Source organism: Quercus robur, chromosome 11 (assembly GCF_932294415.1).
Source record: "Quercus robur chromosome 11, dhQueRobu3.1, whole genome shotgun sequence".
Classification (NCBI taxonomy): domain Eukaryota; kingdom Viridiplantae; phylum Streptophyta; class Magnoliopsida; order Fagales; family Fagaceae; genus Quercus; species Quercus robur.
Window position 1 is genome coordinate 37,660,663 of NC_065544.1, and position 71,854 is coordinate 37,732,516.

Here is a 71,854-nt window from a genome sequence, read left to right on the forward strand (position 1 = left end):
GGATCCTTCGGGCAAGCCTTATTTAAGTCCGTGAAGTCCACACAGACTCGCCATTTCCCGCTCTTCTTCTTCACCACTACTGTGTTCGCCAACCATTCAGGGTAGAAAACTTCCTTGATAGCCCCAGCTCTTTTCAATTTCGCCACTTCTTCCCTCACAGCGTCTGCATGCTCCCTTGACGGGCGCCAAGGGGGCTGCTTCTTTGGGGTAATAGCTGGGTTAACGTTAAGGTGATGGCGTATTAGGTCTGAGTCAACCCCAGGGGCTTCATAAGGATCCCAAGCGAATACATCCTCATTTCGACGCAGAAAATCAATTAGCGCCGACTTCTCCTGTGCTGGTAGCTCCGAGCCAATCTGGAAAAACCTTTCGGGGTCTGATCCGACGAGCACTTTCTCTAGCTCTTCACAACTCACCTCCAGGTCCGGTCCTTCATTACCTGCAACTCGGACCGGGGCTTTTGATTGCTATAAGGTATTCCCGGTTGAAGTGGAAGGCGCGTCGCTTAATCGTCGAGCAATGGCCGATACCATGCAATGCCTGGCCATTCCTTGATCCCCCACTATCTCTTTGATTCGGCCCTCTGAGGGATACTTCACCTTCTGGTGCAGGGTAGATGACACAGCCCCTAGCGTATGAAGCCATGGCCGTGCCACAATAGCCGTGTAGGGTGAGTATGCGTCCACCACAATGAAATCCACTTCCACTATTTCTATGTCTGTTTGCACAGGCAATCTGATCATGCCCTTAGGGATGACGATTTTTCCCTCAAAGCTAAGCAGAGGAGTGTTGTATGGCGACAGGTCCTCCTGCTTTAAATTCAGCCCTTTATATAGGTCCGGGTACATCACCTCCACGGCGCTGCCCTGATCAACTAACACCCTCCTCACGTCATAACCTCCTATTCTGAGTGTCACGACTAGGGCGTCGTCATGGGGCTGAATAGTTCCCTCTTTGTCCTCTTCCGTGAATCCAATTAATGGCACTCTCCCTCTAGCCCTCTTGGATTCCTTTTCGCCTGACTCTGTCGGGAACCTACCTACTGACATTACTCTGAATGGGCCGGAGCCGGTTCTCCCAGGTGCGGCAAGAATGACATTTATCGTGCCGATGGGTGGCCTCAAGGTGCTTTGCCTGGTATCGACATTTGACTGCTCAGGACGTTGCAACAGATGCCCTAGCTTTCCTTCTCGGACGAGTCGATCCACATAGTTCTTCAGATTCCTACATTCGTCTGTGACATGGCCGGGCTCTTGGTGATACGCACAATATAGGTTCTGATTGCGTTTTGAGGGGTCACCTGCCATCCTATTTGGCCATTGAAAATAGGGTTCGTGCTTTATTTTTCCCATGATCACGTGTAATGGCTCTCGGAACACAGCGTGGACTACCTGAGCCCCTGTAGATCCCGACTGTTCTGCATAATCTCTTCTCGGCTTATTGCTGTTACTGAAGCGGTCCGACCTGAAGTCCCTTCTCTCCTGGGGGACAAACTTCGCCTTTCCCTTCCCGGTTTGCTGGTCCTCCTCGACCCTCTTATACTTGTCTATCCTGTCCATAAGTTGCCGCACGCTGGTTGCTGGCTTCCCTGTGAGAGATTTTCTCAAGCCATGCTCTGTCGGCAAGCCCCTTTTAAAGGCACTGATGGCGACGTCATCGTGACTCCCCTCTACCTCGTTGTGCACCTCCCAGTATCTGTACGAGTAGGCCTTTAACGTCTCTCCTTCTCGCATGGACAGAGATAAAAGGGAATCGAGGGGCCGAGGGACTCTAGTACTGGTGATGAAGCGGGAGCCAAAGGCCTGCGTCAATTGTTTGAAGGAGTCTATAGAGTTTGGTGGGAGGGCATCAAACCATCTCATGGCCAGGGGCCCCAGGCTGGAGGGGAACACTTTACACATTAACGCCTCGTCCCTGGAGTGAACGGCCATCCTCTGGTTGAACTGGCTCACGTGCTCCACTGGGTCAGTTCGACCATTGTACAGGCTAAACGTTGGCTGATTAAATCGCCGAGGGAGCACCGCCCGCTCTATCCTACGGGTAAATGGCGACTGGGAGATTCGATCCAGGGCCTTGCTCATGGCGTCATTGACTAAGCCTTGGTAAGGTGGGCTTTTGCGGCCGCGTTTGTGAGGCCTCTCTTCCTCATAGGAGAACGTCTCGCTCGGGGGGGTCCTCCTCCTTCGTCTGTATTCATCATCCTCACCACTGCTAGTATCCGAAATGGGCAAAGGACGTTTTTGTTGGGCTCGCCGCAGCCTTTTCTTCAAATCCTCAATCTCTTGCTGCAGGGCCTTCTGCTCGTTGTGCTGGCGGGATGCATGGTCTTTCCCTTTCGAGCGACTTTTACTCGTGTGAGCGGTGTTCACACTGCCCTCTCGTTGATCATTTTGGTCTTTTGCTCGTTCAAGGTTTACAAAGTTGTCCTGTCGTTGAGATTCAGTACGTCCGGTTTGGCGCGGACCTGATCCTTCCATCTCTTGCTGTTTCACTTGTCGAGACACAAGTTCTTCCCACAGACGGCGCCAATTGTAGGGTGACGAATTTGGGGCTCAGACCCAACAGGTGGGAGATCCTGGCCCAAAAGTTCCTCAACAATGAATTTGTAGAGAGCAGGTTATAGAACTAGGTCTTTGACAGGAGAAATGGAGTTACGACCAAGCCATGCAACCTAGTTGGACGTGGGGATATTCCTTCGAGCTTTTGGAGTAAAAGTCCCTGAGACTGTTCTTGTTACTTCTCTCTTTTCTCCTTCTTTATCCTTTCTTCTATCTGCCATGCGATCCCTTTTCCATGGGGATCTCCTTTCCTTATATAGCACCCTTCCTGAGATCATGTCCCTACACTTGTCAGTCATCCGATCCTCCACTCGAGTGCCTGTTCCATAGGTCATCCTCCCTCCTTTCTGTGAGTTGCACTGGCCAAGGTCATTCTGCGTTCCTGTCCCTTCTACATTAATGCGGCTGGAAAAGTAGTTCCCTGGCATTTAATGCGGCAGTTGTGATTGTCCCCTCCTCCTTCCTGAGTGTCACGCATTGTTTCCGTGTATTGGGCGATCTTTCGCTAAGTATGGGGTGCAAACTGGATGCGTACTTGGTGAGTCCGAGGAGGTGTTCCTCCTCGGATGCCCCTTAGCAGGCCCGGCCCATCACGATTGGGACGGGGTATCCTACGCCCATGCCTTTTCTTCTTTATCGCGGCTGGGCTTGGTACAGGAGTTATGGCCCAACATCAACTGACAGACTTTACCCACCACAATATGATTAACGTTAATATAGATATAGAGTTCTCATTAATTGATATACATAAGGCCTACATTAATTGATATACATGAGCCTTTTTATCTAAATTTTTTTGGATTAGGTGCCAAGTGGCTTCATCAAAGTTCAATTTTTTTTTTTTTTTTTTAAGATTTTAAGAAAAATAGATATAATTTTTCTTCTTCTATAATTTCTAAGTTGATAAAAATCTTATTTTGATTACAATCCAAATTCTTCATCTAATCCTTTATTAAAAAATCTTAATTAAAAAAAAAAAAAAAAAGCAACATACTGCACTTGTAGAAATTTTTAGATATAATTTTGTCATTATCAACTTTATCACTTTTTTGGATAAAGTTATGTTGAGTTTAACTTCTCCTCCTTTGGATAACTTTAAACTTCTAAGCTGATTATAACTTACAAAAAATATGTCTATCAAAAATATGTCTATTCAATTTCTTTATTGCCATTCACGTTTACTTTCTTTCTTTCTTTTCTTTTTATTTATTTTTTATTTTTACATTACCTTCAATGACTATATGACATTTCTTTTTTGGATAAACATACATCTTAAGTTAATTTTTCTTCTCTTATAATTTCTAGAACAATTAGAAATCTAACTTCCTCACAATTGAAGAAAGAAAGAGATAGATTTAAGTTGCACCTAGTGTAACTTAAAAAGAATTATACCTTACCTACACCATTGATTTTTATTATATCCAAAAAGTAGAAAAAAAAACTCATCTCAAATCATTATTACTCCTAGAAATCCGTAATAAATTGCATTTATTCTCTGGCTTTTATCTTAAATAATAATATAAAAAATAAAAATCTCTCACATCATATCTCTCTCTCTCTCTTCCTGAATCTTCATCTCTCTCTCATAAGCACAAATGGCTTCCTACCTCCAACGTCTCTCTCTCTCTAAAAATAAAAAATTAATGACAATAATAATGAATAGCAACTGGTACCTTTCCTCAGGCCTTTCTTCGTTGAAGGCCCACAACCTTGAGAGCACGATACGAATATGCGAATAGCAGTTTTATGGTCTTTTGATGAAACCAATAGCAGTTTTATGGCCTTATAGTCGATGCTAAGATATGGAGCCAATTTGAAAATGCTACTGTTAGTACCTTGAATGAAACTGTTGAGGATAATGCTTTTGAGGTTAATTTGAAAATACAATTGAAGCATGACAATTGCAGAATGTGAAACTAATAGTGGAGGTTGTTAGTTTGGTAATGTTTTGCTTCTTGTAATTTTTTCAATTTTTCTATCCTTAACTTTCCTTTTTTTCCTTTGTGCAACACGACTAGTACCAACTACAAAAAGACCCCAATCTCTCCATTGTTAATTCTTGTTCCAGAACTTATCTCTCTTGGCTTGCTCCGCCTAGGCATCAACAAAAACTTCCCTCCCTACTTTCTCACCATTGGTGCAATTGCCACCACTGCTTACCCCCTTTTCACGGTCCCAAAATTTGTCAAGCAAGTCAGAGTTGATGGAAGCAGCTTACAAGATAAAGATTCAAAAAAATTAAAAGAGAGATGAAGAAAAAGATATTGGAGAGGTTTATTTATTTATTTATTAGTATTACTTTTTAAAAATACTTGAGAGAATTAATGCATTTAATCACTAATTTTTAGGATAATAAATGATATGATTATTATTGTTTTTTCACCTTATATCTAATAAAAATCAATGGTGTAACTTTTTTAAATTTACATCAAGTGTAATTTGAACTCATCTCATATATATATATATATATATATATATAAACAAATATAAAAGTGCTTATTAATAACTACCATAACTATCAAATTCTATAGTCATATACTCATATATAATAAAGATCATATTTTGTTTATCATTCCCATGCATTGTATAAGTTTTTTGCTATTTTTTTCATAACCAAAAATTCTACATCATACCAGACTTGGCTTTTGAAGACCTTGAGTAATAAAAGAAGAAGATTTTCATACATTCCTAAAAAAAGAAAGTAATAAAGTAATCTTCAAAGAAAGGGACATGATAAGTATAAGATCCATTAATCTTTAGTGTTGGCCGAAGCATCTTGGTTTCCTACAAGGAAAATGAAATTAATGGTTGTATAAGTGATGACATTAATAACTATCCCTTCTAATCAATTTCTAAGAGTCTCTGGCCTCTCCTACTTCTTCATAAGCCAATTTATTAAGAAAATAACATTGGTTCATACTTCTCAAAAGTTGTATTATAAAACTAAATATAAAATTGAAATGATTTGAAAAGAAGAAGTAGAAGAAAACAATATAAAAATGTAGCAACTTTTGGTATAAATTCCTCTATATGTGAATCTTAGTTATCATAATTGAGAAAAATATGGCTCAAACTCCTAAATATGCTTTTCTGTTTGTTGTCTTTATTATGTTTACCTTCCTTGTCGATGCAGGCAATCACTTTACATTCGATTATTTCATATGCATCATGCACAACATTAAGTTGTGATCATAATTTTAGCGAGGAGGTCACCTTTTCGTATACCTTAGTTTTCATTGTTGTTTAGGAGACTTAAGGTAAATCATGAGAGAGAGAGAGAGAGAGAGAGAGAGAATGCTCAAGAATTTTTTTTTAGTGATAATTACACTTAACAAAATTGTAGTTCATTGCTTACTTGAAGTATGAAAAGTATTATTTTATCCACCTAAGATCAACTCATCTATGCATCTGTTATCCACCTTTATGTCTATTGTTGAAAAACACAATGAAGCATAAAATAACCTAAATCTATTGGAACACCATCTCCTATTCTCTCATTTTCCTTCACATATCCATTCCAAGTCACAATTCAGTTTTCGTTTTAAGTAAATTACTTTCATTAAAAACACAAAAAGAGGACAACCCTAGTACATGGGAAGTATACAAAAGGAAGAGCCAAAATAAAAGTAGTTGCAACACAAGGACTTCCCAAAGGTCACCTGTTCCAATACTACTCCTATCCAAGCATGCCTAATTGCAAAGTTCTGATGGAATCCAATGCATTAGTGGTGGAATGATTGTAGCCAAAAAAAAGAAAAAAAAAAGAAAAAGAAAAAGAAAATACAACAAATTAAAAAAGCAGAGGAACAAAACTAACTTAAGAAATGGTTCAAAGAGTAATATCTATGGCACTTTTAGGTTTTAACATAGAATTACTTAAACTGTATTGTCCCTTCTCCATGATAGTACAACTGTACAGTTATTGCTTATAATCTAGTAGCTCTAGTTTTCCTATGTTTACGTTCTTATCATAGCTATTATCCCTTCTGACATTTTTGGTGCTACATGCTAAACCTTTTCAGTTTCACCCCTAGTCCCGTATCTTGGTATTGCAATTTGCAAAGGAATTAGAAGTCTCCTCTCTTGCACTTCTTAAAGAGAAGAACTTTTCCCATCGTTTTCCTCATGTTTCTTTGCCAAAGGCGATCACTAATTCTAGTGAACCACTTCTGTACAAAACCACTCAACCAAGAAACCATCACAATCTAGCTGACTCCACCTTTGGGGGTTTTTTTCTTCTTCTCCTTCAAAAAAGAACCATGTGGCCCCTTCTAGTTCCAAAGGACGATACATTTTCCTATTTCAACAAAAATGATTATATTTAATATTTTAAAACATCTTAAAATGGAATAAATGGCCAATAATTTAGAATAATAGAGTATTTTTAATTTATTATTTTATTTTATAATTTGATAGTTGAAAGAGATACTCGAATGTCAAGGCGTCATTATCAAACAATTAAGTTACAAAACTCTTGACAATAAGAAAATATTTAATTAGCAAATAAAAAATAAATAAGAGTTATGAATAAAATGTGCAGCTATTTACCTGTGAAAATAAAAAAGAATATATCTACCGATTAAAGTAGCAATAAATGTGTTGACTGCATAAAAGATACTGTTGCATATTATTGTTTTTCTTATAACCATTTCATTATTCCAAATTGAACTCTCAAAACCAGATCTCCCTCCACCACTTTGTAACAATTATCAAGAAAGAGTGAGAGAATATACAGTACAATATCTTGAGTACTTTAATTAGTAAAACCTCAGATGGGCTCAGAGGACTTTTTCTTTTTTTTTTGATAAACGGGCTCAGAGGACTTGGTTCTTTACGTTTCAGCCTTATTTTTCATTGGAGTAAAACTAGCTCATCCCATTGGTGAGAAAGTCATTCTTAGCCTATCATTTAAATTCTCAAAAGATCGAGTTTGGAAAGGAAACTGGGGAGCATCTCTTCTCCAGAAAGACAAAACAACACAATAAACTCCCCAACTCGAATGATATTTACTATATCGTTATCACCAGAATTCACAGTTTCTTTAAGAAGAATTTGTTCTAGCCCTGATACTTTTTTAGTCCATATGCACTAATGATAAAATATATGCTTGCCTTTAGAAGAAATTGTTCTATTCCTTTAAAAACAAAACAACCCACATGCTTTCAATTGTTTACAAGGCACATCAGCTGGCCAGACTAAGCTATGAACACACATATAGGCATGTATGTCCATAAAAATGTACATAGAAAGGTAAATATACATGAAAATAATGCAAATTTTTATGAACAAACTATATTTTATTTGTTTCCTACAAATAACTAAGTTAACAAGTAACATATACACAAGCCAAACAATAGCCCTAGACATTTTTCTTTTGGTAAAAGAAACAATAAACCTAAACTTGACAATGCATTTCCAACACCTATAGAAAGGTGCATGCATCCGTCAACATAGTGGTGTACAAGTCTGATGCTTCATAAAAGCCTCAACAAATGTCAAAACTGACCAAATACATGCCCTATTTGTTAAACATCATGTTGGATAGCACGCCTCAGCCGCAACCCCACATCGACTTCTCGGTCGTGTTGAATTAAACCAGTGCCCCGCAGATTAGAATCTTGCATTTCATCAGAAGTCCCTACCTCATTTTGCCTCACTACGATGTCTTCCCCAAAGTTATGAAGCCTACGGCCAATCAGATAGCGATCATCACGTATGGAATTGTGAAGGTTTGTGAACCAGACATGGAATCTCTTGGCACAGAAGCACAACACACTGATGCAGAGACATCCCAGCCAGGCAAACCGATAGACTGCTGAGTTTACTATTAATGGATATCCAAGCACAGGAAAAACCCCTCTGGCTAAAACATAAGGTACACATAAGGCTGTCAAAAGCTTCATTATTATTGGGAAGACAATCTCACGCAAAACCCAAAGACCTTGTAGCCTGGAGAAACCATCTTCTCTCACCCTCTCAAATTTAGTTCGCCAACTTTCATCCACCAATGGCATCATATGATCCAACATAACCTGTTCAAGCACCATACAAACACCCAAGGAAAAAAAAAACTAAGTCAACTGTTAAATAAAGCAACTTCCCGGTCCACCCATTCAAGATATAAATGCAACTCTTGCCCACTTTTTTTTTTTGTTTTGGGGGGGGTAGTATTGGAAGGTGGTACTAATCACTCCTTCACTAAGTTAAAAATACCAAACTGTTTCAGACAAAATATAGTTTACTGTATACCAAACCATGTCTCACTAGAAATTTCAGTGTTTCAGCCATTTCAGAAAACTTTCAGGTTTTTCGACCAGTTGTACAATTTCAGACCAATACCAATTGTAAAACTATTTCTAATTTGTTTTTCAAACTAAAGGTTATTTTGGAAAATTTGGTATGCCCTAATTGAAATGAGATTTTAATTTTATACCAGAATGCACCAATACCCAAATATTTTGCTTCAGTAGACAATCCAAATTGCCATGAAAATGATATTTATAAGATTGTCCATATAAACAAGCTCCCTTTAAAATATGTAATAGAAATTTTGAAAAGTTAAAAAAATGTTTGAAATCACTCCAAGCACTGAAAATTTGGAAGACCATGATTTAACACCTCTCGCTCAGATCTTTCTAAATAGAACTGCTAACCAAAAACTTAGCATCAGTCTAATACCAGGTCTAGAAAAGTTGATGGCTTTAACATATTACAAAATTTCCCTTTGACTGCATTCCCAGTTTAAAAGCAATTTAGAAGTCCAGTAATTTTTTTTTTTTTTTTTTTTTTTTTTTTTTTTTTTTGCTGATTAGTCCAGTAAAAAGTTACATTCGCTTGATTACTGGCAGCATACTTCAAGGAGTGGAAGAACTTGCAAACAGATTCCATAGCAAGGCCATCAATTTATTTAGTAAAGTAATTCATTTATCTTGATGATACCAAGTTGAAATGCACATAACGTGATACAAGACTTACCAGTCTAGTCCAGATCTTAAGAAAAATGAGCCCCAATGCCCAGTCCTGATACAGGAGAAAAACTGGACTTTCATCCACAGGCACCCGCATTGGCACAATCACCAAAAGCTCAAATAGCAGCCCAATCAATACTGGGATTACAAAAATCTGGAACACAAGCATCAGAGCATTTTAAGCATATAGTTAATCAGAACTGAAAAAAAAAAAAAAAAAAAAAAAAAAAAAAAAAAAAAAAAAAAAAAACCCAACTTTAGCAAAATAAACCTAGATGATTCTTACCCATATTGACAAAAGCGCACAACTCTTAGTAACGATGCCACACCATTTCCAAATTTGGCCCAACAAGACTTTAGCCCTCTTTGTTCTAATATGCTCAATGCAGTATCTCGCACCAGCTACGGCAGTCCAAATTAAGTAACTTCCAATGATGAAAGCATATAGATCTAAGAAAAAGAAAGAAAATGACAACAAATTAACATTCTCATCCCAGAATATGAAGAACAATCAGTAGAAAAAAAAAGAAATCAGTCAAACCATTATACCATTGCACTTGATGCCATGAGTTATTGGGAGAAGAGGAATAACATTGAAGATTGCCCTTCCAATTGAGATTGGTACAACTATCAAGGTAGAGTTGAAGATAAGCAGAGTAATCCAAGCCACCACCAACAACAAGACAATGCGAAGTACAAAGCCATACCTGCTAAAAGACAATTTGAGCAAATGTTAGATGGTAGCTAGAACAGTCTATAACCAATAACAAAAACACATAATTCAAATACAAAGAAGTAACTTTTTCTTTTTAATAAGTAAAAATGCAAAGAAGAAACTAAGTCCAGGTGTCGACTCCATAATTTGAAGAATCGGGGGAGAACGCAAACCTATAGTAATGCATTCAGGCAGTAAGGTAGAAACTTGCTAAAAAGATGGAATTATTAAAAAGAAAATACACCATAGCTAATAGCCTAATACTTTTCAACAGACTTCCTCCTGAGACATTATTTGGACCCACTAGTGATAATTAAAGTTGCAATGTACCCCAAAACTTACTCTGAATCAGATTGTTCATCAGCATCTTCCTCTGAAACATTTGAGTTCGCTGATGCAAGAATGCCTCTGTTTGGATCATCAGCACCTGCAAAAGCCACTAGGGCCTGATCATGTCCACCTATTTGTAATGCCTGAGGTCTATCTTGCCTTCCTAAGTCCCCATTTGTATTTTCCTGACCAGCATTGTCCTCAGGTCTGGGCAACAGGAAATCCATTAAACCAAGTGCCCAGCCAACTGCTGTAAACCAATATCTGAGAAGGGATTTAATTGTTGTCCGCAATTTAAAATGCTCAATGGCAAATGGGATGCAAATTTGGAAGAGTAGCATGTCAGCTGGAATTTCAGTAAATGGGTCAGACACCCTGCAATAGAAGAAAGACACCCAGAAGTAAGTTAACAGTCAATATCAACATGAAAAATGTACTGGTTAATTTCTAACAATAGGTGCCACAGAAACATTAGGGACCAACATACGATATATCGAGTGGAAAAATGGAGGGAGCCATCCGCATAGCAAGTTTGACTGGTAAGAACACCAGCATCACAATCAAACTCCCATAAACAGCAACTGATAACAGAACCCTGCGAGCATGCTTGTGCACAGGATCATCAATCAAATCACGGAAAGGATTGTAGTTTGGATCAGCAGGATCTCGAAGAAAGTACAACACTCCATTACGCAAAACCTGACAATAGCAAGCAAATAATAATCCATTAGATCATTAACATATCAGGAAAAATGGTACAGAAATCATTGTAATGATAAGATATGAAGGCCAAGAAGAATACCCCTCTAAGAAGGCTGACGAAAATGCTTATTTGCAACATATAAACGATTCCTACAACCCAATGAACCAATGAGCTCGCTAAAGGAGAAGCTGAGAAGAATTGAACTCTTTGAGCCATTGACTTTCCAAACATCCTTATAGTACATACATCTAACCACCATCCACACATCAAAGGAAACACCCCAAGTTCAATGACAAGAAGGAAAGCAACCTTTATCATGGTCATTAAATGCTTCATTGCTGCTAAAAATTGCCTGAAGAGAGATGGAATTGTCTCTGCTATAGAAGCAATACCATAGAACCTCCCCAAAGTCAAAGGCTCACCCTTAGTGTACCGGATAAACGCAACAATGGCAAGGTAGAAGAAAACTAGAGAAAAAATAAACATGTATCCAATGGCAAGAGTTGTAACATCCGAAAGCCGTAATGCTCCAATAGCTGCCCCTTTCAAGAGATCTGCTGAAAGTGGTGAACTAATATTGTTTGATACTTCATTTAGACCACTAAAGTTGCCCTTCAACATTTCCGCAACCTGGCCAACCAGACCATTTTCTTGGCTTTCAGATGACAAATTTGTAACAGCAGTTAACGCATTCTTCAAAGTAGTATTTGCTAAGGAGAGGGCAGTGTCAGTAAGTGGTATGACTGTTGACAAAACTGGACCACTAGCGGTGGAGAAAAGCCAAGATACATAATAGAGTATTATCCGGCCTAACGAAAAAGGCACAAAGATCACAACACCAAGGAATATCATATTGCTTGCCAGAACCTGCAGAAGGCATAGGACCACTCATAAACCAACCAAAAACAGGAGAGAAAATTGACTTTAGTTTTTTTTTTTTGGTAATGGACTAAAAGACACAGAAAGTTAAAACATATGAATTCACAGCATAATTGTGTCAGTCAAATACAATGATGAAAGCAATATATATAGAGGTAGAATATATGATAGGATCTCATATGTAAGGGCAGTATGGGGTCCACTAACTTAATAGTTTCCCTGCTTTCCAACTAATGTGTAAGATATGACTCAATTGTAAATGTATAAGGCAGCAATCCCACTTCTATGAACCTGGGGGCTTGCTCCTCTCCATTCCTTTCCAATATAATCAACCACCATATAATTGCATGTGAAACCATATTACAGATTCAGTCTCACAGGTCTGCATGATGGGATGATTGTATATTGTAAACTCAAATAATGCAGTAGCCATAGCATACTTCCTCATGTAATTATATCCTATTTAAAGCCACTCCACACATAGATATATTATGTGATACATTTACCAAGTTATGCAGCATCAAACATAGTGATAGTAACATACCAGTGTGTTTACCAGGTTATGTTGGGTATTAGACATGCAAGACATTACCCCCCCTATCCATATAAATACATACATATGTGTGTGCGTGCACACGTGCATGTGCATTGGCATGTGCATGTGCGTGTGTGTGTCTATTGTAGAAGAGTCTCAAATTAAACCGTCTTCCCCTGTTGTATCACTTGTATCCATGCAGCAAAGCAGGGTGGGGTAGGGCAGTGATAAAGTGAGCAGAATTCTATAACATTCCAAAGGAGCAGTAATGAATGGAAACTTCAATTGAATTACAGATGTGTCTATTCTAGCAATCATGGAGCGATCTTACAAATTTGTAAACCCATCAGACCACTACCTACAATCCCCCATTGGTAGATCGATTAAGAGCCCTAGTCCCTTACCCAATTAAGTTCAAAAATCTAACAACATTCTCAATGATCCATGTAAGATTAAGACACAGCTCCCAAATTGAATGGCTTACTTATTTCATGTTTAATTCTTAAAAAGAATATTAAACAGAAAACTTATTGTAACTCACACTAACCAACAAAAACGGCACTCAGTCCTTTAATAGGACTGCCAGCACATACTAAAAAGAAACTTTGCCAGCATATAAAACTATTAGCCAAAAATAAATTCAAAGGGTAAGTGAGCTGCAAAAGCATGATAGATTGGAAACTAAATGGCAGAATAGGTATTGTAACAAGAATTGATCAGAAGAAGAACAAAAGAGAAACAATAAACTTACAGTGAATGCATTTTCTACTAAATGAAAAACAGGGCCCTGCATGCCAACAAGCTCATCAAAAGGCACATCCTCTGCACCATCAGCATCATCCAAACCATCAAACATCTGTTCAACATGAGCTTCAAGACGAGCTGCCTGCATCTCCCACCGAGCAGCAACATTTTCTGCATTCCTTCTTATCAATTGACCGGCTCCTGCAATTCCTTGTGCTCCACCCACATCTTCACCAATTCCATCACCTGCATTATTCCTATTAGCTTGTCCAGGAGGTCTTCTTGCAGCACGAGCACCATTTCTGTCCCCGTCATCTTCTCTCTCAGCATCCTGACCTCCAAGTTCCCGTAAATGCCTGAAGTAATCCCTCAAAGAGGTGGCACCCAGAAAAATAAACACAATGCTAGCAGAGAGTAGGAACCCATGCAGACAATCAGTAAGGATAACCGTAGTGGATAAATGACTTAGAAATAATCTCTGCGCTTCACCAAAACTCCTTACAAAAGCCAACCGCCATATCCAGAAGGTAATGAAAGGTATTATGAGGAGCCACACAGAAAGGACAAAGCTAAGGCGCAAAAAGAATTGCAGAACATGACAAGCTTTCATTGCCATCCCAACAATAAACTCCTGAAAAGGAAGCCTTGTTGGAGCATTCTCGGCATAAACAGGGGAGAAGGAAAATGCATGTTTGCAGACCTGTAACACATTAATCAAAACACACATACACAGGATTAGAAACCATGCTAACCATAATCATTTGGGATCCATATGCTTAGTATTTTGCCTAAAAGCATTGTTATAGGCTTATAGCTATAATCTTCATGATAAAACCAAAAACAAATGACATTATGCATATTAAAAACTGGCAGAGGCAGAAAGAGACTCTTTCACATTAGACTCCCAAAGTTGCTAAAGTCTAATTCCATTTTTAATGTTCCACAATCCATATTCCATTAGAGGAAAACAAGATTCCAACCATTTCAAAAATTGAAAATCCTATTCTAATTGGTGTGAATTACAATACCCAATACTTCCTTGCTACACTCTAACTACATTAGAGACTCTTTCACAACAAAGACATAACAAATTACTCTTCAGCTCTACTAAATTTCGATAAAGAACAATTCGCAAACGCTTATGACGTAGAACCTCACTAAGGCACGGCCCTTTGGACCCACCTCAGGAGAGTAAACCAGAGATACACAACCCCATCCGCCAAAAATTACCCTAAGATTACAATTTCACCTATCCAAATCACCTAATCAAAACCCTAATTCACAAAATTATCAAATTCACCCAAGATTAAATGATTAAAATTTAATATATATATATATATATATATAAAATAATAATACCAGAAGAAACCCTAAAACCCTAATTAGACCTTCTCTTATCGATCTTTCAACATTTCTATCAATCAAACCACCAATTCAAAACCGATCAGAGAGAGAGAGAGAGAGAGAGAAAGACGAACCTCGCACTGGCGAGCGTTGCTGTGATTGAGCCACTGCAAAAGGCAATCCTGATGAACATACTTGATGCTTCCGCTACAAGCACACGGGTACCGGAGCGGGTTATCGGAGTCGCCCGGGTTCCGGCAGATCCGGCACACGTCCTCCTCCTCCTCCTCATCTTCCTCATACCTCGCCTCCACGCTCCCCTTCAAACCTCGAGGCAACAACGACGAATTCGAAGCCGAATACGACGCCGCTTTCACGCTGCTGCCAGAAACGCCGCCATTCTCATTATTGCCGTCTATGCTCGGCGCCGCCTCCGGGGCGATCTCCATGTTTGGACGAGTTTTCGGGATCGTCGAGTCGAGTTAACCCAGTGAGTTCAAAAACGGGCCCCCAACTCGGTTTTGGGTACTTGAAAATATAAAAAAGGCTTTCTCTTCTCTGAAAGGAAAGCTATTATCTGAAGAAGAAGATGGAGAAATTGGGGAGTTTTTATTTGTGTTCCGATTTTGCCCCGGTGGATTGTGACATAATGACGGTTTTATCCCTGTGAGTTTGGATTAATTACCGTTATCGTCTGCCGTCCCACGCGTATGTCGGATGACGTGGACGCGGGTGATTAGTCTGTTGCAGTGTTGTTCGAATGTTCATGGACAATCACTTTTGTGATGATTTTAACCCTTTTTTTTTTCACAAAACGTGGTAACTTGCTATTTGTCGGTGTCTACAAAGCAGCAACTTACTCATCAATATAATATACTATTCTCATGGGTTGTGACTTGTGAATAATATTGACTTGCATTGGAATACGCTTAGATAAAATCAATTAGTGCGATTTAATTATAAAAGATAATTATTATAGATTAGATTTGTATCTCTCTATATTAATGGTTAGATTTGGATTGGAAAATGGATATGATCTTAGAGCAAGTTATCTTCATGTACTTACCAAAAGTTTAATGATGACATGTAAGTCCCTTTCGATATTCCTTTTTCATCACGTCCTAAGTTCTATCTTGCAAGAAATTGGGCTTTCTAGGCTTTTTTTTCCTTTTCTTTTTTAGAATTATACCTAATTGGGCTTCCGAGGGTTTTCAAATAGCTAAGATCGATTAAGCCAACAACCAAACAATGATCAATCACATGTAATTGATGTCGTACATCTTATATGGGCATACAACCTAGAGGAAAGTTCTAAATGGATCTTTATATGTAGATAGAAAGGTTAGATTCATGGTTACCCATAAGTTAAGATAATATACTTTCTAACTTGTGATGTAAGGAGTGTCACATTGGTTTAAATGATAAAGTTTTCCCTTTAATATATCTACCCAAGAGGGTAAAGTGATACTAGGTGTCTGGGTGGCAGACTAGTAGGCTCACCTATGGATAATCAAATCTAAGGGAGGATTGCAATTCATAATTGCTACTAACAGGTTTTCAAGTCATCACACATATATTTTTCTTTTGTTGAGAATAAAAACTTTTATTAACAAAAACAAGATACAAACTGAGCATTCTCCTTAATTACATCTAGAACAGATGGAGGAGTTGAATTAGAATCAAAGAAGCCAAAAAAATATCTTTGAAAGTGACCAATGGCTGAGAACATGAGCAACCTAGTTAGCCTTTATAAGAACCCAGTTAAAAGAAGAAGAAGGAACTAAACTAGCTAAATACTTTCTTGCAAAATATTACTAACTCTTCATGGAATAGAATCAGTGGAGGAAGTCAAACTTTGGATGCAAACCTGACAGTCATTTTCAAAACTTACATTGATAAGTTTATGATTCATCGCAGTAGAAACAGCCCATCTAAGTGCCTCAGCCTCAACTTGGATAGGGATATTGGTGTTCACTTTGATGGAACAAGCAAACACCAAATTCACTCTCCAATCTTTGGCAATCATGGCAATAGCTAAGTCAAATTTTCTCATATATGCATCACAATTTTTCTTCGTTCTCTCCCTTGTTAGATTATTCCAATGAGTGACCATCACACATAAAATGATAAACATACACATGGATGCATGAACATACAAAAGATGATATTTTGTAGACAACTTATAACAAAGTACATCCAACATAATATAGCTTGGTCAATAAATCTTAATCGAAGCTTAACTTTCAATATCCCTAGTGAAGGGTTCAAAAAAAAAAAATCCCTAGTGAAGGCATCATTGTGAGAACCACAACCCCAACATCTCTCTTGGTCTCTCCCATATCAAAACTCTTTTTTTGCTTTCTCTTTCTCACTCCTACAATAGATCAAGAAGGTTCATGTTGGGACTTAAGCTCTTCTTTGGTCCTTCAAGTTGATGAAGGTAGATTTAACCCCACAATACGATCACCAAAATCAAGTTGGAAACAAGCTCACGAGAGGAGACAAAAGTGATTATGCAAAAACAGACACGCTCTCTTTGTCTTTGGTTTTTTGTGCAAATTTGTTGATTATGCAAAGAAGGATGTTGATTTATCTATAATTAAGGAGAAAGAAAATATTGAATTAGTAAAGGAAGGGGGAGCAAAAGGGGAAAAAAATTAGCATATACAATATTTTTCACGACAAATTTCACCATTGTTGAGTTATTAAGCTATTATTATTCTCAAATGAACCAATTATTGACATCATTTTATTGTCTAATATTTACAACTCGCAACCTTAACGGTTGTGAAAAAAATTATGATATACATAGAGAGAGAAGATAAAAAAAAAAAAATACTTAAATGAAATGGAGAAAGAGTAAGGAGCTTGACGTATATGCATATATAAATTAGATTAAATTTTATAAGGATATGGTATAAAGCCTAAGCTTTATATTTTCCAATTCCTAAATATCACATTATCTCATTACATATTAAAGAATATGCATAACTACACCCAATCAATTATAGTATCTATTTGAAAATTCAACTCAATTTGAAATTTATTGAAATGTTATTAGGTATGATAAATTGTATTAATTTTTAAATAAAAAACTAATGTGACAATCTTTTATTGTATATTGTAAAACATGAGTTTTAAATCCCGTTATGACAAATTTTGGACTTTATAGAAATATAAATAGTAAAGTAGCTAAAAAAAACAGCTTTTAGTTAGAATTTAGCTAATAAAATGTTAGGAATGATGTGAATTATCTAACATGCTTTCTTTAAGAATCGGTTAATTTGCTTATACAAATTTGGCTTCTCTACCTTGGCCAAGAAATAAAAACAACAAAGGGTACACTTCCCCAGAAAATATGATTCATTTGAAACTCTTTTATTGGGGAGAAATGAGGCGGTTTATTAAGACCATCAATCTCATTAATGCATATAGAATAATGACTAGCAAATAGCAATGTACCACGTCCATGTGCCGAGAAAAGAAAGTTTTGACACCACACAACTCAACAAAGTTCTACCAACCCAGCTGACTTTTTTTTTGGTTTCACGAAGAAAGACTAGACAGTGGCCTTGAAAGGCGTATTAGCCGTAAGCAATTATGTTAATACTTTTGCTTTTTGGATCAATCAATCACTTTGATTCCCTAATGAAATGATTATAAAGGTCACTGCTACTGTTCAATTCAATTATCTCTTGCCCGTTGAAGAAGGCAGGCTTGTTTTTCGTAGTCAGTAATTCTAGCTGAAAACAATAAAGTCACAAATGATCAGTAAAAAAGTAAAAGACATATTACCATCCCGATATTTTTTTTCACTTTTTCCAAAGTACTTTTACTTTGGCATGGGGAGAAAATTCCAAAAGAGAACTTTGAATTTTTTATTTTTATTTTTGATAGAAAAAGAGAAACTTTGAAAATTGAACACGTTGAAAGTTGCCATTTGAGTACAACACCAGACTTCCCCATGCTCTATTTCTATCCGCAGTGATGCCACCAGTTAAACCAGAAAATTTGACCGTTACATTATAAGACATTTAGGCAAGTAGCTTAATTAAGTGATAGATACAACTATATTGTCAATTCTAAGTGCAATGGAAAGTAAATTTGAACACTAGTAATATGGTTATAATAAGAAAAATCTCAATGAGTGGTTTGAAGGTCATTACCAATTTGAAGAATTCATTATGAAATATTGAAGTTACTATTACAAGAAATATCCCAAATTCATTAGTAATTACTTACAATAGAACTTACTAAGCTATCTAAGTGAAGCTCTAACCCAATTGAATTACTCTTTCAAGTGAATTTTTTAGGTATTCGCGAATCTTCAATCTGTAATTGACTTTACACAATCAATTCTTTTGATTGTTGGAAGTGTTGGTGCAGATGTCTTTGCAAGAACCACTTGATGTTGGCGAAGCATAAGCAACTCGGTAGAAAACCCTAAGGTGCACAAGTTTGCAATAGCTGCTCCAAGTGTATAGTGTTCTTCCTTATAATAACAACTATAAAAATAGGTTTATTATACCTTAGGGAACCATGGTGCACAAATCCTAAATCAGCCAAATCATCATGGGCCGCAATAAAAGAATTCAAAAATCTCATGGCGCAATCGATTGAGTGGAGTCAAGATTTACCAAACCTCGATCAATTAGAAGCAAGGCTAGTGTCGAGGCAGCTTTTTTTCCTCTATCTTGAGCAATTTCTCGTGTTTTTAATGCAATTCTTCAACATACGTTTTGACACTAAAAACTAAAGACTCAATTATATTAGAATTGCCTTTTGACTTGGATTTTTCAACATATACTTGTTTGAACCTAGCATATACTAAATTTTAACAATCTTTGTTCAAAATTTTCAAATTATTGAGACAAATTAAACTCCACACTTTTAAATGACATATTTTAAAATCCAGACTTTCATAGATATACATTTCATGCGTAAGCGTGAAATTTGATTGCTTTTGTTTTTTTTTTTGTTGTTGTATATTTATGAAAGTTTGGGTCTATCCATCTCATTTAAAAGGATAGAATTTAATGTGCCCTACGGACAGAACCTTGAAATTTTTTCTTTTTGGTGCTTTCTCCTAAATTTATCCAAAGATTCCAAACCGACACTAAAGAAAAGAAAGATTTTTTAATGTAAAGAAAAGAAAAGAGAAAAGTAGAAAACAAAAATGCCATTCAGCAAAAAACAAAAACAAAACAAAAAGCCAAAACAGGTAAAAAGAACTCAACTCCACACGTAAGCAGGAAATTATGATACCTCAAAAAAAAAAGTCAAAATTATTTTTTAAGTTAACCAATTTCATATTTTGTCAATTTTTTTGTCATTTTCACATAAATTTTGTATTTTTTTTTATAACTCACAATTAATTATATCATATGGTTGAAAAAATAGGCGTGAAATGGATAATTGTACTTGTACTAAAAATTTTGTTATTTTTTTGGCTAAGAAAAAGAAAAGAAAATGGTTTGAAGAAGACATAATCATATCTTAGATTTCACTTCTACACATATGGTGGTCCTGTATGTTAGACACACCATTCATCTGCGTGGTTCGCACCCATTACATTTCCACTCTTGGATTCACCAAAATCCCACACCAGTTAATCGTGTCCTCCACGAGCTTTTACTCTCACATCAGACACAACAACAAAGCAGGCAGAGCATGACATTGACTGCCTCTCTCTCGCCCCCACCTCATCAAAACCAACACACTCACACTCTCACTCTTCTTCTTTGTCATCGCTTTGTCTCTATGTGTGACTCTTCCACTTTTGCTATGGCTCTTTTTCTTTCTCTACATTTTAGTATTTTGTTTGTGGGGATGACTCACTGTTTCTCTCTCTCTCTCTCTCCCTCCAATCACCGTATTGAATAATTAATATGCACTTGGGTAGTGTCGGTAGAGAGCAAGCATCCTATGATGTTTTCTTCTCCTCAAAGTTTTGCAATATATATAATAGTTTTTCTTTCACTTTCACTTTCACTTCCACCTCCATTTCCACTTTCAAACGTTGAATTTTTGGTTCAATCATGGTTACAACTCATGTCTCTTTCTCTCTCCCTCACTTGGTTTATGATACCAACAAGAGTTGTTGATCCTTGAACTGATCATAAGCAAGACTTTGGTGCCAAATTTACCAAGGTGAGAGCTTTTACAGCTTGAAGCCTTGAACTCACATGCACTACCCCTTGTGGTGTCATATTTTAATTTCAGTTTTTTGGGTTTAATTCTTTTGCCTTTGTGGAATCTGTAGTGTTTATGTGTTGCATGTTAACCATGAGTTTCGGTTATAGTGATTTTGGGTTCCTCTGTGAGGTTATATTCATGTGGCTCTAGTTAGCATGATTCTTTATTTCATTCTATTATTACCACCTGGCCAAGAATTTTGTTTTTACAATACTGTAGTTGTAACAGTCATACTCAGAGAATATTTCTTTCGGACAGTCATTCAGAATGATTGTTTGTTTTTGTGCATAAGACTCTGTTCATCGTTTGTAAGGCTTGGTTAGAAACTTGGAATTACTTTTCTTCCTTTTGGAACACAATTTGGGTTTTCATAACCAATAGTATTAATTTCATTAAGCAAATAATGCCATAATTTCCTATTTCTGACTTATCTTCTGCTTCAATTTCTAAATTCTGTATGTAAAATGCGTGTTCTGCATAATTGATGAGGAAAGTACCAAATGTAGAAGTTTGGTAAAATCACATTATTTTATCTTTCTTCAAGTTGAGAGACTAAAACAATTGTCTATATAGAGCATGACTTCACTTATAACTCCCAATAGAGGAACAATTGGTAATGAGTTCAGAGCTCGTTGCAGTAAGCCAGCACTGCATTTATTCCATTAGAAATCGGGTACTACTGTAGCTAACTGCTTTAGACCTTCCATTAAATTGACATGGTTTGTTCCTTTTGATTAATTAGATGAATATTCATCACTTGTACTAGTATGCATTACTTCTAGTAGTACCATACAATTGGTGTTACTTGATTGCTGAAACTTAGCAAAACGGTTCCAATTCGTTTCAGATCTCTGTGTGGTTCCTCACATTTATCATTATAAGCTAGAACTCACTAGTTTGTATTTTCCCACGTGCCCTTGAGGAAAGTGCAATCAATTGCAATGATTAACTCTAGAGTTTGTTGCTTCAGAAACAAGAAAATATTGTACTAAATTCAACTTGAACTAGGCATTTCTTAATTTCAATTACTGTTCCCAATAGTGGAGGGCAAATCAAATGGTAAAGTAATCATTGTTACAAACTACAGTAATATGGCAAACATTGTAAATGACAGAGCTTATTGATTCAACTAACAAAATCTTTGTCACTTATACGCATTTTCTTTATTTTTCTTTTTATATTAAAAGATAATTGCATAGGAATTATTCTGCTTTTTACATCTAAGTTGAGATTTTCCCTTTTCTCTTGAAAAGCAACTGAAATCATGGATCATAAGTCATGGCTTTGGAGGAGGAGATCTTCAGAGAAGACAATTGTCGCAGCTGAAAAAGTTGCCAAACCTCTAAGAAAAACTGAAGTAGAGGTAACAGAATTTCTCTTTATTATCAAGCTTGTTTTCTATATGCAACTTTGTTTCATATGCCCCCCTTTTTCTCTTGGAAGATGCTATATGGTGAAGTTGTGATCTTGGATATGCCTTCTCTATTTTCTGTGGTTTTTCCCTCCCCATTGTGAGAGTTAAGCTTGCATCTTCGTCTAAGCACCTTGTGTTGACAGAAATGTTATGTGTAATTAATGTATTACAATTTTTCATTGTATTAGACACGTACACTTCCAACAGAGAATGAAGTAGGGCCTGAGAGATCTGCCAAAAATCTCAATGAGAAGTTAGCTTCAGTCCTTCTTGATCATCCTGCTAAAGATGAAGTAAAAAGGGCCCAAGAAGCTGATACAGGTACTTCACTGTTGTCCATACCCCTCCTCTTTTTCCATCCTTCATGATGTTTTCTTTTCAGGCTCAGTTTGACTTTTTGCTGATTCAGTAAACAATTAATCTTCTGTTAGGCTGTGAGAAAGTAAAAGCAGAATGTCTAAAACAAGAACTAGATGAGGCTTTGAGGCAGGGAGCAGCTGCAAATGAACAACTAACTCGTTCAGAGGCTGCATTGAAGGAATCTGTTCAGAAATTAAAATCTGTTCAAGAAGAACAGGATCAAAGAATACATGATGCCATTACGAAAACATCAATAGAATATGAGAAGGCTCAGAAGAAATTGGAGGAGCAGTTGGAGGAGACTAGTAAACAGCTCACGAACTTAGCTTTTGAGAATGGTCAACTGAGCAAGGCCCTTCTGGCCAAAGAGAAAATTATTGAAGACCTACAAAAACACAAGTCTCAGGCAGATGCAGAATTTAATGTGCTGATGGCTAGAGTGGATTCTGTAGAAAAGGAAAATGCTTATTTGAAGTATGAGTTTCACGTTCTTGAGAAGGAGCTTGAGATTCGGAATGAGGAGATGGAATACAACCGTCGATCTGCTGATGCAGCACACAAGCAACATTTGGAATGCGTGAAGAAATCCGCAAAGTTAGAAGCAGAATGCCAAAGACTCCGTCTCCTCATGCGAAAACGGCTGCCAGGTCCTGCTGCTTTGGCAAATATGAAGAGTGAAGTTGACATGCTGGGAAGGGATCACGCGAATATGAGAAGAAGAAACCAGAACCCTACTAGAGATCTGGTTGTCAGAAATGCCACAGAAACCTCTTCTGAAATCCCTAATAAGAATATGAGTTTCATGATTGAGAAATTACGTAATATGGAAGAAGAAAACAAGGCTCTAAAAGAAATTGTGGCCAAGAAGAACACTGAACTCCATTCCTCAAGGTTCATGTATGTTCGAACAGCTTCCAGATTATCACAGGCTGAGGCTCAGCTTATCGAACTTTCTAAAGGTGAAAAATCTATGGAGCTGACAAGGTGTACTCCTAAATCAAATGAACATTCTCTGTTGTCAGGTTCAGATATTGGAAGTGATGATGGAATTAGTTCTTCGGGATCTTGGGCTAATGCTCTAATTTCAGAGCTGGAACATTTCCGAACTGCAAAACTCAAAAGTACACCAGAACACCAAGCCGTTGAAGTTTCAGATATGAATTTAATGGATGATTTTGCTGAGATGGAGAAATTGGCAATAGTTTCCATGAATGCCCCTAGAAAAGAAAGTCACCCCAATTTTACTGGTACTGATCTAATTCCAGTTTCAGGTCATTCTGACTTCAGCAATAAGATGCAATCAAAAAATGTAGCAACAGAACAAACTTTTGACTGGCTTCAGATTGTTTTGAATGCAATGCTAGAGCAAAAGCGTATTTCAAAGAGAAGTCTAAATGAACTTTTTGAGGACATCAAAATTGCTTTGGGTTATATAAATCGTCCAACTTCAAGTGCAGCTGATTCAGCTGCAATCTCAAATCCTGGAGAATCCGACCCTATCCAAATTAGTGGTCATATAACTTGGAAATCTCCGAACACATCCCCACTTGCAGATTCGTTGACCAGAGCTTTAGCTATTGACACCTCAGTGGAAGAAAAAGGCAATCAAAATAACTTATCTAATTTGAGTGAGTCAGTTGGTGAAATTATCAAACTGATTGAAGGAATCAACCCAACACCTTTTGTCAGTAATAATACTCCAGACCATGGGTCTAAGAGGGATCAGGATTCCAAACCATTCCATTCACCAACATCATCAGACTACTTTGTCCGTGTTTTCCAATGGAAATGTTCAGAGCTAAGTGGTGTTCTACGACAATTTGTTTGTACTTGTACTGATCTATTAAACGGAAAAGCTGATCTTGGAAAATTTGCCACGGAACTGTTGTTTGCTTTAGAATGGATTATTAATAACCATGTGACTCCTAAAGGTACTTCAAGTGCAAGAAATAAGATCAAGAAGCATTTTGGTTGGATGGATTCCCGAACTGAAAATGAACCTGGAGTTCATACATCCGAAGAGCAGTCATCATGTTTGCCATTGGTAGCTTCTTCCCCTGAGCAGGATGTTTTGCTCCAAATGGAGGAGGTTCAGTGTAAACTGCAAGAAGAAAACAGCAGACTAAAAGATGAATTGAAGAATATGGAAGCCTCAAAGAAAGATATGGAAGCTCTGTTACAGTCTGCAACAGATAAGAGTGAGGCCTTAACAATACAACTTCAAGAAGCAAAACAAAGCATTGGAAACTTACAAGCAGAACTGCAAACTTTAAAAGAATCAAGAGGGATGATTGAAGATCAGATTGAAAACCAAAAATCGATAAACGAAGAACTTGATACTCAGCTCTCTGTTGCCAAAGCTAAATTGAATGAAGTCCACCAGAAGTTCTCGTCTTTGGAAGTCGAATTGGATGATAAAAATAACTGCTGTGAAGAATTAGAGACCACATGTCTTGAGCTTCAACTCCAGCTAGAAAGGTAATTAAGCACTGATTTCAGTGTTCTTCTTTGTGTGTGTATATATATATACAGTGTTCTTCTTTGTGTGTGTGTGTATATATATATTGATAGTAGAATTTTGATTTCTGAAATGTAACTTGCAGCGTTGCAAAGGAAACTCCACAGCACAGTATGAATCAAGAGGGAAAGCAATCACAGAATGTAAGTTATTGCCATCGTGATGTGCCTTCTGTTTAGAAACAGATCCATGTATTGGCTATATGAAACTGCTTCTGTATACAAACTGAAAGCAGTTATAATTTTGATGCATTGAACTAATTAGTATTATAAACTGATCATATTTATTCAATATTCTGTGTTTGGTAAATAACAGAGAGATTATTATTAATGTTAGATTATATATCTAGCAAAGAATTATTATATAGAAATATATAATAGATTAATCGTCCCTTTTACGTGGTGGTTTTGTTCTACATTGAGTTCAATTTCTTGTAAAATATAAACATTCAAATGCAGTTGTAAGAGTAAATTGCTATACTATATCATATGAAAGTGGTTTATCTAACTTTCAGGGATGGGAGATGACAACAGCTTCCATAAAGTTGGCGGAGTGCCAAGAAACCATACTGCACCTGGGTAAACAGCTGAAGGCTCTAGCTTCACCTAGGGAAGCAGTATTGTTTGACAAGGTTTTCTGTAATACCAGCACAGCGGCTCCTACCACTGATAATAAGAATATGAACAAGCGTTCTTCCTTGCGTGATCGAATGCTAGCTGAGGATGGTACTAAGGCAGAGATTCTGAAGTCTTCTAAGATTAAAGAAACTATAAGCACTGCAGACACACAGAAAGAACTCCTTAACTCCAATAGTAATAATGCTTTGTGCGCTCCTAATGGCCTGGTACATACTCCAGAAGCAAATCTTAGTTCAAAGCACAAAGGAGTTAACAATGCAGTTGGTGCTCTAGCTGTTATCCCAAGTAAGAAACAGGGAGGATTTGGTTTGCTAAGGAAACTTTTGCTGAGAAGGAAGAAAGGATGCAGCAAGAAATCCCGAGCCCTCGCTAAGGCATGAGTACAGAAAGGTGAAGAGCCCAAGCTGAAAAATCTGCCTTGGCAACAACACATGCCCAGTAAAGGAATCAAATCTGCAGTGTTCACAGTTTTTGTTGATTACTAATTGTATTTGAATTTTTCACCTTGATGAATGGAGAAAGTGAAAGTTTTTTTTTTTTTTTTAACAGTTAGAGAAAGAGAGAATTTCTACTGTTTTAAGTGTTGATGATGTACATATCTCTGGGTTTGGGTACATTGGAGAGACTATAAATACATATCAGCACATTGGAGTTGAGAATAATAGCACTGACCCTAGTTTTAATCATTTATGAAGTATTCTTGTCTTGATTGCCAAGCCCAGCAGTTAAAAGAATAGAAGGCAAGAGCTATAACAGCTAAGAAATAGTCCTATGCTTTTTCTTATTTTATGCTTAATAATGATATTTTATTCTCTATATAAAATTTATTTTGATTTGATTAGTATTAATTTTTTTATATGTGTTTAGTCCATCCTTGCATGGATAAGTTGAGGCTATTGAGTGATTCTATTATTAATTAAAATTACAATAATACCTCTATTAAATTAGATTGTATTGTTCTTTACTTTAAAATTTATTTTATCATTATTATGTTATGACTTTATATTGTAAATACCGTTTATTACTTTATTTTATCATTATTATATTATAATTTTATATTGTAAATAGAATTAGTTTTATTTGTAAATATTTTTTATTTATAAATATCTACTAAAAAGTATCAATATTGAGAGAGAGAGAGAGAGGGAGAGAGAGATTTCACTCTTATCACGTGACCACTTGATATTTAACAAAGTGAATTCTAATTAGCCTTGCAAGCGATTGTTACTCGAAGGCTTTGCTTGTTTTCTGAAATATCATTCCAGACAGAAGACATTTACAACGTTCCAATAAAATCATGAAAAATTATTCTTGAGCTCCTAAAGCAATAGATTCTATAAATCAAATTATCCATCTCTGCTTTTAAAAATAATTTTGTATGGCAACTTGGCTCAAATAATCTTCCGCGTTACCGTGTATGAGAAACTATTAAACATACAACAAACAAGTTACTCCTAGCTTTTGTTGGTGGCTGCAGCTGCTTCTTTCATTTCAAGCAAGGCCTCTTCAAAACACTTGGCAAGAAATTCTGGGTCAGGGATGATATCTTTGGCCACCAAAATTTGCATGTCAGCCCTTCCTGCATAGCTCAGCATGTGCATTGTGAGTGCCTGCATTACCAAACCAGCAAGATCAATGTTACTCTTGCTCACAAACAATTATCATTTACATTAAAATATTCCTCTGAATCTTAGGAGTGCAATCAGAATAAAGTTAGGTTAGAGGTTGTACATGGGGCAAGCTTGATGAATTCACCCTCATGTAAGTTATAGGGTTGTCTCCAACTGCGATCTCTTCTTGTGGGCCAACCACATTTGAGATTGTAAAGCTAGTATTACAAATAATCCGGTAATTAAGCAAGCCCGCGACCTACAATATGAAGAAGATAATTGTTCATATGAAATAAGCAATTTTAAATCACTTTTCCGAATTCAATATTGCTTAATTTAGTCTTTACCATTGATCCCAAGTACGTCATTACAAGATACCCAATTTTGTATGAGAAATGAGACTCTACAGAGTGTTTCTTCCTGTCAATCATCACTTTAGCTCTCTTCACATACTGTAGAGGATCAGGATCAGCACCACTGGTATGATAATAAACAGGCAAGAGAATCATGCCAAATTTGTTACCCCAAGGTGATACTGAATTGTCTTTCATCAGAGCTGATAGATCCTGATCAGTACCAAACATTTCCATTCAACCTCAAAAGTTTAAAATTTCAATAATATACAAGATTCTAAAAATAGAGCATAAAAAATTAAAAGACAAGCGAAGAATAGGCTAGCATGAGCAACTAAAAAAATGAAGGGCATACAGACCTGCAATCCTGCTTGCCCTCTTAAATTAACCATGGCTACCCCTGTCATTCGAAGCCCCTGCTGCAGAGCTAACAGTGACAAATAGACTTAATTTAGTGTGATGGTTGTCATTGATGTTTGATTGATATGTAGACGTAGAAGTAAACATTAGTTGTCTTGTAAATGATTCTTACCATTTGATCCTCGGTGATCTAGGTATCTCGATAACCCTGATGATATTACCCCAAAAAGAACGTCGTTAATGGTCTGCATGATGGCATGACATCCACAAATCATAACATAAGCACCAAAGCATGAGTCCTCAAGAAACATATAGCACTTTCATAATGGCAAACATACAATGCCATCCAACAAGTGGAGTTAGGGGAGAAGTTGGTGACTCAATAAACCAGGCAAAAAGTTTTGAATCCAGTCTTTTCCAATTGGGGTCGGGGGGAGTTAGGCTGCATTATTAAGATTGATCCCTTGAGCCCACCCTCCCTTTTACTCGAAATACAAAGGAAAAAAAACCAACTTCAAAAACCAAGAAATTAGAAAGGAACAAAAAACAAGTCAAATGCATTCATTATGCTGTCAAACAATTACATCTTCAGTCATGCTAACAGGTAACAATACTCACCACCCTATTAGAGGAAACTAATTGAAAGGAGACAAAATCAAATATGGCCCAGGTAAACAAAGTTGCAGCCTATTCAACCCCTTAACATGTCCTTGTGTCGCAGGTTTAGGACAATGTTGATGCTGGGGATATGGCCATTTCAGAGTAAGTGGACGTCACTATTGACATTTTCATTGAGTCTCATGCCTCAACTATCCTTTTTTAAATTATGTCCTCAAATGCAACTATATGCAGAGTTGAAGTAGAGGCTGCAACATGGATGGCAGACCAGGAAATTTACTTGAGTCTGACAAACCATTTTATTCCAGCCCAGGTCAACCTAAAGCACTTTTATGCTCCCCTTCACAAATCAGAAACCTATCATTGAAACAAGTAATCCTGCTATTGTATACAGTTGAATTTCTACATTCACTTTTATCCTGCATCTAAGCAAATCACTGTGCAATAATTTCAAGTCAACTACTTGGTCAAGTTTCAAGAAAAGTGATAATTTAGGAGTTTTGAAAATTATTGGCCTTATGCACATAACAGACAAGCAGACTAACTCTGAAGAAAGAAAGCAAAGTTAGAGAGAGTAGAAACCTCTCATATCATGTTAAAAGCAAGTTGACTATGGGAAGTGCTGTAGAAGGCACCCCCTTATGACTGTGAAAGTGAACTGACAACACCTATTCAACACATGGTAAACGGGTGGATGGGAGTCTGAAAACAACCATTTAATAGGATCAAGGTGCTCCATCTGATGAGTCATTTAGGAAATAACAAAGGTTCAGATTTTAGCTTGAATAGCAATCTTTAGTTACAAAATCATGGGAGACTCGCTCAGAATTGGGGGATTTACATGAGAAGGGAAAGGATCTATGCTTAAAAAGTTTATTCAAAGCCTTTCATATTGGCCAGATTTTGGTTGGATTTGGACAAGAAAAAGTTGGAGCAAACTGGGGGTTTTATCCCTCCAATTACTTTGCCTTTTCTTCCTCATTGCTCTCCCAAACAAGGGATTTACTCTACTTCTTCCCTCTTGCTTCTCCTTTCCCTTCAACCTAGTAACTTGTAAGTTTTACACCATTTCTACAACGGTAATGAGCTACACTTTTTTTTTTTTTTTTTAAATCAAGGATTTTTTTCCCGTGTGACTTGCTCCAATTATTTTATTTTATTTTATTTTTATATAAGTAAAAAGTCTTTATTAAAACTGAGAACTACTTCATTCAAAGAAGATGAAATGGCCTAAAAAATATGTACAAACAACTAAAAAAAGAAATTATGTACAAGATAAGAGAGAGACTATGAACAAGGAGAGGGAATCACTTCTAGTGATTCCCCAAGTAGAAGTCCAATCAAACAAGGCCAAAAGTTCGTCATCATCCCATCAAAGGTGCGTTTATTACGCTCCCACCAAATAATTCATGTCACACAATGTGGTACCAAGTTCTAGATAGCAGACGAATGCTTCCCCAACCAATTCCTTCATCCGCCCACCAAATCAACTACCCTCTAAGGAAAAACCCAATACAATTGCTCCAATTTGAATGCTTTATCATTTTTCTTTACAGAATTTAATAGAATCAAAGTTACATTCAAAATCATTCTCCCCACAACATGCTGAAATTTCAATCTAACTTAACTTGTCCATTAAAGGTACAACCCTATTATGGGGTGGACCATATATTTATGTTGACATCTGTTATTCTCCACTATCAAGTATGTGAAGCTATTTATTAAAGGCAAATTACACTTTTCCATTCACCCTGATTACACTTCTTAAATTGTCAAAACGTACAATCTAACCCCCCCAATTTTAAAAATACGTTACACTTAAAGCCCCTACTAACTGTGTTGCTATTAACTTTAATGAAATTTAATATTGAAAGAACAATTTATCCCTCTTTCCAAAACAGACAACCGAGAGAATTTAGCATTGAAAGACCAATTTACCCCTTTCCAAAACATACAGTTAAGGACTTGAGGGGTAAATTTTCCTTTTAATGTTAAATTTCATCAGACTTGACATCAAAACACACAGTAGGGAGGAAGTGTAATTTAACATCGAAGGTGCATTTCGATAGTTCATGGGGTTAAGTGTAATTAAAGTGATAGTTTATGGTAAAAAAATGTAATTTAACTTTTTATTAAAATTTAAAATTAAAAAAAAAATTTTGTATGTGAAGCTTTTTAAAATCCAAAGACAGCAACACCTTCCTTTTTAAAACTTCACCATCTAAAAGTCTAACACTACCATATAAAAGCAATACAACGCATTTAGGGTCCGTTTGGTAGAACATTTTAGCAATATGTTTTCAGTTTTTAAACAACATTACACATATTTCCACACACTTTTTCACCTACATATATTTCAAAAAAAATACAAACAACATTATTCAAACTACTCTACCAAATCGGTAAACTTCCATATCCAACCAACCTAAAATTCCGTACTCATACCAATTAAGGCAGAAGTTCAAGGAATCAATGGTCATCTACTCTATTTTTTATCTTTTCTTTTTTTATAAAAAAGTGTGGAGATATTTATTGAAGGTCCCTGTTAACGTGCATGTGATAACAAACTGAAAGTGGAATAATATTTGTTCTTGATGATAATCACCAAATTAAAATATTAATCAGTTTTTACTGTAAATGAAAATTAAATTTCAAATCTCTTATTTAACTATAAACGACTTCAATACTCAAATAATCAAATTATCAAATTAAACAACGACACAACTTTATTTTAGCCACACATAAAAAAAAAAAAAAAAAAAGACAGCACACTACTTTACTTTTATTTTTTTGGAGAAATAAACGCACACAAAACAGCACACTATTTTACTAATAAAGTAATAATTATGGAAAAAGGAAACTTTATGAATAAAAAGAAAAGAAAAAGATAGAGAGGTAGAAAAGACGACACATAAATTTTCATTTTTCTTTTCTTTTTTAAAATTAAGACAAAAACGTACCGCATTAGGAACGGCTTTCTTGACCACCTTCATGTCCTGAATCGAGAACCTTGCAGTGGCGAGTTTTCTTGGCCAGAGCTCCACCCCTTCTCCGCCGCTTATGACGGTTTCCCGGTCACGAACCCACAAAGCTCTTAGCACAAACTCCACCACAAAAACCAAACTAAACGAACCCATCTTCACGAACCCCCACAAAACAATCAAATAGTGCAAGTACAACCTCCACCAACTCCCACTACAACCACCACCACTTCTACTACTACTATTACTCTTCTTGTTCTCAAAAGAAGGTATCCTAGGCAAACCTTCTTCACCATCGATTCTCCTACAACAAGCCAACAACATGGACATCAACGAAACCCCATCACCCAAAGCGTGGTGAAGGCGAAAGACAAGGCATTTGTGAGCAAGCAAGAGGTGGATTTCCCACAAGGGTTTGTCGTAGCTGAGTCCTGAGCTTGTAGAGATGTCGGCTAAGAAGTGGTTCACAGCTGATTCATGGTCTTTGTCATCGAGTAAGTCGCCTTCTTTGATGGGGTTGTGGAGGATAATGAGGTGGTCATCGAGGTTGATATGGGTGCGGCGCCAGTGTTCTCTGCCATTGGAGTCACGGATCATGAGGCTAGAGAACCTTGGGTGCTTGAGCATCAATGAATTGAGCACCTCGGTTTTGATAGACTCTGGGTCTATGGGGTTCTTTAACCCTATGGCACAGTATATTACTTGGTTTATTTCAGGTCGGAGGAAGAGCCTTCCTGCTGGTGTTAGAGGCTCGTCGGTTTCTATTTCCACTGAACCCATTAGAGAACACACAGAGAGAGACAAAGAAAAAGTGAGTCAGAAAGAGCTAGAACAGAGATATTGTGCATATCAGATTTCTTCAACCATTCAAAATAGTTAGTTAGGTAACGTTTGAAACAATATAGGAAAGTAGCATCACCATTCAAAATAGTTAGTTAGGTAACGTTTGAAACAATATAGGAAAGTAGCATCTTGAGTTTTGGAAACTCGAGATCCATACTAGAACTCGAGTCTGAAAGACTCGCTTTAGATTTCGAGTCTTTTAAACTCGAGTTTCATGCAAAAAAAATTTAACCTATGGTGGCGTTTTTAAGACTTACAGTGACGTTTTAAAATCCTATAGCGACGTTTTCCTGCAAAAAAAATTTTATAAGTACAGGTTTAAGGAGTCCTATAGTGACGTTTTTAAGTCCTATAGTGGCGTTTTTAAGTCCTATAGTGACGTTTTATAGACCTATAGCGGCGTTTTTATTCAATTTATGGAAGTGGAGTCTTTAAAACTCGATTTTCAGCTTGATTTTTTCTCAAGTTCTATCTTGGAACTCGAGTTTTAGACACTCAAGATGCTAGTTTTCAAAATTGTTTTGAAACGTGACAATTAACTAAAATTTTTAATATTTATTGTTATTTAGAAAAAAAATTCAGCTAGAACATGAGGTCAATTATTATATTTCCAGCGAAGAATTCAAGCATAGTAACTCTGTACTTCCATCCAGAAAAACACAAAACAACAAAAGGATTAGATTTGACATAAGAGGTCTGGAACGTTTGCCCATCTGCTACGCCAAGTGGATTTATGTATGTAAGAGATCAGATCCTCTAGATTACAAGTTCACCATGTGAAAAAACCAAAAAACAATATCTCAAAAATTGACAAAAGCAAGAGCCGAGAAACAGATGGAAACAAACAAAGCCTAATTACTGCACTGGGTAAGAGTTCTATTTGCTTAAGATACGGAAATGCTTGACCAGTCACGATCTACATCTATGTACAATTAAGTATTTTAGATCACCAAAATATAATGAATAATAATTTTATTTTAAAAGTACATCGACATTTTTTTTTTTGTCTCTATTATGGTTTTTTTTTTTTTTTTTTTCTCGACAAAATTGGAACCACCATTATGGTTGGGGAACTTTAGCTCAATAAATGAAAAGACATGAAACACTGGCCAGGAATTTGTCTAAAACAGTACTATAAACAACTCAATACACAAATTCCTTTCAAAATAAAAAAAAAAAACTCAATACACAAATTTAGTACTTTATAACTTTCTGTGTGCTATTTGAAGAACATTAATGGGAAGTTGAAGTTTTAACATTAGGACCAAAAAAAATATAGAATTTTCTTACTTATCATCATTTAAAAAAAAAGAATGAATCACTTATAAACCTAGATATTCAAATTAATTACAACCTATTAACTATAATGATTGACATAAAGAATTACAAATAGATTGAAGATTATTAAAAATTAGACAAACAATTATTAAGTGCATAAAAAATTAACATAATAAAATAAATCCATCAAACATTACGTTATTTTCTTCAAAAGATGTATCATATATTTTATTAGTTTAATAATAATATATTATATTTATATGTTATATGAAATTATGTCTTATCAATTTAATAACAAATAAAAAATAGAAAAATAGTGATAAAGGGAAAATAAAAAATTGAAGAAGAGTGCACGGCACGGGCACATGTTACTTGGGAAGTAAAAAAGATGCTACTATTGTTATGATGTGACACCACTAAACTTTGTATTTGAATTTTGAAGTGGGTGGTTTTTAACTTGTACACATGGGTTAGGGTGATATTACAAATTGAAACTTAGGGCATTGGTATTGGAAAATTCCAATGTTATTCTATTTTACCATTCTAAAACACCATTTTATCAATATATCATACCATTTTACAATTTCTCCACATCCCAAAACTCTATTTTTATTAAAATATTATTTTTTAACCCATTCTTTATTATTTCTTCCCAACCGTTCAGCTCATTTTCCTTGGCTTTTCAACAGCCATTTTTATTCCTCTCTCCCAGCACCGGCTCAACACACACCCATTATACAACGATCAACCTATCCAAACCCATCACCACACCCACACACACACAAACACAAACGTCAAACCAGCAACAAAGCCACGCACAAACAGAACCCAGCAACAAAGCCACGCACAAACACAATCCAGCAACAAAGCCAAGCCACACACACAAACACAAACCCATTCAAAAACTGGGCCACCGATCAAAAACCCAGGCCAGGCCACCGATCCACGCCACCGATCAACCAATCCACACCGCCGATTTGAAACCTAGGCCATTGATCAAAAACCGGAGCAAACCCATTCAAACCCATTCAAAAAACATCATCACCGGAGCCACCGAAGCAAACCCATTCAAACCCATTCAAATAAAATCATTACCGGAGCAAACCCATTCAAACCTATTCAAAAAAACATCATCACCGGAGCCACCGGAGCAAACCCATCCAATAAAATCATCACCGAAGCCATTGGAGCAAATCCATTCAAAAAAATGAGAGAGATGAGAGAGCAGAGACGAGAAAGAAGATGGAGAGCAGAGACGAGAGAGCAAACCCATTCAAAAAACATCATCACCGGAGCAAACCCATTCAAAAAAAACATCACTGGAGCCATCGGACCAAATCCATTCAAAAAAATGAGAGAGATGAAAAAGCAGATCAAGAGCAGAAATAAGAGAGAAGACGGAGAGCAGAGACGAGAGAGAGAGAAGGGCACAGACAAAATGAGAGAGATGAGAGACAGAGGAAAGAGAGTAGAGATAAAGTATTATTTTTTTTTACACAATACTGCTACAGTGCAATTCTATCTTTAGAATTGCACTGTAGCAAGTATTGCAAAAAATTTACAATACTTGCCTTTGCCATTTTCTGATGTAGATGATTTTAAGGTTATAAATGCTAAATTTCCCTTAGATATAACATTAGCATTTTCCAATGCTAATGCTCTTATTACTAAAAATATTATATAGGGTCCGTTTAGATACAATTTATTGTTGCTGAAACTAAAAGTTGTTGAAATTGAAAACTGAAAACACTATAGCAAAATAATTTTTAAATGTGTAAATAGTACCGTGTGGCCCATTTTTAATAAAAAAAATTACTGAAAAGTGATGTTTGTGAGTCCATAAACAATAAATAGGACCCACTGATGTGCACTCCACCGCTTATTTTGCTGTGAACAGCACACGAATGGATGAAAAGTGTACAGTAAACAGATTGGAAAGTCAAAAACAACGGTAGGCCAAAAAAAAAAAAAAAAAAAAGAAACACAAAAACGCAAACGCAGGTATAAGTTGAATCCAAAAGTCACCGCATATGTGTGTGTTTCCGAAACCCATGTTTTGTGTTTTCAGTTTTTTTTTTTGCACGCGTTTCAGGCCAATTTTTTACTGTTTATTTACTATTGTAGTTACTGTTTATAAACAGTAGTAGTCATATTTGACTTTTTTTTTATGAATAGTGCACAGTGTGTACTGTTCACGGTCCCACAAATTTTATTTTTCAGTCACGTTTTTATTAAAAATAGGTCTCACGATATTATTCACACGTTTAAAAATTATTTTGTTACGGTATTTTTCAGTTTTCAATTTTTAATTTTTAGCTGTATCCAAATGGACCCATATAATAAAATAATTTTTAAAAGTGTAAATAATATTATAGGACCAAAAATGTATAGATATACGTGTTTTGCTGAGTTTGGTGGTCACATAAACGGTGCCGTGGGATAAAAAAAGCCAAATGTAGCTGAAACACTAGGCAAATGCACACTTACTGTACAATTATTAAAATTAAATGGTTTATTGGGATATCACTTATTACTGAAAATTGAAAATACTGTAATAAAATAATTTTTAAATGTGTAAATAATACTATGGGACCTAAGTTTATATTGAAATATGTATTTGAATGACTTTTGTGGGTCCATAAATAATACCGTGAGACCCATATTTTTTTAGCAAAACGCACAAACGTAGATGTTCAGTGTAATCCAAACACTCACTTAGAGTAAATTGCATAACATACGACTTATGAGAATCATAAAGAAAAGTAAAAAGAAGGAGCCTATCTACCCAGAATCCCAGATCCAAATCTATTGGTAGTGCAATCTACTGTGGTGGTCTTAGAAGGAAGTTGAAGAATGCATGTCGTTACTTGGCACCAAGATTGTTGCAAAACATAGCCTTCTTCCACCGTTAACTCCAAAGTAAGCTTGAATTAAAAAATTTTAACAGGAAGGAGCCGATTTTTATTTATTTTGATGTTTTAAAAGAGGAAGGAGCATAATTAAAAACTTTTTTATTTTTTGTTTTCAAGTTTATTTTTTATTTTTTGAAGGAGGAGTTTATTTTTTGAGATGGTTGTTAAGATAAATGTTTTTATTATAAGTTTTTGGATGTCCAATTAATATAATTCATTGTTTTATACAATTTATTATCGTTAATGGTGTTGTAACCTTGTTTAAAAATTGGAAGGGGGGCCAAAGCTATGTGCACTTCAGTAAAAATTTTAAAATTTTGAAATAATTCATACCAAATATATATATTAAACAATTTTTTTCAAAAATTTTGGTCTCAACGTGGCTCTGCCACTGACATGAAATGAATTAACTGAGTTGGTTTTTTTTTTTTTTTTTTTTTTTTTTTTTTTTTTTTTTTTTTAAATCACAAATCAATCTTTTTCCTTGAGATGGTATTTGCTCACAAGTTGCAGACAAATACCCTCAAGAGTACAATTAATTGATACTTGCTCAAGAATCATGTGAATTTCTCTTTGATTGTATTTGTCAAAGTTAAAGTTTAATACAGAATATCAATGATTAATTATATATAACCAATGAAAATTTGCCAATAAAAAAGCTCATTTGAAATGCCACTTTAAGTTAAGAACAAGCATTTTAAGCATTACCATTGGGGATGGCATAAAAGTTGTATTTTATCATTTAAAAATCTGCTTTATCTATTATACCAACTCACTTTACAATATATCCTACATCCCAATTTTTATTTTTACATACAACTTATTAAAATAATATAACTACACAATAAAATTGTGGTGGGGCTTTTGTGTTATTGGGCTTTAATCTCTCCTACTGTACTGCGACTCATGGGTCTGAGGTAAGAGAGTTGGGGCTAGGCTAAATGAAATACACTTTAGGCCAGTTTGTGCACAAGTCAAGCCGTCCCAATATAGACGATTTCTGGCAGAGATATTGAGTGTACAGCGTGCCTACAGTAGGAACAACTGTTACATATGTTATAGCAGAAATACAGTATGACAGAATAACTATAATACTACACAAATGACATTAACACCGAAATAAAAGGAAGTAGCTTAATAAGGTTATGGCAGAATAATGCAACAAATAGAGATAACATTACAACAAACAGTTTAATAACGGAACGGTAAACTAATCACCCAACAAGCATAAAAGAAAAGCTTGTCTACCAGAAAAGTAGGCCTAGCTTCTTAGAAGATGCAAGTCCAAGAAGGAAACCAATCCCCAATGTGAGTAATCTCAAGGAGGCTTCTGTCATAGAAGTTATGCACTTTGAAAAAAGGGCCTAAATGATTCAAGCTTCATTTCTCAATTACTCCGAGAGTGAGTCTGTTAAGAGGGAGAGAAAAATATGGTTTATTGATGTATGCCTTTATTCCCACCACTTATGTCTCTCTGATTTTTGTATATTCTTTTCTTTTCTCTCATTTCTTTCTTGTTCTACATCTTCTTCTTTCATTCATTCCATCCCCCTTTTATTGTTCACAACTACTGTTTTTTATACTATTTGTCATGGTGGGATTTACCATTTTTACCTCTCAACTTCTTTTGGCTCCTTCTTGGTGTCCTTCCGAGACTGCCCATTGGCCTGCCGGCTACTCAGTCACTACCATTGCTCTGAATGTGTTGGTTACACCACTCTCCATTCCCAGACAAAATTGCTTGTCTTATTTCTTATCCTTCTCTGTTTTTCACTACCTTAATCTGGATAAGGATTAAGCCTCTCTTTACCTACTTCTATGGCATGCATTAAGTGGTCTCAGCCTACACTTAATTCTTTTGGGCAAGATGTCATCCCAGCAAGACATCTCTCCCCAGTGAAGTTTTGAGTAGTAACCCCAAAATAGACCCCCTCTTTCTCTCCACCGCCAGACCACACCATTTAAATACCTTGACCCGTGGCCCACCTCCCATGTATTGGCTGGGTATAAGTAGGTGGTGCTCTGGCCCTCTGTGCATGCTCCACTCCTTCTAAATTTGTTTCTTTCTAGCCTTCAGGCCATTTCTGGTGCCTCTGTGTTTGTTTGGTTTTGCAGTACGTTCTGGTTGGTGTTTATCTTTTGTGGCATGAAGGATGTGTGGGCTTTTGGGCTCATGTTCCCTGCCTTTTATCCCTTCTTGGACTAAGCGTTGCTTGGGCAAAGGCCCTCATCTTCCTATAGAGCCCATGTTTTTCTTTCTTTTATATGTGGGCCTCTTGGCTATTGATCCTATCATATCACTTTATCGTGTCTGCTATAACTTTACCTTCCCTTTTACTTTGTGTTATCCCATGCACTTGTGGGCTAACGTTCTTGCCATGCCAGCCCATTTCTTTGTCAATCTTTTGCTCAGGGCTTCTTAGGCTCACTTTTCATATCTTTACCTCTTTTGGGCTTTGTTGGCCAACATTCCTACTATGCTAGCCCATTTCATTATTCCATTCCTTGGGCTTCCTCGACCCGTTTACTTCCTCTTTATCTCTTTTACTCCCGTGGGCTTTTTGCTAGATCCTTTGGGTTTCCTCGGCCTAATTACCATATCTTTACCTCTTATTACTTCTTGGGCTTATTAGCCTTTAGACCGACCCATTGAGTTTACTTATTCATTTCCCGGGCTTCCCCGATCCATTTACCTCATCTTTACCTCTTTTTATTCTCATGGGCTTACTACTTCATTCTTTGGGCTTCATCGGCCCGTTTACTTCTTCTTTACCTCTTTTTTATTGTTGTGGGCTTGCCAGCCATCAATCCTGTCATTTCAGCTTGCTGGGCTTGTTTCCTTATTCCCTTACTATTTTCCATTTCTCACCTTCTCTATATTGTTGGGTTTCTTCTGCTGTTAGGCCCTTTGTCAAAATAGGGCATCAACAAAAATATTATTAAATAAAAATAATATATATGTTTCTAATCTCTTTCCTCTGCTACCAACCAAGACCACCACTATTCACTCAACAAACCACCACCATAGACCACCACTATTCACCAAGCAAACCACCACAAACCACCCTATTCAACCAATAAACTCAAAACAATCCATAACAAACACCAGCACCTCCATCAACAATACCCACAAAACCCACTACCACCTTCATCAACATACTAACAAAACCCACCACCACCTCCATCAACAATACCCATAAAACCCACCACCATAGTTGTCAGTATCGTACAATACGCAATACGCATCGTATGATATGTATCGTATCGTGTACAAAAAGTTTCGTATCGTAAGTGCTCATGAATCGTCCGATACATAGATGCGTATCGTATGAATCGTATCGTATCGGTGAATCGTATGATATGTATGATACATAGACATAGGGGTTTAAAATGAGTTTTTTTGTTAAAATTTTGGTTTTATTTGATTTAAACAAGTTGTTAGAATTTTTGAACACAAAATTATTGGGAAACTTAATTGAGTTTAATAAAATAGCAAGTCCATGACTTTTTTTTTTTTTTTTTCCTTCCTTCTCTTTTTCCTACAAAATTTAGACTATACTCATAACACTCAATTTCATATGTACAAATTTATTTTCTATGCTATTAATAATGTATTATATGAAAATATAATTATTTTGTTATTTTGTTATTATTATTATTATGAGTCTAAAAATCTAGAATGCCAAGAAAAAATATGAAGAAAAAATTATTAGAATAAAACAACAAAAAATAGTAAATGTTGATAATAATGAAGAAAATATCAATGAAATTTTTTTTTTGCAAGATGTTGAACATGATGATAATATTGACTTATATGGAGTTGATTTGCCAAGATAATGAAAATATATTATTATTTTGGTTCATATATCACGTATTATCACTTATGAGTTTAATAAATTAGAACGTGCATATTATAAACATAAGTTAATTTGATTTATTTAGTTAGTTTTGTTAAATTTGATTACAAAAGTAATGATTAAATTGGTCATTAATTGAAAATATTTCGAATTTATAATAAATATACCTTTTATACATATATATCTATATTATTTTATAATTTTATTGGGTATTTGTGTATCTTATGATACACGATTCGATACGATACATGATACAGAAAAATCAAAAATCGATTCATGATTTGACAACTATGCCCACTACTACCTCCATCAACAATACCCACCACGTGAGGTTATCAAAAAAAAAAAAAAAACACCGTGTGAGTGAGAAAAATTAGAGAAGAGACAAAAGAGAGAAAGAGGGAAGAGAGTCAGAGATTCAATAGAGAGAGAGGAGGAAGACAAAGAGAAAAAGTGAGAGAAAGATAGAGAATATAATAGTATTTTATTTACACATACTAGCTACAATAAGTTCTAAATACCCATACTTAGAGCATCTACATCAATGGGTGCATAATCTTCTAAAATGCAAAAATCCCTTCATTTTACACATTTTGGCCAAAAAAACACCCACATCAGTGGGTGTAAAATTGTGTATTTATACACAATTGCTACAATAACCGTGCATATATGCACGGTTACTGTAGCTCGTGTATTTGATATTTTAATAATTTTCAAATTTGATGCACACTTACTGTAGCTCGTGTATTTGATATTTTAATAATTTTCAAATTTGGCTCACTTTCTTCTCTCTCTTCTTCCTTTGAAACAAACTCTGAAACGAACTTGGGCTTTTCTCTTCTCCCTTATATTCTTGCTCCTCTGTTACAGACCAACATCGGTCAAGAAAGTATCAACCAAATACAAACACAGCACCACCCAACTATTACCGGTCTACCACCACAACCCATTTCAACATTTGATAATCCGAACACAAAATCAACAAATTCAAACAAAAAATAACTCAAAATCAACACAAAACAACTTAAAATCAACTCAAGCCCCATTGGAAAACCCATCCTAAGCCCAACTCAAAATTAACCCAAAACAAAATCAAACCCAAAATCCATAGAAAATCAACTCAAAATTAAACCATTAATTGAAAACCCATAACCCAAACCCAAAATCAAAATCAAATACAAACCCAATGGTGGCAGAGACTTAAGGGATCTGAGAATTAAGGAGAGAGATGAGGGATTTCCTTATGTTTCAATCATCTTCATCTTCATCATCTTCATCTTCTCTCTTCCTTGTAGCTTTCGAACTGTCAAAAAAAAAAAAAAAAAAAAAAAGATGCAAAGACTTTGAGGGATGAGAGAGGGGCGGAGACTCTTTGTGGGTTAGGGGAAAGTGAGAGGCAGATACTTTTGGGTTAGGTGGGGTAGGTGGGAAATAATAAAAAAAAGTGAGAAAAAAAAATATTTTAATAAAAAAGTGTGTATAATAGATAAACTGATGCGAGTGTTTTGTAAAATTGATAGTATAAAATAGAAAAGTAGGTTTTTTGTGTAAAATAGACGGAATCTTTTCCACGAGCTGATGTGGTTGCTCTTATTGTAGCTAGGATGTAAAAAAAAAAAAAAGGAAAGTACACTTTACCCACTTGTGGTTTGACTCGTTTTAACAATGCCCACTCATGGTTTAAAAGTTGTCACTTAACCCACCTGAGGTGGGCTCCGTTAGACCTCCATTACCCACCTCTACCCTTTCCGTTAGAAAATCTCATTTACTAAATAAGCCAAAATTAGAACACAATTAGAATCCTAAAAAAGAACCTCTGCCATTTCCCTCTCTCTACCTTCGAACCCTAAAAAATCCCCAAACCCATAATCCCTTTCTCTCTTTACTTTGATTGCCAAAGCTTAATCCCCGAACACTTGCAAGCAAGGAGGAGGTGTGTTGAAACTGAAGCTTGGGTTTTCCTCTATATCAGGTATGAAATGAGTTTCTAGGGTTTACCATTGTTGTGTTTATTCTTTTTCAATGTGTAACGATTGATGAAGGTGATTCAGATTAAAGTTTTTCTGTCATAAAATTAGTGGTTTACCATTGTTGGGTTTTGTTCTTTTAGAGTTGACATTGATGACTGTGGTCCCTAGAAATATTTTGGTTAGATGCATCTTTAGGTTATCTATGGTCCCATGGAGACAAATCGTTTAGTTGGTTGTGTTTCTTGTCTCTGACCCCACGTTACTTGGTGTTTGTTGTGCAACTGAAATTATTTTGCTTTTGTCATTGTTGCTCTCTATGCGTGTGTTGGTTATGTATTAATTACTGTTGTTTGTGCATGTGTTTTAACTCCTGCAGATGGCTACTGAAATTCATTTTGATTTTACCATTCACCATAGTGGGAATTTTGAGTGGAACCTTAGTTTAGAGTATGTAGGTGGTGAGGTATCTACAATGGCTAATGTTGATCCAGATTTACTAAGTCATTTTGAGATTCAAGACATTTGTGCTGAGGCTGGGGGACCCATTAACAGTAGGATTTATTATTTAATACCTGGTGGTGACTTAGAGCAAGGGTTAAGGTTAATTAATTCAAATGATGATGTGACCTATATGTGTGAACTACATATTGAATGGCCAACAAATGAAATCACACTTTATATAGAACCTGAAGTTGAACCAATTGCTATTGAAGAACCTATAGTTGAACCAGATCAACCAGTTGCAGTAGACCAGTCATGGGAAATGAATGATGAAAATGATGATATTGATGATGATACTGATTGTAAGGAGGTGACCAATACTATTAGATCATCTATGGTTGACCAAAATGATGTTAGTGCAGAACATGTTGAGGGTTTAAGGGATGGCAGTTGTGGTGGAGCTGTGCATGTGGATGACCATGTTACCCATGGACACACTGTTGGTAGTGATCAAGCTGTTTATGTGGATGAACCTAATTGGCTAGATGAAGGGTATGAAGGACCATATTATCCTGATGACATATTTGGTGCTCAGAATAATGAGATGCCCAATATGAGAGAGCATGAAAAAGATACTGAAAATGTAAATGAGGGAGATGGTGTGAGAGAGCCAGTTTTAGATAATGGGGAGAGACCAGAAGCTACTGCCAGTAATCAAGCTGCTGCAAGTGATCAAGCTGGTGATAATAATGATTGGGCTGAAAAAGCTCTTGATGATGATGATGATGACACTAAGAGCATAAATAGTTTGGAGGATGAGGATGAAAGGGTGAGATGTCCATAGTTTAATGAGAAGACTGACATCAGTAACCCAGAGTAATGCAAGGGTATGAAGTTCCCAAATGGGAAGGTGTTTAGGGTTGCCCTGAGGGAATATGCAGTGAGGAAGCCTGTGGACATTAAGTTCAAGCTTAATGAGAAGACCAAAGTTTTTGTCCACTGATGAATGTGGTTGGAGGGTATATGCATCACAGATTGCAGGGGAGTTAACCTTCCAGATAAAGACCATGGTTCCAACTTGTACATGTGGGAGGACATTCAAGCATAGCCAGGTCACTTCTACATATGTGGCTAGGAAATACTTGGATGATTTCAACAAAAACCCTGATTGGGCAGTTTCTGGTGTGAAGCATCGAGTTATGTAGGATGTGTATGTGGACTTGAGCATAAATCAAGTGTACAGAGCTAAAAGGAAAGCTAGAGAGTTCATACTAGGTGATGAGAGGTTGTAGTATGGGAAGCTGAGGGACTATGCAGAGATGATAAGAGTAACTGATGTGGGGAGTGAGGTGATTTTGCAAACTGAGATTACTGAGCTTAACACACAACCCAAGTTCAAGAGGATGTATGTGAGATACAATGCACAAAAAGTTGGATTCTTGGGGGGTGCAGGCCACTTGTAGGATTAGATGGTTGCCACTTGAAGGGCAAGTTTGGTGGACATATATTATTAGCAACTGCAAGGGATGGGAATGACAATATTTTCCTTATTGCATTAGGTGTAGTTGAGCAAGAAAACAATGATTCTTGGGTGTGGTTTTTACAGACATTTGCAGATGATATTGGGAGGCAAGATGAGCTGAATCTGGTGTTCATTTCAGATAGGCAGAAGGTAATACAACAATTCACTTGTTTTTTGATACTGCTGTTTGTTCTTAATCATTACATTTATGCTTTTTGAAAGTTTTGTTTTTTTTCTTAGGCAGATTGTGTTCATTTTTGTTCTTTGGATGTTTTTTGATTGTATTTATGATAACTAGGGATTGATACCTGCCATGGAGATGTTGTTTCCAACAGTTGAACATAGATTTTGTGTGAAGCATATTTGTAACAACTTTAAGTTAAACTTCAAGGGTTTAGAATTGAAGGCTGCATTATGGAGGTGTACTGCAGCAACAACAGTTAGGGAGTTTGAGAAGAGAGTGCAAGATATGAAGGAATTGGAGAAAGAAGCATGAGAGTATCTAGCAGACATCCAACCAACCCAATGGACCAAGTCACATTTCACTCCAAGGGCCATCTTTGATTGTTATGTGAACAATCTCAGTGAGTCATTTAATTCTATGATACTAGAAGCTAGGGATAAGCCTGTCATTGCCATGCTAGAGTGGATTAGGGTTAAGTTGATGATTAGAATGTACAGTAAGAGGTCTGGGATTGAAAAATTCACTAGTGACATATGTCCAAACATAGTGCAGAAGCTTGAGCAATTGAAAGTTGATTCTAAGTCATTTTCTGCTATTCCATTAGGATGCTATATATATGAGGTTGATAATGAGTATGAGAGGCATGTGGTTAACCTTACAAGAAAGTGTTGTACTTGTAGAGTTTGGGATTTGACAGGAATCCTATGTAAGCATGGTATTGCAGCAATCTATAAAAACCTGGAGAGGCCTAAGGATTATGTGCATGCATGCTTTAAAAAGGATGCCTATGTGGTTGCATATAAGGAGATGATTACCCCACTGCCTGTCCAAGATGAATGGGTTGAAACCAACCTTCATGCCCTTGTTGCTCCAATTGTGTACAAGCCTGCAGGCAGGCCACCAATGAAAATGAAGAAAGATGCAGATGATCCAAACAACCCATACAAAGTTTCTAGGTCATATAGACCTATAAAATGTGGGTTTTGCCATCAGGAGGGGCATAATTCAAGGAGATGTAAGGCTGGAATAACTGGTGAGACACCATGGCAAAGGAGGCAGAGACTTGAGAGGCAAAAAAAATTTGTAAGTAAAGCAAGAATGTGTTCACTATGATAATTATATTACAAATTTATTTCTGATGCAAGACAATTCTGTTTGTAGGGACAAGGAACAAGTAGCTAACCAGCCAGCCAGTTAGCCACCTAGGCAACCACCAAGGAGGTTTGCAAGGCAACCACCTTGGTTTGCCAACCAAGCAGGCAGCCAGCCAGCCTAGGCAACCACCAATGAGGTTTGCAAGGCAGCCAACCACTCAGGCAGCTAACTAGACAACCAATGAGCAAGCAAGACAGTTAGCAAGATTAGCAAACAAGAAGGCCAACTAGGCAACCACCATTCAAGCAAGGCAGCCACCCAGATCTGTAAATAAGGCAGCCAACCAGCAAGCAAGGCACCCACTTGAACCAGTAAACAAGAAGACCATTTAGAAAACCAATCAACCAACAAGTGGGGTAGCTAGCCATTCAACAAGAAAGCCAACCATCCACCAAGCAAGTCAACCAGTCAACAAACCACAAAAGCAGCCACTGAGACAGTCAACTGAAACATCTGCTTCAGCTTCAAGCAGACCACCACCATCTATAGCAGATTCAAGCAGACCACCAGCAAGTAAAGCACCCACAGCTCAATGGTTCCAGCCTATCTCTCGTACTCCTAAGGAAACATGGGACATAAGAAAACCTCTATCTCAGGTATATACACAAACACAAACACAAACACCACCCTTTATACTTACATAAAACACTGGATTAGATCTTGATATAGAGTTTCTATATATTTTGCAGCCTCGAAGGGGGTTGGTACCACCAAGGGTAGTTAGGAGCAGACATCTGTTCTCATATGGGAGAGGAGGTGGAATAAGAGCTGAGACATCTGGTGCAATGTCCTCAACAAGCAGGGGCAAAGGCAAGGACACGGTCTTTGGGAAATAAAGATTGGAGAATGTGGAAGCAGAAACTTTACTTTTTTTTGTTATTGTGCTTGTCTGATAGTGGCATGTCACCACTTTTTTGTTTTTTTGCTATTGTGTAGAACTATATAATGTAAAGTTATTTTGTTATTGTCTTAGTGGGGACAGAACCACCTATTATGTAAATGTAATTTGGCAGTGTTTAGCTATTAATGTTAGGTGGAGTCCACTTGTTTTTGAACAATGCTTATTATATATAGTATTGAATGGTACTCTTGGTTAGCTGAAATTTGTCAGTGTTTAGCCATTAATGTTAGATGAAATTTGGCAGTTTTTGAACAATGCTTATTAATATATATGTATGGAATGGTCTTACTTGAAAACATACTTCTTTATGCTTCTTCAATTGATGTAAACAGAATCTTGTGGGGTGCATATCCTTACCTACCCAATTGATGTATAACATACACGATCTTTATAAAGAACAGGTTGCATACCCTATTCAAATTACAAGAACACATTACATAAATAACACATTAAAGGGTAGCACGTATTATTCAAATTACAAGATCACATTACATAAGAAACACATTACAAGGCAGCATTATACATTACATAAATAAGACAACATGCTCTATTCAAATTACAAGATTACATTACATAAAGAACACATTACACAAACAAGGTAGCATTACATAAACAAGAACAAATTACATAAAGAACACATCACATAAAGAATAACACATCACATAAAGAACAAATTGCATACTCTATTTAAATAAACAACAACATTACATAGTGCCAAATACATGGAATACACTTGTCAAAAGTGGTAGTACCCGAAACTATACAATAACTACAATAACTTGCCTTCAAGGCAGACACAAGGCCTTTGTTCCAAATTCTCCCATCCTACTAGAAAACACATAAAAAATAGCAAAAAACCCCCATGACACAACAAGTGCAAATTTATATTTTTGTAACTTCTCTTTAGCTATCCTCTCTCTCACCCTAACTTTTTCTTCCCTTCGCTTGGCTTTGTTTTCCCTCTCAATAGTTGCTGTTTCCCTATCAATAGCCTCATTTTCCTTTTCCTTTGCAACTCTTGCTTGATTCTTGTACATGCTGAATCTTGCAAGGACAATGGGTGCAACTTCGGATCCACACTTACATGTTTTGCCATCCAACCACCTAAAGTATTTACAAGTAGGTTCATCATCCTACAAACAAAATCAAATTAGTGTTATTCATAAAGCCAACAAAACCAGAAAACCAACAAAACCAGAAAATAAAAAATAAAAAATAAAAACTAAAAAAGGAAAAAAATATGAAAACCAACTATTACTCATCACATCATAGTAGCTGCACCCATAAAACCTTCTCCCAAAATTGTTCAAGGTCAGAGCAGTCTGTAGCCGACAACTGTCAGCAGAGCATGAATGGTGACTGGAACTTGAGTAATAACTTGAAGAAGACATGTTCGGGGATTAAGCTTAGGCAATCAAAATACAAAGGGAAATGGGTTTGGGGGTTTTTTAGGGATCTTGATATAACGGAAATGGGTTTGGGGATTTTTGAGGGTTCGAAGGTAGAGAGAGAGAGAGGGAGAGAGCTCAGTCGTTTTTTAGGGTTCTAATTGTGTTCTAATTTTGGTTTATATAGTAAATGAGATTTTCTAACGGAAAGGGCAGAGGTGGGTAACGGGGGTCTAATGGAGCCCACCTCAGGTGAGTTAAATGACAACTTTTAAACCACGGGTGGACATTGTTAAAACGAGCCAAACCACAGGTGGATAAATTGCAATTTCCAAAAAAAAAAAAAGTTTACATACCCGGATGTGGGGGGTTTTAAGACTCCAGTTGGTAAAATAGCAACTGGGGGGTTTTTACACACCCCAATGTTAATGCTCTAAGACGTTGTCAATTTGTCATGGTTGTTAAAACTTTAAGTTAGAACAAGGACTCAAAATGCTTTATTTCCTACATTTTTCTTTAAAATTCTACACACAAAAAAAACCCTCACACTACACTAGTAACTCCAACCATGACATTCCATCCAAGATAACATGAGATTTGAAACTTTAACCCTTTATTATTTCTTTTTATGACTTGAAAACCCACCACCCATCAGCAAAACCATGATCTCAAAACCCACCATCATCAACAAATTCATCATCAATCTAATAGAGAGAGTTAAATAAGGGGATTTAAGTTTACAACTCAATACAATGATTTCTAAATTTAAGAACTTACTATGGTAAACATCTAAAATTTGTAAGCAATGGCAACCCGGATGTTAGTGCTATTTTGGTGTTTGGGGTATAAAATAGATTTTAGCACTTTTAGCAATCTCATTGCTAATGCTCTTACTGGTAAGAGCACTAGCATCCAAGGATGTAAAAAAAAAAAACCTATTTTTTATCCTTAAATACCACTTTATCTATTTTACTAACTCATTTTATAACTCACTCTACATTCTAATTTTTATTTTTACATACAACCTAATAAAATAATATAAATTACCTAATAAAATAATAAAAAAACATTATTCTCTCTTTTTTCTTCCACTATCCTTTTCTCTTCCCACACAACCACTAAATTAAATATTATTATTTTTCTTTACAACTTATGAATAGTAAGGTTGTATATATGCAACCTTATTATTCATAGGTTGCCTTTGCTATTCATAGGTTGCAAATTTTTTTAAGTATACAAACTCGGATGAAGTGGATTTTTGCTGTCTTGTATTGTAAAATAGCAATTGGAGGGTGTTTACACCCCCAATGCTAGTGCTTACTAGACCATAATGTTAAGTAAGACATTTTATAAAAAAAAATTATAAGTGAACCCACTTGAATGACATATTAGTGTCCTTTCTTCTTCTTTTTTTTTTTTTTTTTTTTATACTTTTTTTTGAGAAAAACATATTAGTGTCTTTAATGGTGTGTTTCTAGAAAAATAAAAAGTGTTCATATTCGCGTGTAGACTAAAAGTATGGTTGGATACTGCTTATTTTGCTGAAACTGAAAAATTATTGCTGAAAGTATTGTAGATAAAGGTAAAAGTTAGTTGAAATAGTACAGTGAGACCCATAAATAGTGCCAAAAAGTGCAGTGAGGCCTATGAATAGTAGCAAATATAAGCTGAATAGTGAAATGATTTTCATTTTTTAAGCACTACCCAAACGCACACTAAGTGTGCATTTGGGATGAGCTGAATTTTCCAGTTTATCTCTACTTTCAGCTTATTTTAGTTATTATTTATGGGTCTCACTACACTTTTTGATACTATTCATATGTCCCACTGTACTATTCAGTTTTTTTTTTTAACATTTTTCCTACACTTTCAGCAAAAAAATTTCATTTTCAACTAAATTTGATTTGTTTATATATACAAAAGACTAAATTTGTTTTTATTTCTTACAAAATATCAAGATGTGATTATTTGCTTAATTTTATATTAAAAAATGACAAAATTTAGATACAATATATTAGATGTTATTCCTTAAATTTCCCTATTAAAATTCAGTCATGTGGCTACTTAACTAAAAAATACATTTCCATTCCATGAAGAAAAATCCACATCGCATAATCTTAAAAGGTAAACCTAAACAACATTATTTAAGTACTGTACTTAAATTTTACCTTAAAAAAAAATACGATTACTATTCTTGAAATTTCATAAACCAAATGAAAAAACAAAAGTTATTGTTTAAAAAAAAATAGAAAAGAAAATAGACGAAAATCACAGAATCACGACTAAATCAATCATTTCCTTAAAAAAAAAAAAAGTAGGAGTGTAAATGAAGCTTGAGAGTTTATCTATATATATATATATATATATATAAAACCGAAGCCTTTGAAGCTTCCACAATTTTCCACGTCAGCACAATATTTAAATAATAATTTTTTTGATAAATTTAAAAAATTAAATTAAAAACTCTAGGGTTGAAAACACGATTGGAGTTCTATTTTGCTATATTGGAATATTAATAGCAAAAAAAAGAAAAAGAAAAAAAAAGAAAGAAAGAGGCATTAGACACAAATACAAACTCAGTAGGAAAACACAATACGAAACCCCAAAACTGAAAACCCTAGACCCAAATCCTTCTTCTTTGTCTCCATTCCCATCTGCGTTAGACACAAACACAAACTCAGCTTGGAAACACGATTGGAGTGTGCAAGAGAATATGCAGGAAACCCGAAATTGAAAACCCTAGACGCAATTCCTTCTCCTTGGTCACCACTCCCATCTGAGATAATCTCTTCTCGGCAACGGTAAGCGATCAAAACAAAAATTCTGATTTTATATACAAAAATTTTGATTTTCTATTTTTTGATCTGTTAGATAAAGAGGTTTTTGTGTGCTTTTGTTGTTGGAATTCTGGATTTTAAGTTCCAATCTTGGAATTCAATCTCAAAGTAAGCAAAAATAGAAATACATGTTTGATCTGATTCTCTCCCTTATATACCTACCCCTGTTTTTGTTGTCTCTTTGGGTATGAGTAATAATATACATACATATAAGTTTAGATCTTTCAATTGATTTTTTGTTTGTTAAATGGATCCTCTATGTTTGTATTTAAACAATACGATTTTAATAATTCAAACACTAACTCAAGCTAATTCTTGCATTGTTGCAACGGAGACTAGCTTTTGAACTACTAAACGTTCAATTGGAATTTATAAACATGGAGGTATGTTAAAAATTTTTTTTCCCTCTTTTAACAATTAAACTTATGGCACTTTGAAATTTTAGGTCAGATAGTTTGTATTTTATATGAATTATGTGAACACTTTATGCTTGGGTAGGGGCAGCTATTTGATAAAATGCCTAAAAGAGATATTGTATCATGTTTGTAATAATAAACTTTGTAATTTGTTTAAATTATTGGCTTTGCTATCAGCTGTGATTTGATGATTGCAGGTGATCAGTAAATGTGCACATCATGACCACTTCATTAGAGGAGGAGGAGCAGCAATAATTGTGCAAAACAGAGAGGAAAAAGGTTTAGATATTTACTCCTTCCAGGTACAACATTATTTGGTTTCATAGTATGGTTCGTTACATATTTACATGTCCAAAGCTAAATACAAGAAAATCCTATGAGTTTGTTCGTTACATATTCCAGCACTAATTCTTGCATTGTTGCAATAGAGACTAGCTTTGGAACTGATAAACCTTCTATTGGAATTTCAAAAAGTGGAGGTATGTTAAATTTTGATTCCCATATGTTAAATTGTTTTTTTACCTCATAATATCTCTTATAGTTAGTAATTTATTTGAATTATCGAACCCTATATGCTCAGGCATGCATCTATATGACAAAATGCCTAAAAGAGGTATTGTATCATGTTTGAAATTTCACCTCAGTATCAGAGGATGTAGCTAACCAGTGCCTATAATCTCTCTTTTATTTTCTCAGGGCTCAAACTCAGACCCTATCCTCTCTCTTTAATCTCAGCCAAATCCATCACCACTCTCAATTTGCTTCTGTTGCTAATGTTGCACAAGGTAATGTTTTGTATTCAATTCTTTATTATATAATATTTTCTCAAATTTAGTCAGTGTTTTGAGACTTAGAGCAATTCTTTTCTTAGTGCCATTTGATTACAATTTAGATGTCATGGAGTCAAACTTAATTTGTGTTGATAAAATTGTTGATCAGTCGATTACAATTATGCTTAATGCTCTAACATGACAAAAGCTGTAAACTACACTTATCAAAGTTGCGTCACAGTTCTTTTTTTCTTTTTGTGAGAAAGAAGCTGAATAATATTATTAAAAAAGATCAACTAAATCACCCTGAAATATAGACAAAAGTTGTGGTGGAACGTCCTCCATCCATACTAAAAAGTTTGGAATATTAATAGCATGTCTAGCCAAACTATGAGCAACATAATTCTATTTTTCTATATTGGTAGTTCTATCAATAATAAGTTGTGCAATGTGATATTGGCATCACTATTTTTTACTTTTTTTGGTACCCTTGCAACTTCTTGAAACATACAAATATATATGCATTATTTAATCACACATCCCTACATTGTGCAATGCTTGAACAAATTTTTTAGAAGTTTTCTACTTTTATTTGTTATTGGCCAGAATTTGTGACTTTTTAAAAATAAATGGCAAATATAGTATGCACCCCCAAGGTTTTTTCCCTTTTAACTCACACCCTTTTAATTTTCATTATTAAATACCCATCTTTTTACATATTATTTGCATCCTTATTTATTTAGGGTTGTTTTTTAGTTTGGAAGACCACACAGATTTTGAATTTTTTTTTTTTTTTTTTGGGGGATTGTTTTTTGTTTGGAAGACTGCACAAATTTTGACAACACTACCAAGCCACAAAGCCTTTGTGAACTGCACTCAGGCATGCCTTTAGTTTTGGTTTGGCATAAACTTTTGAAACAAATGCTGTAAATATCTAGATTTGTGTCTTTTGTATTCTTAATGTTTGAATAAAACCATATAGTACAATTTAAACATGTTTCACATAAGCTTTTGAGGTCTTAGGTCATGTTGTATTTATATATGGCAAAAGATGATACCATTTTTCACCTTAGCACAATTTGTACTGGTATTTTATTTATAACTTGGATATATTGAAGTTCTTTTGTATGTGAATAATCTATTTTGTTATTTATTTCTGAATTTCATGATGAAAGCCAATGGAATACTTATTTTCATGAAGATTATAGACATATTGAACTTTTTTAATAATTCAATAGTTGGGGTGGGGTTATTATGAAATTTATTGACATTAAGAGTGTTTGGTGTTACATTGTAAATCTTTGATGAATTGGTATAATTTGGTGTTATACTTGATACTAATTAGGCGAAAAATTAAGTAGCCTGAAGAAGTTGAGAAAAGAGAAGAGCCTAAGAAAGGGAGGAAATAGATTCTTGAAAAGCATTGTATAAAGTTTGAAGATGTAAGCACAATTGTACATTTATTCTATTTACTGGTTCTTTTGTAATACTTATTAAACCAAATGTAAGAGTACATTATGATTATTGTAATATATTACTTCATAATATTTGTATTTATCTCATTTTTAATGATTTTATGTGTAATATTTTGATAGTTTCATCATAATTACATATTTCATCTTATATTAGAGCCAAAATAGCTTTCAATAATTGAAATTAGAGAAATGTTTAAACCTGAACATGTTAATATTTGATTTAAAATAATCCCGTATATCGCACGGGTTAGTTTATTATATATTTGTTTACTCAACAAATGAACCAAGCCTATGTCTAATTTTCTGCCACATTATATTTTTTAAGTCAAGCAAAATAGTTACCTTCACACACAATTCTATCCTCCAAACAAAGTTGAAATAAATTAAAATAAACCTTTACAAGTGTTTTGGTGATGGTGGAAACCAGGCAGTGCTCGATGGTGGGTTTTTTTTTTTTTTTTTTTTAATAATTTAAAAAATTGATTTTGTTTATACAGTTGAATTGTGTGTGAAAGTGTCTATTGCTTAAGTTAAGAACATTTGATGTGGCAGGATATTCTTGGAGGGTGTAAATATTGGGTTTTATACCACATTTTTATTAAATTTAAACTTATTTTTTAAATTCCATAAACCCAGTTGAAAGAACAAAAATTATTATTTTTCTCCAAAAAAAAAGAAAAAAAAAAAGAAGATATAGGGCAATCATAGAATCATAAATTCACAACTAAATTAAGCAACATGGAGGCAAATGTGTAAATGAAGCTCATGAAAAAATTTGTTCACTAACTCAACAAATGAGCCAAGTTGGAAGCTAATTTTAAGCTCAACTATTAAACAAGAATATCTCAAGCATAATAATATTTTTGTGAGCAAACTCTTGAGTTAGAGACTCGATTTAAATATACATAATACTTATACACACTTGAGATTGGTTGTGTAAGTATATAAATAAATTCATAATATATCAAATTATTATTTGTATTACTAATATATAAATAGTTCAATTTATAATAACAATAAAAGATTGGTAAATTTTATTTTTACAAGTTCATGAACCAAAATCATCTTATCTAATTAACTAAAATTATATAATTTCAAATATATTTTAGTTATTCACAATGTTTACTTTATATGAAATAAGTATAACTTATAATCAATAACTCATGAACAAGTTTCAATGAACCAAAATTTTTCAGAGTGAAAATATAAAACAAACTTAAATATAGTATAATTTAGTTTGATAATGATCCCAAGATCAATTGTATTAAAAATAAGATTAAATTAAGGCTAAAATACAAAACACATCCTCTAAGTTTCACTATAATTTATTTCAATACACTAATTTTGTTTTCATTTATTTTAGTCATCTAAGTATTAAGTTTATTCAATTAAGGCCTCTTTGTGAACTTCTATTATTATTATTTTTTAAAAATTCTTGAAAATATTTTTCAATCATTAATTAAAATTTGTTAATTTAAAAAATTTGAAGAAAAAAAATTAATAATTTGAACAATTAACCATAACATTTAACAAAAATTGATAAGTGAATCTTAATTAAATAAACTTGAAATTTAGAGAATTGAAATGAATTTTGATTAACCACATGCGAATGTCTCAACCATTAAACGCACCGTGTGCTTCACAAGCCAAAGGCCATTTTAGTAAATTCAACCCCACTGCCCAAAAACCCTAACGCACAACCCCATATATAAGTCCCTCTTTCTCTCTTTTCATTTCTCTCACCTTCATTCTCAAAGAGTCAGAGGCTCCAACAAAACACTAGGGTTTTCCCTCTGTTCCCAAAACCACACCAGAAAGCCCATCATGGCAGCATCAATGGCCGCAACGCCGAATGCGGTGGAGTCAGTCCAGTGCTTCGGGCGCAAGAAAACAGCTGTGGCAGTCACCTACTGCAAGCGCGGCCGCGGCCTCATCAAGATCAACGGCTGCCCCATCGAGCTCGTCGAGCCCGAGATCCTAAGGTTCAAGGCCTACGAGCCCATCCTCCTCCTGGGACGACACCGCTTCGCCGGAGTCGACATGCGGATCAGAGTCAAGGGCGGTGGCCACACCTCGCAGATCTACGCCATTCGTCAGAGCATAGCGAAGGCCTTGGTGGCCTTTTACCAGAAGTACGTGGACGAGCAGAGCAAGAAGGAAATCAAGGACATTCTCGTCAGGTATGATAGGACTTTGCTTGTTGCTGATCCTAGGCGCTGTGAGCCCAAGAAGTTTGGTGGTCGTGGTGCCAGGGCTAGGTTCCAGAAGTCTTACCGTTGAAGACTTTGTTTTTTACGGTTTCACATTTTCGAATGCTCAAAAGTTATGTGCTTTTTTTTACTATTTGTTGTTTTGAGGATATGGTGTTTTTTTTGGAGTATTTAAAGACTGTTAAGTTAATGGGTTGTTTTAGTTTTTGAGTAATTTGAGAATTTTGGCATCTGGGTATTAGTATGCTTTCATTCAAATGAAACTTATGGTTATTTAGATTGATAAATATATGGAATGCTTTGCTTAAATTCAGGCTTTTATTTAATGGGTTATTTTAGTTTTTGAGTAGTTTTGCTAATTTAGTTTCTGGGTAATGGGTATGCGTTTGGGTAATTGTGATTTTTGGTGATTTAGATTGATAAATATATGAAATGCTTTGCTTAAATTTATTGTTTTATTTGAGCTTACGTCATAGTTTTAGTTTTGTTACAACTGCTTGAATTTAGGTTCTAGTGCATGGTTGATTCTACTTTGCTATCTTGGTTTTTAAGTCTGAGCTTGTTTAGATTGGAATTTGGTTGTTTGAATATGATTTTGATGTGTTCATAGTGCTACTATTTTCAATTTTTTTTGTTGTGTTCCATTATCTGCATGTTGTTGTTGGTGAGGACAAGGTAGTCTTTTATTTTTATAGATAGTTTGAAGATTGAGAATTTTTATGGTTTGCTTATTTGATTTCTCCTTGGCAATAAGAGTTAACCAATTTGCTTTAATTGGTTTCCAAAAACATAGATGATATAGTTATTTCTTTTGGTATGTTGATTTTCTGAGGTACTGCTTGATTTAAACTATCATCTTTTTACTTTGTTCAATGATGATGTGTTTCTACTGGTATGTTGTTTTCGTGCAAATGTTATTAATTTTTTTTTACTTGATTCTGGGATTTGGATTGATTTATATTGCCACAAAGTGTTATGTGGAAATGTTAGTAACACTTTTTCACATGGTTCTTGGGATTTGTCTTTGTTTAGTATTTGATTATTGCAGGCTTTGCATTCTCTTGAAAGTATTATTTGAGACTTTGATCTTTGTGTCCAAACATTGGGTTTGACAGTTGACCAGATAGTATCAATTGTGAGCTAGTTATATGTTGAATGATCAGATAGTATCAATTGTGAGCTAGTTTTTTGTTGAATGACCAGATAGTATCAATTGTGAGCTAGTTATATGTTGAGTGCTTTATACTGCCTCCTGATATGCCTTGCACGTGCTTTTTTCACTCATACTCATTGGTTTGTTCTGGATTATTTTTGAACAATTTTTTAATTATACAACTTGCAGTAATGCCCATGGTAATTTGATACTATCTCTTGAGTTATTTATTTTGATTTAATCTGAGGGATTTGATGTTTTCTTATAATCTCAGTATTTTGATTTCACATGCTCTTTATGGCTAGGACCCAAGTCTGAGCGGGTATAGGACAGAGCACAGAAGAGATAAGAGTATCCTGAGAGAAACTAGGTCTAATATTATGCTTAATCTTTTAGTATAGAGAAATGCTATGTCTACAACATTTCTACAACATTTTTACAACAAATCCTAAGTGGCAAGTTGTTACTGGTTGTTTTTGTTGGGGCAAAAAAGTAATCTTAGTGTTAGTTTTAAATTTGAACCAATAACAACTAACCACCCATGATTTGTTGTAAAAATGTTGTAAAAATATTGTAAACGTAGCATCTCTCTTTAGTATATGCGTGTATGGGTTTTGCTATTGGAATGAGATGTAGAGTGGCTTGAGACTGCCTAAAGATTTTAGGTTAGTGTTACCCTGTGAATCATTATCAATCCATCAAATGCTGGTTTTATGCTAGTTCTGCCCATAAATTTTTAGCTTCCCTAGCTGTTCCTTTAAAAATGGAGTTGATGCCTAATTGGCAATGATAGCGAATTAGGATCTTTTATGTTTTTCTTGTGAAATGGAGACATCTTTTTCAAGTAAAATGGGAAGGTATCTATTTCAAGTGAGGACAGGACCCTGACCCTATAACCGAAATAGTGAAGTGTGCAATTGTGCGTTTGGAACTCGCCCAGAAGAATGGTCTTCAAATGGTGGGATTGTCTGTTTAGTAGTATTATTTATGAATTGAATATAGGTCCAATAGAGTGAGAAGTATTGATAGAAGTGGGGATGTCTCCTCAGCTTTTGATGCCCATCTCCAATCATTTAATGGAAATCTTAGTCTGTTGTTTGGATTGTTTGGCAGAATTTGAGGTAGGGTGTACCCGCTGGCAGGGTTTGAATCTGTTTCAGGAAGTAGAATAGTGGTCATTGCTGCATGTTTTTGCTGTGGTTGTTGGTTTGATAGGGCACCCATGATCTTGCCCTGTTCCATTTGGTAGCCATCACCTACCTCCTTTTGCTTTGTTTTTGGTTGTTTTTTGTTTCAAACAAAGAAGTGCAAAGTTGCAGGCAATCCAACAAATTCAGTCTCAATTTTTTTGGGTTAGGCATGAAAAAAATATATGGTAGCACAATTTGTTGCTGTCTCCCAGTGTCTCTCTATTGGATACGACCATTGCTTCACCTCCAACTATTGAATTATAAATATTTGATAAAAAAATGAAGGCACTTGGTTGGTTAAGGGCCCCTGTGACTGTGAATCAAATATGATTTGAGTCAAAATACCGATGTGTCAAATATGATTGATCTCTACTCTTGGAGCTTTTCTATTTTTGTATTGTTTGTTCAATGGAATAATTTTGACTCAAGCTATAAATTTGACAAATTTGATTAAGGTCAAATCTATGTTCGAGAGTTGGTGGTTTGCTATTGCCTCAATTAAGGAGTCGTGTTAGTATGTTCAGTGTTTGTAAACAAATGTAATTGAGCGAGATTAAGGCTATGTTGGTTTTAGTATCACTCAAAACTCAACCTGTCTCATATTCGTCTCCCCATTTTTCTCTCAATTCACTCAACAAAACATGTTCAGCTCATTTTCTCAAAAAAAAAAAAAAAAAACATGTTTGGCTCAAATGTTCAGTTTAGTTTTTAAACTTAAAAACTAACTCTATAACTCAAAAATGAGGAGCTCACATGTTTGTTTTTTCAAAATGGTAACAATACCCTTGTCACGTCAATCCGCATGATATTTTCTCTCTCTTCACTCCTCTCTCATTAGAACATTCCTGTCAAACATTCTAAAAAATTTAGCATTTACAATATCAAAATACTACTTTTACAATTTTAATAGCTCATTTTACAATATACCAAATATCAAACATTTTATTTATTTTACAACTTTATTTAAATATTCTTTCTTTAATATTTTTATTCATTTCTTCTTATTATTTCTCACTCTCCCTCTGTCTCTTTCTCCCATTATCTCTCCATCTTTCTCAACCCGGTCTAGAAGCTTCTCCCTCTCATTGTTATTCTGCTCTCAAAACCTCCATGGCCTGAAATCACCTCTAACCACGGCACTCAACAACTTCATTCTCTGCTTTATCTCTGAATTCAAACTTGATCAGAGCCTAGACTTTGATCCAAACGCTCCTTGTTCTAGCACGGAACCCACCACATCCACATCCATCCTACATTGCCGCCACTAGCCACCAGTCAAATCCACCACAATCACAAACAAAAGCATTAAAAAAAAAAAAAAAAAAAAAAAAAAAAAAAAAAAAAAAAAAAAAAAAACCCACCCACCACATGGCCTTAACCCACAGCACATCCCACACCCATGGCTAGCTACAGCCCAGCCTCACCCCAATACCAACCGTCACAACAGCCACCATAAAACCCACCACCCACTCACCCCAATCTCAACCCCAACCAAAACCCACCACTACCCACCCACCCCGTTCTCAATCCCAACCAAAACCCACCACCTCAATCTCAACCCTAGCCAAAACCCACCACCCTAATCTTAACCCCATCAAAACCGTCGCTGAGCACCACCGATACCCACCAAATCACAAACCATACCCATCCACCACCATCGGTCCACCACAAAACCATACCCATCCAAAACCACAAAACATACCCATCTACCATTGGTCCATCCACTGACAAGCTAGCGACGTTACAGACGAAGAGTTATTATTGATCGACAACGTGTAGAGATCGGTGATGAGCAGAGATTGGCGGCGAGCAGTGATTGGCAACGAGAGTGATTGACGACAAGCGGAGATCGGGTTTTGGAAGAAGAGACAACGTTGGACCACAACAAACCATGAAACACTGGAGAGATAAGAGAGAAGAGGGGAGAGAGAAGTGAGATAGGAAAGAGAGATAGAATAGAATAGATTCATTGGGGGGAATAAAAAACATATTTTTTTTACAATCCAGCTACAGTGAGCTTGTATTGATAGAAGTGGTGCTAAATTTTTTACAAGCTCACTGTAGCTTGATGTTAAATTTTTTAAGATTTAGCATGTTTGATGGAAGTGGATTTTTATCATTTGAGGTGCTAAAAATGCTAAAAAATAGCATTTAGCATTTTTAGCACCTTTAATGAGGATGCTCTTATTCTCGCTGGAACACTCCTACTCCTTCTTTCAATTCTCTTTCTCCTCCACACTCCATTAGTTAAGCCCTAAGAAACATACAAACACAACTTAGCTCATAAACCCACATATACCCATTTAGAAACAAACCCTATAACCCAAAACAAAAATCTTTTCTTTCTAAACTCCAAACTCAAATAAAAATTCCATTTTTCAAACCCTCAAACCTAAATCAACTGAATCCCAAACCCACAAACAACCAACAACCAACAACAGGGAGAAGGATTCTTGGCCATAGGAAAAATTAAAAAAAAAATAAAAAAAAAAGGAAAAAAGAAAAAAGAAAAAAGAAAAAAAGAAATAGAGATAGTGGAGAGAGGAACTTGAGGGTTTTGGTCTTGAGTTTTGATCTTGAAAGGATGAGGGGTTGGAGCTTTCAAGATTTAGTTGTGAGCCACTTGCGCTTCTAGCATTTAATGGGAGCTTTCGTAGAGACTCGCATTTGTCTACGTGGATCTCAATCAGAGTAGGATATGTTAAGGCTTGTGGGTAGATTCTTTCTAGCTTGGGTAGAACTTGCAAATTAAGTCGAAGTTTAGGTTGGAGATGAGAAGGAAAGGTGGGAGATAGAGCATGAGTTAGAGGAATTTAGGAGGAGGACCGCTGTCCTTTGCGTGTGGTCTAACTTGATGAGACAAATCATGAGAGTGGGTCTTACTCTTTTTCTTAATTTTACAAGAATGCTACCATAACTCTGAACTTATCACTTGAAAACATAAAAAATTTGATTTTAATTTCCATAGCTCAAACTCATATTTTTTAGTATTGAGTTATGGAAACAAACCCAAACAAGTTGAATGTTGGTGGGACCCACAATTTGAGAATTGAGTTATCAAATTTGAGATTTGGGTGATGGAAACACACAAACTAAAAAGTAGTGGGGAGGAGGCAAAAAGGAAAGAGAAAGGCTAGAAGAAGTGTAATAGTAGGTGTGTGAATTAATAGGGAGAAGAAGAGTTATTTATTTATTTTTTTTTTGGGGTTGAAAATAGGGTGAAGAAAAATTTAAATAGAGAAAAGAAAATATAAAAAATAAATGAATGATGTAGTTGCTAATGTGGCTCAATAGGAGCGTAGCAACAAAAAATGCTACGCTTTAACTTTTAGTAATCTATAGATATAGATAAAATGGGTAGAAGAAGAATCAAAATATAAAAAAGAGGAAGAAAGTATAATGGAAAAGTAATGGGGAGATAAAGAGGTAAAAAGGAAAAGGAAAAGGAAAAGGAAAAGTTTGGAAGAACTGTAATAGTAGGTGTGTGAATTAATAGGGAGAAGAAGAGTTTAAAAGAAAAAAAAAAGTAGGGGGAAGAAAAGTTTAAACAGAGAAAAGAAATTATAAAAATAAATGAATGACGTGGTTGCTGATGTAGCTCAACAAGAGCATAACAACAATAAATGCAACTCTTCAGCTTTTAGTAATATATAGATAGATTTGTTTTTTCCAAAAATCCGTTGCACCCCATGGTTACCATCATCAACACTAAAAACTCTTCTCCATTCAACAAAACCCAAATCTTGAAACCTAGATTTTATTATCCAATACCCAAATCTCAAACCCCACATTTTATTATCCAACAACACCCAAATCAACATCATCCAAATCTTAAAACCCAAATCTTAACTCAAATTTTATCATCCAACAACACCCAAATCTCAAAACCCATATTTTATCATCCAACAACACCCAAATCAAATACTCTCAACTTTGCTTGTATTACCCATCATTATACCTAGATAACCCACCAATATTACTCACTGTTAGACTCATTGATGGTTGGGTTTTGTGGTGGATTTGATCAGGTGGTGGTGGCTTTAACTAGGCGGTGGCTGGACAAGAAGAGGAGAGAGACATTGAGAGTGAGGATAGGAGAGGCAATGAAGAAGAAGAAGAAGAAGAAGAAAAGAGGGGGAGAGTTGCCTATATGTAAGAGTGAAGAAAAAGAAGAAGAAGAAGAAGAAGAGAGAGAGAGGGGGAGAGTTGTCCATATGAGAGAAAGAGAATAAAAAAAATGAGAATGAATATTTTATTATATTAAAATTGTATAGAGAAGCTACAGGGCTCTCCACACTAAGAGCATGTCCAATAGTAAATTTAAAACCACAATACTCTCTACAATAAAGAGTGAAACCAAAAAATAGGTCTCCAATAGTCTCTCTAGATCTCAAAATTTGTTTTGCTCATGAATAGTAGCTCATCAAGTCTGATGGGCTACTGTTTATTAGCAATTGAATTTTTTGATTAAAAAATTTCAGTAGCAAGTAGTATTATATCAATTCTTTCTCCTTCTTGTTGATAAAAAAAAGATAAAAAAATAATATTTAAATAAAATAGAAAAATGATAAAGACTCTGTTGAAAAACGTATTTGAAAAAGTAAATAGATAAAAAGAAAGTATAATTATTCACTTTTCAAACAGTATAAAAATTTAGAGAATTTACTAGAAATGTTCTAAGAGAACAATGAATACTTTATTATATTAAAATTGTATAGAGAAGCTACAGGGCTCTCCACACTAAGAGCATGTCCAATAGTAAATGTAAAACCACAATACTCTCTACAATAAAGAGTGAAATAAAAAAAAATAGGTTTCTAATGGTCTCTCTAGAAAGGTTGTTGAAGCTAATTTTTTGGTGTGGCATTAAAATGAGCTTCTCTTTCACGAAGCTGTTATAGAGAGTTGTTTTAGGACACGTCCTTGTGTTGTGACTTCAATACTTAGGACAGCTAAATAAATTCTCTAAATTTATGGACAATTCGATTTTCATAAATAAATTCCTTAAAAAAAAAGTAAATATGTTGTCTGAGTTTTTCATGACTTTTGGGGGCGGTATTAACTATTAACTACCACCTTGCGACAAAAACCACCAACCTCGTAAGCCACCCACACGTCCACACCACATACATGCGTACACAACTGGTCCTGATATAGACATTGATTATCCAAAATTTTAGATACATTCATTAAAAAAGAAGAAGAAGATAAAACTAAAGGGAAAGAGAAAAAGAAAAAAATTGTTCATTATAGAAGTCACTTTTGGTGTTAATTAGAGACATTTAAGTTGTGAGACATGCCCCATCACACTACCCCAGTTGTTTTAAATGCTGTATTAGTTTTATTTAGGTTGCAGTTGGAAACTTGAATTTAGATTTTAAATTAACAAATTTTAAATGCTTTTATTTTAAATTTATTAATTTTAGATATTATTTTAAAAGGTTAAAATTTTTGGTGAATTTGTTAAATTTAAACTTTTTATATTTTAAAACTATCCAAATATAATATTTGAATTTTATTCACTTAAATTCAAATCCTATTATCCAAACCCAAACGCATCATCGTGGTGTTGCTATAAGCCATAGCCTACACAAGGTATATTTTTCAAATACATAGCGTGCGTTTGGATTGGGATTATAAATGAAAATTATTTCACTATTTAGTTTATTTTTGCTTCTATTTATTATTCTATTGTATTATTTCAACTAATTTTTACCTTTATCTAAAGTACTTTCAACAATAATTTTTCAATTTTAACAAAATAAACGATATCCAAATACATATTTTTTCCTAAACATGAAAGAGCGGGAGAATGAGAGGGAAAAAGATTTGATGAGATACAATCATGAATCATGCAATACACCTCGCCGGTTGCCAGACTTGACAAATGTGTGTGGCCAATCAATCTGATGTACGAATTTTTTGGGCTTGATTATGATTTTATTATTTATTTAATTGCTAAAGAACTCCTTTACCTAACCTGATGGTAACGTGCATTTCCAATAAGCTTAAAGCTAATTTTCTCTCCATTTTCTTTGGATAGTGAACCTGCGGTCCCAACAATTTTTTTATTTTTTTTTTATTTTTAATATTTTAGTTGAATTTTTTTCTTTCTTAAAGAGGTACACTAAATGCACACATGAAGAGCCATTGTAGCTCTATAAAAAATATTTTGGGACTAAAATGTTCTACGACTCAATTAAAATATTAATTTTTTCTCCTTCTCTCTATCTTTTTTGAGGTTAAATAGAAGTTTTTCTCTATCAACCTTTCTCATCTCTTTTTCTTGTTATCTTTTTTGAGGTTAAATGGCAGTTTTTCTCTATCAACCTTTCTCATCTCTCTCTCTTTATAATAAGATAATGTTCCTCCTCTCACCAAGAATAAAAATCAAAAACCGAAAAAACAAAGAAAAGATAAAGAAAAGGAAAAAGAAATATTGATTTGGGCCGACTGTGAGATTGTGCAAGGGGGACATGTAAAAAAATACGAGGAAAAAATAAATAAAAGAGTAAAAATAACTATTTAATAAAATAAAGAAAGGTTAGATTTTTTTCCCTTTTAAATTTGGGTGAAAGTTTAAAGATAATCTTGGAGAGAAGTTTCAAACTTTCATTGTATAAAAAGTTGTTAAAAATGATCCCCACTTTAAGAAGAAAAAGATCCGTCTATTTGAAGTGAATTAATTTCATGATTCACATTAAATTTTACAAATATAAAGGTGTATGAACTGACTACAACATTTTTTAAAATTTTAAATGATACAACAATTGTCTATTTACAGTTAGATTAAGTATTTAAAATCTTAACCATGAAATTGATGAAATGAAGATTTTAAAATCTTAACCATGAAATTGATGAAATGAAGATGATCATGTTCCCTTCAAATGGGGGAGAGGAGGGGGTTGTAATTAAGGGAATTTGATTATTCAAATTCAATAGCCTCTCTCTGTCAATACAATCACATGACATGGAAACCTTAACCCTCCGTTAGGCAAGACACAGGAGTAAGACACCTGACCTACAACTACAACTTGCAAATGGTCTAACCCATGATGCATTTGCCTTATCTTTAAGCCCCCACCAAAAAAAAAGAGTTTTTGTGATAAATCTGCTTTGCATTATCTAAGTTTTAGACTAAATTAAATGTGCACTCAAAAACTTGATAAACATTGAAATATCCCGGAAATATATCTGTTGGTACTTTATAGTCTTCAAGTTTTACCTGGTTATGTTTTTATTTTTATTTTTTTATTTGATAGAACCTGGTTATGTTCTGAATATTCTACTTCAGTTGCTAACCTGCCAATGATTTATATCACAAAGTCTATCCCACAATTTCGCCTCTCTCTTGTGCCACACAAACCAATTGAAAGTGGTTTAATGTCAAACATCCTCATTAAAACAGCCCTTAAAATTTCGCAACTTGAAAGCTATGTATGTGGCAGGTGATGATATTTTCTGAAAAAGCAATCTACCCCATAACTTAAAAATGGACCATATAATAAATAGTACTAAACGGATGCAATTGCCCATCGATTCTAAGGTTTATGATTTATTTCGTTTTCACGTCACCTTGTTAGAGTATTTATATCAGGTTTCTTCCAATTATTCTTTTTTACCATCTCAAAACCTACTTTATTATTTATATCATACAATTTTTTAACACTTCCAACGTTTCAACTTTTATTTTCCTATTCTATTCATTAAAATAATATTTCTACACAATAAAATAATATATTTCAAAATCTCCGTCGTTTATAATATAACACATTATTTATTCTTTTTCTCTCATTCTTTCTGTTTAAGAAATAACCACATACTGAAACCACCATCACCGGCCACCATCAACACCAGCACAACAGCTCACAAATAATATATCCCAGCCACTATAACCACCGTTGGAGCTACCGACGAAGCCCCACAAACAGCACCGATCAAACCTAGAAACCCACTTGGGCCATTTCAATGACAATCTACCTTGAAATTTTGCTCAGGTGAAATTTTATTACCACAATAATGCATTAACAAAAAAGAATTATTTCTTTCTACAACCTGTTAATACCATTTAAGAAAGTATTACTAAAAAAAATTATAAACCGTTCTCATAGAGCCATTTACGTCTTTTTCCAAATGAAAAAAGTTTGGTTACCAATTAATGGAAAGCCGAAATGAGCCGCAGGACGTCATATTCAGAGTTAATTATTTATACCAAGTAGTAACTAGTAATCACAGTCATCCTTTGAAATCCTTCAGTTTTGGTGGGTGGGTTGGTGACCTCGCTGTCCACCAATGATCGATCAATGTGGCAACATAGTATTCATAACCTATTAAGTAACCCATATTGGACTTGGAACATTTTATTATAAGGTCCCGTGTATATATATGAGTTGAGTGGGGTTCAAGTTACATCTAGTGTAACTTTAAGTAATGTTACACCAATACACCAACTGATAATAACTTGCTATTGAATTCATATTTTGAAAATCTCATTATTATATTACATGGTTTATATGTTCTTAAAATGCATGCCAGTTTTTATGACAATCAGATGTTAATTATTATTCGATTTATAATCTCATTTTTTATGTATTATTTTAAACTACAAAAACTTTAATTTAAACAATGGATTGATAACATAATTATTGATCTTTGATCACCGTGAAATTTTGCAAGCATAGAGAATATATGAAAATAATATAATCCAACGATGGATTTGTCAAAATTTGCATCTAATTAAAAATTATTGAATGGTGTAACATTACTTAAAGTTACGCCTAGTGTAATTTGAACTTAACTATATATGGATTGAATTCAAGTTACATTTAGTGTAACTCTAAGTAATGTTACACCAACTAATAACTTGCTATTGAATTCATATTTTGAAAATCTCACCATTGGATTACATGATTTTTATGTTCTTAAAATGCATGCCAGTTTTTATAACAATCAGATGTTATTTACCATTCAATCCATAATCTTATCTTTTATGCATTATTTTAAATTACAAAAACTTAAATTTAAACAATTGATTGATGACATGGCTATTGATCTCTGATCACCATGAAATTTTGCAAGCATAGAAAATATACGAAGATAATGTAATCCAATGTTGGATATGTCAAAATTTGTATCCAAAATTGTCCATTTATCACGTGCCCTTAGGGCATTTGTCAATAAATTACTTTAAGAAAATTTTGATATCACTTTTATGACAAATATAAAAAGTTCTCAAAATAGTTAGTTAGTTATTTTATTTTATTTTTTCATAAAAAGCTTCTAAATTAACTTTTCCCCTAATATTTTACTAGATGCAAAAATTGAACAAAAACAAAGTTCTTAAAATGTAAAATCAAATTATGTGCACACACATCAATATCTATATATAAAAGCAAAGATCTCATATTAGAAAGTATGAAATTTTGCCAAGTGGCGCATTTTTTGCAAAGAGAATTGAAATATTCTCAAGTATCACATTAAAGATAAGAACAAATTATATGTTGGCTTTTTGTTTCATTTGGTTCAATGTTTCAAGACTATTCTAATTAAAAAAATAAATATTCTTTGTTTCCTTTGGTTCAATGTTCTAAGACTTTTCCTCCCTCACACTTCAATTCACCATTTTCATCCCTTGCACTTATACTTTTTTTATATATCCCTACCTATAGCCTTCATGACATTCTATGTCAAATACACATAGACAAAAAATGATGTCATTTACCTTCAATTTTTCAACAATACCTACCTTGTTCCAACATTGTTGTCCCATCTAATCCTAACCCATATGAGTAGGCTACAACCAAGGGAGGGAGATTGCATTTTATGTTGAGTGACAATGGCAATTATGATTTTGATGTTAAGATCGAATGTTGTGGGTTTTGTAAAGGCTGTAATTGACTAATGACTATGAGTGTTTGGGATGTGTATTTCGTTTTATAATTAAGGAGAAAGATAAAGACAAATTCTTTATCGAATTTTATTCCACTATATTCCTCCAAATTTGTTTTTTTTTTTTTTTTAATTTTTTTATTACTTAAATTGAATAATTATAAAGAATATGTTTGTAATTTACAATTGCTGCTTCTTATGATGAACTTATTACTAACAAAATTCTATAACAATTATGCTATAATATATGTATAATATTCTCTAAAATTATTTTATATAAAATATTACAATATTATTCGTGCATCGCATGAGTAACTTACGAGCATATATAAAAGAGTGAACAGAATCACAATAACTTTTGCCAAGCTTAATAATGTAAGTTTGTAGCCAAGTGGACGAATTAAAGTAGTTGAAGGAAGAATGAAATCAGCTAAGTAAGATGAAATGGTTGTTGGTATGTACTATTGCATTGCATACAAGGTCCTATGGGTCTGACCATACTTTATGTGTGTTTAAGAATTCTTACCACATGTAAGAATTACCCTACTACAATATGTGTGTTTAAGATATTCGTTAACAGTACCCATAGGAAAAAGAAAAAAAGTTATGAGCATAAACAGCAAAGATTTCTCATTAACCGTAACAATTTTATCTTATTTTGCATTTGGAACTTAAATATATATAGAAGATTTAACAATATCACCGAGAGATTATGTGACAACAATTTTAAATCAGCACCATTGATATTATGGTAGCTTGTCTTCAATCGTACAGGTTCCTTTCAGATTGCAAATACAAATGGTAAAATACAAAAAAAAAAAAAAAAGGGTGTGGAAAATTAGAAAAATAAAAAGAGTGTTTTGTAATTTTGGTGTGGACCCCTTCATTTGATCCTACGGCAGATAGTGATGCCATCACCAACAGGAAGCATGCAAATCTCAATCCTAGGGTCAGCAGCAAGAGCCTTGTTGAGCTCCAACACAAAGTCCCTATAGTACCTCACGTACTTACGTAGTGGTGCATCAGGTGGGGCCACCACAGAGCCATTCCATAGGGTGTTGTCGTACCCGATCACTCCTCCTACCTTCACAAGCTCAATCAGCCTCTTGTGGTAGTTGATGTAGTTGTCCTTATCAGCGTCCACAAATATGAAATCATATGCCCCGTGATTCTTTTCCTGAGATTCACACCAAATCAAATAACCCAGTATTAAAAACTCTATTCTATTCTAATCAAGATTAGAAGGACTTGTTTGTTTGCAAGAATGTGACAAGGGTTATTAATAAGATTCGCATAGAAAATACCCAAAAAGAAAAAAAGAAAAAAAGAAAAGGTTTTTAAGAGCCCCGCTATAATAAAAATAGAAACAACCTCAGTTGTAAAAAATACTAATCAAGAACCTGATTTTAGTCAAAACTTTTAATTATTCAAGAGTAATGCTACATAAACAAATTATTTTACAATATTTTTACAAACTGACTTTAGTAATTTTTAAATAATTATTTGTAAACATAAATGTAATGTTAGTAGTGAACTTATATTAGAACTAATAAGAATTTGCCACATTAATAGTTTGTAAAAATATTGTAAAATAATTTGTGGCAGTAATTACTCTAAAAGAAATAATGTTATCTTTATTTTTAAGGGTAATAAATTTAACTATATTGTTCATTCATTAGTACGTACAAATTGACTTATACAAATTTAATTGAAGTCTAGTCTAGAAGGCCTAAGTTACACCCCTACTTTTATGGTTTTGCTAGATTCCAATTCTTCCTTCATATTTTCAAAATATTTTTGTTACAAAATAAATCGGTGCGTATAAATTTTAACTCTAAATATTTTTGTCGAAAAAATCTTTTGTTGAAAATATCTTGAAATGTGAATTTAAGTTACAAGATCTTGACACTAGATTCCAATTCTCTCTTCTATAATGATGGCGGCACATTTTTCTTCCTCTAAACATTGTATATACAAATACAACAATGCTCTCTTTCTTTTTCTTTTTTTTGAGGAACCGTCAATGCTCTCCTCATCTTCAATTTCTTCGAACTTTCCATATTAAAAAAGAAAAGAAAAGAAAAGATGACATTTTCCTACTTGACCCTTGTTCTACCTAATCACGATGATATTTGAAGCAATGTTTGGGTACAGCTAGTCAAACTTTTTTGTGTGCCGTTCAACCCTGTCCAATTCTGACTAAAGAAAGAACAGAACAACCTTTTTATTCTACCTAAAAATATGATATTTCTGTAAATCTAGAAAAACTTGTAAGTGTGGTCAAATTTGTTCCAATCTAGAACAAGAAAGAAGTGAAAAAAAAGAAGAAGCAAGGGGTTTAGAGAAATTTACATCTTCGACCATAAGGTCAAGAGCCGGGAGAGCAGGGCCTTCTCTGAAGTCGATCTTGTGAGCAACACCAGCCTTTTCGATGACAGGCAGGCCAAGCTCGTAGTTTTCTCTGTTTATGTCCATGGCCAAGATCTGTGCACAATCAAAAAATATATACAAACTTTTAATTTTCATGTTCTTATTGGATTGTTTGATTTTGTGATGGGGTTTTCATGAATTTCTTCTTCACCTTTCCATCTTCGGGAAGAGCTAGAGCTGTGGCTAGGAGGGAGTAGCCAGTGTAGACACCAATCTCCATGGTGTTCTTGGCATTGATGAGCTTGAGAAGCATGTTCAAGAATTGACCTTCATCAGCTGAGGTGGTCATGATGTTCCTGTTAAATTTTTATCCAAAAAACTCTCAGCACAAAATGCACAACAACCTTAATTACATCATGGGGTATCTAAATTTTAACAAAAGAATCAATCTTTAAAGTCATGAACGTTCACCATGGATGCTTGGCTGTAATCTCTCTAAGCTCCTTCATGGGCTCAGGCTCTCTTGGGTAAACACTGGTCTCCAAAATATACTACAAAATCAAACCCAAGAAAGAAAAACAACATGTTAACAAACCAAAAATGGAAAATTGATAAATGAAACTCATCAAATAAGAGCTTCAAAGCCCATAAATGCTCAATTTTCCTTGATCTTTCTTTGATGGCATGCAATATATCTATACCTGGTAAAGAGCATCACTCTGCAAAAGGCTCTTGTGGCCAACCTCCTGGTGCCTCCCAGCTTCGTTTTGTGTTCCTTCTGCGTTGGTTGCCATTGATGCAAATGATTTTTCTTACTTCTTTGATTTTTGTTTTGGGTTGTCTGCTAGATTTTTGTGCTCACCAAACAAATAACAGTGAACCTGAAAAGAAATGAGGGCAGAGTAGGGGTATATATTGGACGATTGGAGCTAAGGTCCGGTTTGAACCGGTCAGAAGTTGTTGGCAATGGACCGCCCGCCAAACCGGTCGGGGGTTGGTGAGGACTCGATAAAGCATGAGGGGCTTTGGGTGAGTGAGAGAGGACCCCACTAATCAATTTTTGGGTGCCATTTTTTTTTTTGAGAATAATTTTTGGGTGTCATTTGGGTTCATTGGTTTTGAACTTGTAGTCTTCAAGGTTTTTTTTTTTGAGAAACATGTAGTCTTCAAGGTTTGGTCTTCAATTTTCATGACGTTATTATGGGTATTTATGACGTCTGAATTTTTGTATTTAAGTAGTAGGTACTAGGTATGGTTCTTGAGTTTTATTT

The 71,854-nt window shown here is 35.0% G+C and overlaps 6 protein-coding genes across 7 annotated transcripts; 2 read left to right on the forward strand and 4 right to left on the reverse strand.

Moving 5' to 3' along the window:
• Positions 1 to 467: 467 nt before the first annotated feature.
• LOC126704997 (uncharacterized) lies at positions 468 to 1,307 on the reverse strand. Its single transcript, XM_050403968.1, has one exon. It carries the CDS (start codon positions 1,305 to 1,307, stop codon positions 468 to 470), a length of 840 nt encoding a protein of 279 aa, XP_050259925.1.
• A 6,527-nt stretch (positions 1,308 to 7,834) lies between these two features.
• On the reverse strand, positions 7,835 to 15,345 carry LOC126706881 (probable E3 ubiquitin ligase SUD1). Of its 2 annotated transcripts, none has more exons than XM_050406455.1 (9): positions 14,911 to 15,345; positions 13,440 to 14,132; positions 11,374 to 12,141; positions 11,059 to 11,270; positions 10,584 to 10,946; positions 10,076 to 10,233; positions 9,813 to 9,976; positions 9,534 to 9,680; positions 7,835 to 8,590 (listed from the first exon to the last, which is right to left on the reverse strand). In XM_050406455.1, exons 1-9 carry the CDS (start codon positions 15,223 to 15,225, stop codon positions 8,084 to 8,086), a joined length of 3,327 nt encoding a protein of 1,108 aa, XP_050262412.1. In that variant the 5' UTR covers positions 15,226 to 15,345; the 3' UTR covers positions 7,835 to 8,083. The 2 variants fall into 2 exon arrangements, with proteins under 2 accessions (XP_050262412.1, XP_050262411.1); XM_050406454.1 differs by having other exon boundaries at positions 10,076 to 10,236.
• A 5,258-nt stretch (positions 15,346 to 20,603) lies between these two features.
• On the forward strand, positions 20,604 to 26,563 carry LOC126707644 (filament-like plant protein 7). The gene is made up of 6 exons (XM_050407399.1): positions 20,604 to 20,926; positions 22,225 to 22,334; positions 22,574 to 22,706; positions 22,817 to 25,223; positions 25,349 to 25,406; positions 25,778 to 26,563. Exons 2-6 carry the CDS (start codon positions 22,236 to 22,238, stop codon positions 26,279 to 26,281), a joined length of 3,201 nt encoding a protein of 1,066 aa, XP_050263356.1. The 5' UTR covers positions 20,604 to 20,926; positions 22,225 to 22,235; the 3' UTR covers positions 26,282 to 26,563.
• A 494-nt stretch (positions 26,564 to 27,057) lies between these two features.
• Positions 27,058 to 32,671, reverse strand: LOC126705428 (wax ester synthase/diacylglycerol acyltransferase 5-like). Its single transcript, XM_050404431.1, has 6 exons — positions 31,803 to 32,671; positions 28,397 to 28,469; positions 28,224 to 28,291; positions 27,859 to 28,077; positions 27,633 to 27,770; positions 27,058 to 27,511 (listed from the first exon to the last, which is right to left on the reverse strand). The coding sequence occupies exons 1-6, from the start codon at positions 32,601 to 32,603 to the stop codon at positions 27,356 to 27,358; spliced, it is 1,455 nt and encodes a 484-aa protein (XP_050260388.1). The 5' UTR covers positions 32,604 to 32,671; the 3' UTR covers positions 27,058 to 27,355.
• A 22,824-nt stretch (positions 32,672 to 55,495) lies between these two features.
• On the forward strand, positions 55,496 to 56,291 carry LOC126705668 (40S ribosomal protein S16-like). Its single transcript, XM_050404779.1, has one exon. It carries the CDS (start codon positions 55,597 to 55,599, stop codon positions 56,050 to 56,052), a length of 456 nt encoding a protein of 151 aa, XP_050260736.1. The 5' UTR covers positions 55,496 to 55,596; the 3' UTR covers positions 56,053 to 56,291.
• Positions 56,292 to 68,817: 12,526 nt separating this feature from the next.
• LOC126705452 (caffeoyl-CoA O-methyltransferase) lies at positions 68,818 to 71,485 on the reverse strand. Its single transcript, XM_050404478.1, has 5 exons — positions 71,285 to 71,485; positions 71,055 to 71,134; positions 70,795 to 70,939; positions 70,566 to 70,697; positions 68,818 to 69,390 (listed from the first exon to the last, which is right to left on the reverse strand). The coding sequence occupies exons 1-5, from the start codon at positions 71,375 to 71,377 to the stop codon at positions 69,097 to 69,099; spliced, it is 744 nt and encodes a 247-aa protein (XP_050260435.1). The 5' UTR covers positions 71,378 to 71,485; the 3' UTR covers positions 68,818 to 69,096.
• Between the last annotated feature and the right edge of the window lie 369 nt (positions 71,486 to 71,854).

Excerpts from the sequence above, each read along its gene's own strand:
- LOC126705668 (XM_050404779.1), top strand. The coding sequence starts at position 55,597 with ATGGCAGCATCAATGGCCGCAACGCCGAATGCGGTGGAGTCAGTCCAG.
- LOC126704997 (XM_050403968.1), bottom strand. The coding sequence starts at position 1,307 with ATGGCAGGTGACCCCTCAAAACGCAATCAGAACCTATATTGTGCGTAT.
- LOC126706881 (XM_050406454.1), bottom strand. The coding sequence starts at position 15,225 with ATGGAGATCGCCCCGGAGGCGGCGCCGAGCATAGACGGCAATAATGAG. Across the intron at positions 14,133-14,910 it reads GCAACGCTCGCCAGTGCGAG|GTCTGCAAACATGCATTTTC; the intron begins GTTCGTCTTTCT and ends AATGTGTTACAG. Across the intron at positions 11,271-11,373 it reads TCGTCAGCCTTCTTAGAGGG|GTTTTGCGTAATGGAGTGTT; the intron begins GTATTCTTCTTG and ends TGCTATTGTCAG.
- LOC126705452 (XM_050404478.1), bottom strand. The coding sequence starts at position 71,377 with ATGGCAACCAACGCAGAAGGAACACAAAACGAAGCTGGGAGGCACCAG. Across the intron at positions 70,940-71,054 it reads ATTACAGCCAAGCATCCATG|GAACATCATGACCACCTCAG; the intron begins GTGAACGTTCAT and ends AAAATTTAACAG. Across the intron at positions 70,698-70,794 it reads CTCTTCCCGAAGATGGAAAG|ATCTTGGCCATGGACATAAA; the intron begins GTGAAGAAGAAA and ends GATTGTGCACAG.
- LOC126707644 (XM_050407399.1), top strand. The coding sequence starts at position 22,236 with ATGGATCATAAGTCATGGCTTTGGAGGAGGAGATCTTCAGAGAAGACA. Across the intron at positions 22,335-22,573 it reads TAAGAAAAACTGAAGTAGAG|ACACGTACACTTCCAACAGA; the intron begins GTAACAGAATTT and ends TCATTGTATTAG. Across the intron at positions 25,224-25,348 it reads CTTCAACTCCAGCTAGAAAG|CGTTGCAAAGGAAACTCCAC; the intron begins GTAATTAAGCAC and ends TGTAACTTGCAG.
- LOC126705428 (XM_050404431.1), bottom strand. The coding sequence starts at position 32,603 with ATGGGTTCAGTGGAAATAGAAACCGACGAGCCTCTAACACCAGCAGGA. Across the intron at positions 28,292-28,396 it reads AGATCACCGAGGATCAAATG|CTCTGCAGCAGGGGCTTCGA; the intron begins GTAAGAATCATT and ends TGTCACTGTTAG. Across the intron at positions 28,078-28,223 it reads GAGGGCAAGCAGGATTGCAG|GATCTATCAGCTCTGATGAA; the intron begins GTCTGTATGCCC and ends GGTACTGATCAG.